Genomic DNA, 63,343 nt, shown 5'->3' on the forward strand with positions numbered 1-63,343 from the left:
AGTGCACGCTTGGGTGCATGCATCTTTTCGAATTCTGGTTTTCTCCGCATATTCTCTTAGGGGTCGCACTGCCGGATCATATGGTAGATCCTTTTTTACCTTTTAAAGGTACTTCCATAATGTTCTCTATAGTGGCTCTTACCATTTACATCCCACAAGCAACATAAAACTATGTCCTTTCTCCATGCTCTCTCCACCATTTATTCATTGTAAATTTGGGTGATGGTGTTTTAGAGAAGTGCAAGCTGATCCCTCATTGTAGTTTTGATTTGCATGTGTCTGCTAACTTCTATGTTGAGCATGTTTCTTATGCTGTTATTTTTCATAAACAGTGTGAGTAGAATTTACCTGTTGAAATTGCCTTCTGGGAAGTGTGCCGTGTTTTCAATTATTTTCAAACATTTAGGCCTGGACATATTTTGAGGGCAAGTGTCATTTAGAGCCCAGCAGTCCTTGTGAATATTAAATGCCCGTAATTAATCGTTTCGAGGTTGCTTTTGCGGGAAACAGCCACAAGGCGGCAGAATCTCCTCGGGCCCAACTCTGGTTGCCCTGGCAACCAGAACCTTAGTGGAAATCCTGTTTGGGGCTTGTAAATTAGAGTGGAATGTGCCAGAACAAACACCCAAATTTTATGTCTCATTACCACTTTTTTTTTTTTTGGATGCATAGAACTGATTAGCTTTTATTCATGTTACAAAGAGTTGTTTTCTTTACAAAAATTATGGTGTTTTTTTTTAACATCTTTATTGGAGTATAATTGCTTTACAATGGTGTGTTAGTTTCTGCTTTATAACAAAGTGAATCAGCTATACATATTCATTTATCCCCATATCTCTTCCCTCTTATGTCTCCCTCCCTCCCACCCTCCCTATCCCACCCCTCTAGGTGGTCACAAAGCACCAAGCTGATCTCCCTGTGCTATGCAGCTGCTTCCCACTAGCTATCTGTTTTACATTTGGTAGTGTATATAAGTCCATGCCACTCTCTCACTTCGTCCCAGCTTACCCTTCCCCCTCCCCGTGTCCTCAAGTCCACTCTCTAGCAGGTCTGTGTCTTTTTTCCCATCCTGCCCCTAGGTTCTTCATGACCTTTTTTTTTTTTTTAGATTCCATATATATGTGTTAGCATACAGTATTTATTTTTCTCTTTCTGACTTACTTCACTCTGTATGACAGACTCTAGGTCCATCCACCTCACTACAAATAACTCAATTTCGTTTCTTTTTATGGCTGAGTAATATTCCATTGTATATATGTGCCACATATTCTTTATCCATTCGTCTGTCGATGGACACTTAGGTTGCTTCCATGTCCTGGCTATTGTAAATAGAGCTGCAATGAACATTGTGGTACATGACTCTTTTTGAATTATGGTTTTCTCAGGGTATGTGCCCAGTAGTGGGATTGCTGGGTTGTATGGTAGTTCTATTTTTAGTTTTTTAAGGAACCTCCATACTGTTCTCCATAGTGGCTGTATCAATTTACATTCCCACCAACAGTGCAAGAGGGTTCCCTCTTCTCCACACCCTCTCCAGCATTTATTGTTTGTAGATTTTTTGATGATGGCCATACTGACTGGTGTGAGATGATATCTCATTGTAGTTTTGATTTGCATTTCTCTAATGATTAATGATGTTGAGCATTCTTTCATGTGTTTGTTGGCAATCTGTATATCTTCTTTGGAGAAATGTCTATTTAGGTCTTATACCCATTTTTGGATTGGTTTTTTTTTTTTGATATTTCATTACCACTTTTTAAATTATTATTGGGCTTCCCTGGTGGCGCAGTGGTTAAGAATTGCCTGCCAATGCAGGGAACACGGGTTCGAGCCCTGGTCTGGGAAGATCCCACATGCTGTGAAGCAACTAAGCCCATGCGCCACAACTACTAAGCCTGTGCTCTAGAGCCGGTGAGCCACAACTACTGAAGCCTGCGCGCCTAGAGCCCATGCTCCGCAATAAGAGAAGCCATAGCAATGAGAAGCCCGCACACTGCAACGAAGACCCAACTCAGCCAGAAATAAAATAAATAAAATAAATTTATTTAAAAAAATAATAAATTACATTAATTTTTATTTTTTATTGGAGCAACACAGATATACAATGTTGTGTTGTTTGTGGGTATAAAGAATCTTTTTCCTTTAAACATTTACATATATCTATGCCTCTTCGGCTTCTTTTCCCATATAGGTTATTAGAGTTGATAGCTCTTCCTTGGTATACGTAAGTTCTTGCTCCATATCTTTTTTTTTTAATTTATTTATTTTATTTATTTATTTTTGGCTGCGTTGGATCTTTGTTGCTGCGCTCAGGCTTTCTCTAGTTGCGGTGAGTGGGGGTACTCTTCGTTGCAGTGTGCGGGCTTCTCATTGCTATGGCTTCTCTTGTTGCGGAGCGTGGGCTCTAGGTGTGTGGGCTTCAGTCGTGGTGGTGTGTGTGCTCAGTAGTTGTGGCTCACAGGCTTTAGAGTGCAGGCTCAGTAGTTGTGGCGCACGGGCTTAGTTGCTCTGCAGCATGTGGGATCTTCCCAGACCAGGGCTTGAACCCGTGTCCCCTGCATTGGCAGGTGGATTCTTAACCACTGTGCCACCAGGGAAGCCCTCCATATATTTTTTATATGAAATAATTTGAATTTATTAATCCCATCCTCCTAATTAATCCCTGACCCCTTCGTCCACTTTGGTAACCATATATTTTCTTTTTAAATCCCTGAGTATGTTTATGTTTTCTCAATTATTTCAATGGTGTTTATTTTTAGATTCCACTTATAAGTGATATCATGATATTTATCTTTCTGATTCTGACTTACTTTACATAATATGATTACCTCTAGGTTTATCTATGTTCCAGCAAATGGCATTATCTCATTCTTTTACATGGCGGAATGATACCATTGTGTACATGTATCACATCTTTTTATCTGTTCATCTGTCTGTGGACATTTTGTATGTCTCCACATGTTCGGTATTATAAATGGTGCTGCAGTGCATGCTTGAGTGCATGTGTCTTTTTGATTTCCCGTATTCTCCGCATATAGTCTTGGGGTAGCACTGCCAGATCATATGGTAGCACTATTTTTACTTTTTAAACGCAGTTCCATAATGTTCTCTGTAGTGGCTGTTACCATTTACATCCCACCATCACCATAAAAGGGTTTCCTTTTCTCCATACCCTCTACACCATTGATTCATTGTCAATTTTTTTTTTTTTTTTTTTTGTGGAATAGGTTCCCCTGCAACTCCTAGGCTGGTCGCGGTGCCTGGAAATGGCACGGAATTAATGCGGTGCCGTGCCTGATGTAGTGGGATCCCACTTCCAGGGGAAACCTGTAGCCACCAACCCCTGGGACGCCCAGGGAGATGGCAAGGGTCATTGTGTGGAATCCCATGTGGTTTGGATTGCTCTCTGTGCCCTGGGCGCCGACCAGTACCTGCTGGAGATGCCTGCAGGCCGGAGCGCCTGTGCACCACAAGCACCACGCGACCGCTGCCACTGCTCGTGTGGTGCATTCTCTCATTGTCAATTTTTGATAATGGTTATTCACACCAGTGCCAGTGATCCCTCGGTGTAGTTTTGATTTTCATGTCTCTGCTAATTGCTATGTAGAGCATGTTCTGATGGGCTGTTTTTATTCATAATCAGTGTTGAGTAGAATTTACCTGTCGAAATTGCCTTCTGGAAAGAGTGCCATGTCTTCAATTATTTTCGAACTTTTAGGCCTGGATCTTTTTTGAGGGCAAGTATCATTTAGAGCCCAGCAGTCGCTGTGAATATTAAGTGCCCATAAGCAATCATTTTTTTTTAAAGTATTTTTTTAAATATTTTACTTATTTATGGCTGTGTTGGGTCTTCGTTTCTGTGTGAGGGCCTTCTCCAGTTGCGGCAAGTGGGGGCCACTCTTCATAGCGGTGCGCGGGCCTCTCACTATCGCGGCCTCTCTTGTTGCGGAGCACAGGCTCCAGATGCGCAGGCTCAGTAATTGTGGCTAACGGGCCCAGTCACTCCGCGGCATGTGGGATCTTCCCAGACCAGGGCTCGAACCCGTGTCCCCTGCATTGGCAGGCAGATTCTCAACCACTGCGCCACCAGGGAAGCCCAGCAATCATTTTGAGGTTGCTTTTGAGGGAAACGGCCACAAGGCAGCAGAATTTCTGGGGCCCGACTCTGGTTGCCCTTGCAACCAGAGCCTTAGGGGAAACCCTGTTTGTGGCTTGTAAATTGGAGAGGAATGTGCCAGAACACCCAAATCTTGTGTCTCATTACCAGTTCTTTGATTAATTTTTACTTTTTATTGGAGTAACAATGATATACACTGTTGTGTATGTTGTAGGTTGACAGAATCACTTTCATTTATACATATACATATATCAATGTATGTTCGGCTTCTTTTCCCATATAGGTTATTAGAGAATGTTGATAGCCCTTACTTGGTATACATAGATCCTTGTAGAATATCTGTTTTATATGTAATAGTTTGTATTTGTTAATCCCGCCCTCCTAATTTATCCCTTGTCCCCTTCTGTCCCCTTTGGTAACCATATGTTTGCTTTTTAAGTCTCTGAGTCTGTTTATGTTTTCTAAATTATTTCAATGATATGTATTTTTAGATTCCAACTATAAGTGATATCATATAATATTTGTCTTTCTGATTCTGACTGACTTCACTTAGTATGATTATCTCTAGTTTCCTCTATGCTCCTGCAAAAGGTATTATTTCGCTCTTTTACATGGCAGAGTCATATACCATTGTGTACATGTATCACATCTTTTTTATCTGTGCATCTGTCCATGGACATTTTGTATGCCTCCACATCTTGGGTATTGTAACTGGTGCTGCAGTGCACGCTTGCGTGCACGTGTCTTTTGGAATTCTGGTTCTTTCCATGTATATTCTTAGAGGTAGCAATACTGGATCATATGGTAGATTTTTTTTTTACATTTTAAAGGCACTTCCATAATGTCCTCTACAGTGGCTGTTACCGTTTACATCCCACCAGCACCATAAAATGATTTCCTATTCTCCATGCCCTCCCCACCATTTATTCATTGGAAAGTTTGGTGATGGTGTTTTAGACCAGTGGAAGCAGATCCCTCGTTGTAGTTTTGATTTGCATGTGTCTGCTAACTGCTATGTTGAGCATATTTTCATGGGCTTTTTTTCTTCAAAAACAGTGTGAGTAGAATTTACCTGTTGAAATTGCCTTTTTGATAGTCTGCCCTGTTTTCAATCATTTTGAACACTTACCCCTGGACATTTCTTAGGGAAGGTATCATTTAGAGCCCAGCAGTCCTTGTGAATATCATTACCCATAAGCAATCTTTTTGAGGTTGCTTTTGTGGGAAACGGCCACAAATAGCAGGATTTCCTCAGGCCCAACTGTGGTTATCTCGGCAACCAGAGCCTTAGGAAAAATCCTCTTTGGCCCTTGTAAGTTAGAGTGGAATGTACCAGAACATACACCCAAATCGTCTCTCTCATTATCATTTTTAAATTAGATTAATTTTTATTTTATTTGGAGTAACATTGATATACAATGTTGTGTATTTTGTAGGAAAGAGAATCTTCTCCGTTATGCATGTACATATATTTATGCATCTTTTGCTTCTTTTCCCATATAGGTTATTAGAGAGCATTGATAGCCCTTCTTTGGTGTACATAGATACTTGTTGAATATCTGTTTTATATGAAATAGTTTGTTAATCCCATCATCCTAATTTATCCCTTGGCTTCTTTTTTTTTTTTTTACGGTTTTCTTGGAAAGGTTTTTTACTGTATTTTTATTAAGGTATAACTCTAAATTATATAATTATAAATTTCACCTATTCTATTGCATGGTTTTACCTATTTTGACAAATGTATATGGTTATGTAAAACCCACCACAATCAAGATATAGAACAATTTCATTAGGCTAGGAAACTTCTCCTATACTCACTTGTAGTCAGTCCCTCCCCCACTTCATAGCCACTGATCTATTTTCCGTCCCTATAGTCTTATCTTTGCAAGAATATTATAGGGCTTCCCTGGTGGCGCAGTGGTTGAGAATCTGCCTGCCAATACAGGGGACACGGGTTCGAGCCCTGGTCTGGGAAGATCCCACATGCCGCGGAGCAACTGAGCCCGTGAGCCACAACTACTGAGCCTGCGCATCTGGAACCTGTGCTCTGCAACAAGAGAGGCCGCGACACTGAGAGGCCCGCGCACCGCGATGAAGAGTGGCCCCCACTCGCCGCAACTAGAGAAAGCTCTTGCACAGAAACGAAGACACAACACAGCCAAAATAAATAAATAAATAAATAAATAATTTTTTTAAAAAAGAATATTATATAAGTGGAGTCATACAGTATACATCCTTTTGAGCCTGGCTTCTTTCACTTAGGATACTATATTAGAGAATCATTGTGTGCCCTTTTTTTTTTTTTTTTTTTTTATTCAAGACTCATTTATTCTCTAGTTCTGCCCACATGGAGACACCATCCTTGAAAAGGCGTTAAATCCTTCCGTTCACTTTAACACCTTGTGCTAAAAACATGTGTTCCAAGTTTTCAACTATGAGATCCACATTCTTAAAGCACTAATTCTTAAACCTCATCTAGATTTCTCCCTTTGGATGGGGGGAGATGACCCAAACACAGCGAAGAACAGCTCAGGACTGTGGGCTCTGCTCGCCCAGAAGACTTTGCAGCTCCCCTGACCACCCAGCTGGAGCCAGGATTAGGGCCCTGAGACGAGGGGCACCTGCTGGGCTGCCACCACTGCCACCAGCCCCCTAACTCCTGTTCTCTTCACTGGCTTGCTGTCACCTCTAGTTTCCCTGGAGTTTGGGGATTCCAGACGGTCTCTGCTCACACTTCTGCATCACACCTGCTGCCTCAGCACTGCTGATCCACGCCACGGGGGAAAAGCACACAGAACTGCTTTTCAGCACACCAACGTTCCACACAAAAGTTATTTTATAAGCCTGCAGGTTCTTTTTCATCAGAGGACATTCCCAAGGCCATGACTTCCCCCGGCTCCCCAATGCCCTTGCCGGCAGGATGTACGTGGCCGTGTGTGGCCGTGCTGAGTTGGGCACACCCCCCTGGCTCCACTCAGGCGCACTCTCCTGGAGAACTGAGGGCGGTGCCCTGGGCGCATCAGCAGGATCTGTCCTGAGTCCTAGAGTGACAAGAGCCACACCTGCAGGTCTATTCCACTGACCAGCCGCACAGGACCGAGCTGGGCCCACGGACCTTGGTCTGGATTGTGTTGGCTGGTCATTCTTGCCTAGGTTCACAGGCCAACCACCAGTGTCCTTCCTTTCCTGTTCACTGCACCAGCGGCTCACTCCTACCTGCTGCCGTCACATGCCTGGCAACCTCGTGTTCCGGGGCCAGCCAAGAACTGAGACCCCAGCAGGCCCCTAGTTCCCAGCAGGCAAACTCTCCATTAAACTACTGCTGCCTAGCCGTGTTCTCGAGGCTTCAGAGCTGGGAAAGTGCGGAGAGCATAGCAAGCCGCGGCGCCCCAGCCCTGGACCCGCGATGCTCCACGGAGGCGCTGGAACCTCACCACACCACCCCCAACACAAGAGACCTCTGCGCCCGCCTGTCCTGCGGCCCTGGGCGCACCTCCGGCTACCGCGACACTAGACGGAGGCACGGGCGCAGGGTTCGGACGGCGGCGGGCGCTGGGGCAGGCGGGGACCCCAGCTCCGGCCCGAGGCCGCTAGGACCCGCCAAGCCCACCTGCGTCCCCGCCGCCCGCAAAGCTGTATGTTTGTTTTTTACATCCCTGAGTCTGTTTATGTTTTCTCAGTTATTTCAGTGGTGTGTATTTTTTGATGCCTCCTATAAGTGATATATAATATTTGTCTTTCTGATTCTGACTTACTTTACTTGGTATGATTACCTCTATGTTTATCTATATTCCTGTAAATGGCATTATTTCATTCTCTTACACAGCAGAGTCATATACCATTGTGTACATATATCACTTCTTTTTTATCTGTTCATCTGTCCGTGGACATTTTGTATCTCTCCACCTCTTGAGTATTGTAAATGGTGCTGCCAGGCACACTTGGGTGCGTGTGACTTTTCGAATTCTGGTTTTCTGAACATATACTCTTAGGGGTAGCACTGCCAGATCACGTGGCTGCTCTATTTTTACCTTTTAAAGACACTTCCACAATGTGCTCTGTAGTGTCTGTTACCATTTACATACCACCATCACAGAAAAAGGATTTCCTTTTCTCCATGCCCTCTCCACCATTTATTAATTGTGAGTTTTGAAGACAGCGTGTTAGACGGGTGCAACGTGATTCCTCTGTTGAAATTGCCTTCTGGGAAGTCTGCCCTGTTTTCAGTTATTTTCAAACAGTTACCCCTGGACTTTGTTTGGGGCAGGGATCATTTTGATCCCAGCAGGCCTTGTAAATATTAAGTGCCCGTAAGCCATCGTTTTGCAATTCCTTTTGTGGGAAAGGGCCACACGGCAGACGATTTCCTCGGGCTGCTCTGCTTGCCCCACGACCAGCGCCTTAGGGGAAATCCTGTTTGGGGCTTGTAAATTAGAGTGGAATGTGCCAGAACAAACACCCAAATCTTTTGTCTCATTACCACTTTTTAATTAGATAATTTTTGTTTTATTGGAGAAACATTGATATACAATATTGTGTTTATTGTAGTTACAGAGAATCTTTTTCTGTTATACATATACATATATTTTGTTTGTTTTTTACATCTTTATTGGAGTATATTTGCTTTGCCATGTTGTGGTTGTTTGTGCTGTATACCAAAGTGAATCAGCTAATGTATACATATGTCCCCATATCCCCTCTCTCTTCAGCCTCCCTCCCACTCTCCCTATCCCACCCCTCTAGCTGGTCACAGAGCATAGAGCTGAGTATCTGTTTTATATGAAATAGTTTGTATTTGTTAATCCCAATTTTCGAATTTATCCCATGACCCCTTCTGTCCCCTTTGGTAACCGTATGTTTGTTTTCTTAGCCCCTGAATCTCTTTATTTGTTCTTTATTTGTTCAGTGGGGTGTATTTTTAGCTTCTTCCTGTAAGTGATAACATATATTAGTCTTTCTGATTCTGACTTTATTTAGTGTGATTATCTCTAGGTTTATCTATGTTCCTGCAAATGGAATTATTTCGTTCTTTTGCATGGCTAAGTCATATTCCATTGCATACATATATTATTTCTTTATCTGTTCATCTGGCCAGGGACATAGTGTTTGCCCCCATGTCTTTGTAATCAAATTTACTCCGACATGGAAAAATGCTCAACATCACGAATAATTAGAGACATGCAAATCTAAACTAGAAAAAAATATCACCTCACATCAGTCAAAATGGCCATCAGAACAAAGTCTACAAACAATAAATACTGAAGTGGCTTTGGAGAAATGCATACCCTCTACGCTGTTGGAGGAATGTAGACTAGTAACAGCCACTAAAGAGAACAGAATGGAGGTGCCGTTACAAGGTAAAAATTGAGCTACCATATGATCTGACCAACCCACTACTAGGTCTATCAACGGAGAAGATCAGAATCAAAAAGACACAGGCACCCAAACATCCACAGCAGCAAGATATACAATAACCAAGACATGGAAGCAACCAAAATGTCCATCGACACATGAATGGACAGAGAGAAATTGGTACATGTACACAATGGAATATTAGCCACAATAAAAGATGAAAGAATGCACTTTGCAGCACCATAGATGAGCCTAGAGACAATCCTATTATGTGAAGTAAGGCAGAAAGAGAAAGACAATATCGTATGACATCATTTATAGGTGTTATCTAAAAACTGATACCAATGAACAAATTTCCACAGAGAAAGACACTCACAGACTTAGAAGGAAAACGTACGGTAGGGAGAAGAAAAACATACGGGTAGGGCTTCCCTGGTGGCTCAGTGGTTAAGAATCCGCCTGCCGGACTTCCCTGGTGGCGCAGTGGTTAAGAATCCACCTGCCAACACAGGGGACACGAGTTCAAGCCCTGGTCCGGGAAGATCCCACATGCGGCGGATCAACTAAACCTGTGCACCACAACTACTAAAGCCCATGCCTAGAGCCCGTACTCCGAAACAAGAGAAGCCACCGCAATAAGAAGCCCGCGCACTGCAGTGAAGAGTAGCCCCCTCTCATCGCAACTAGAGAAAGCCCGCGCACAGCAACAAAGACCCAACACAGCCAAAAATAAATGAAAATAAAATAAATAAATTTATTAAAAAAAAAAAAAAAAGAATCTGCCTGCCAATGCAGGAGACACTGGTTCGAGCCCTGGTCCAGGAAGACCCCACATGCCGCAGAGCAGCTAAGCCTGTGCGCCACAACTACTGAGCCTGCGCTCTAGAGCCTGCGAGCCACAACTACTGAGCCCATGTGCCACAAATACTGAAGCCCGCACGCCTAGAGCCCGTGCTCACGCTCCGCAAGACGAGAAGCCACCACAATGAGAAGCCCACACACCACAATGAAGAGTAGCCTCTGCTCCCTCAACTAGAGGAAGCCCATGCACAGCAACGAAGACCCAACACAGTCATAAATAAATGAATGAATGAATGAATGAATACTTAACGGGTAACCAAAGTAAAGGTGCAAGGGCAAGATAAATTAGGATAGTGGGTTTAACATATATATACTAATACATATAAATTATATAATCACCAAAGACCACCATGTACCAAGGAAGGTCTGCTAAACAGTCTGTAATAACCTACATGTGAACAAGATCTGTGGATGAATAGATATATGTATATGTATAAATGAACCAGATTCTGCACACTTGGAACAAACACAACATTGTAATCAAGTTAACTCTGATAGAAAATACAAATAAAATTAAGAAAACAAACGAGAAGTAATGAGACATAAGCTTTTGGGGGTTTGTCCTGGCACATTCCGCTCTATTTGACAACCCAGGAACACAGCTTCCAGGAAGGCTCTGTTGCCCTAATAACCAGAGTTGCGAATGTAGAAATCCTGCCGCCTTGTGGCCATTTCCTGAAACAGCAGTTTTAAAACCAGTGCTAATGGTCACTTAATATTCACAAAGATTGCAGGGCTGTAAATGACACCTGCCCTCAAAAAATGTCCTACCATCTGGAATAGAGAAAAAAATTCAAAACGGGGCAAATTTTCAAGAAGAAAATACCACGAGGTAAAATTTACTCACTCTTTTTTTTTTTACTATAAAAAAAGACATTGAAAAATGGTCAACATCACGAATAATTAGAGACATGCAAATCCAAACAACAAAGAGGTGATGCCTCACACCAGGCAGAATGGCAATCAGCAAAAGGTCTACAAACAAATGCTGAAGTGGTTGTGGAGAAATCGTACCCTCCTATGCTTTTGGAGATATGTAAACTGGTAACAGCCACTAACAAGAACAAAATGGAGGTGCCTTTAAAAGGTAAAAAATTCAGCTACCAGATTATCTGGCAGACCCACTACTGGGCCTATAACCCGAGAAGACCAGAATTGAAATGGCACAGGCACCCAAAAGTGTACTGCAGCAATATTTACAATATTTACATGGAAGCAACCAAAATGTCCATCGACACATGAACATGGAAGACAACCAAAAGACATGGAAGCAACCAAAATAAATGTCCATCGACAAATGAATGGACAAAGAATAAGTGCTACATGTACACAGTGGAATATTAGCCAGAAAAAGGAATGAAACTTTGCCCTTTGCTGCACCATAGATGAGCCTAGATATAATCATACTACGTGAAGTAAGTCAGAAAGAGAAAGACAAATATCCTATGATATTATTTATAGGTGTTATCTAAAAATTGATACCAATGAATATATTTCCATAGAGAAGGACACTCACAGACTTAGAAGACAAACTTAAGGTTATCCAAAAGGAAAAGTGGAAGGAATGGATAAATTAGGATACTGGAGTTAACATACATATACTAATATATGTAAAATATATAATCACCAAAGACCACCATGTACCAAGCAAGGTCTACTCAACACTCTGTAATAACCTACATGGGAACAAGATCTGAGGGTGAATAAATATATGTATATGTTTAAATGAACCAGATTCTGCACACCTAGAACAAACACAACATTGTAATCAAATTTACTCTGATAGAAAATAAAAATTAATTTAAAAAACAACAACAACAAGAAGTAATGAGACATAAGCTTTGAGGGGTTTGTCCTGGCACATTCCATTCCAATTTACAAACTATGGACACGATTTCTAGGAAGGCTCTTTTGCCCTAGTAACCAGAGTTGGGAGCAAGATATACAGTAACTAAGACATGGAAGCAACCAAAATGTCCATCAACACATGAATGGACAAAGAGGAAGTGGTACATGTACACAATGGAACAGTAGCTACAAAAAAAGGATGAAACAATGCCCTTTGCAGCAACATAGATGAGCCTACAAATAAGCGTACTACGTGAAATAAGTCAGAAAGAGAAAGACAAATATCCTATGGTATCATTTATAGGTGTTATCAAAAAATTGATACCAATGAACAAATTTCCACAGAGAAAAACACTCACAGACTTAAAAGAAAATCTTATGGTTAACCAAAAGTAAAGGTGCGAGGTATGGATAAATTAGGATACTGGGGTTAACATACATATACTAATATATATAAAATATCTAATCAAAATATCTAGTCACCAAAGATCACCGTGTACCAAGGAAAGTCTGCTTAACACTCTGTAATAGCCTACATGGCAACAAGATCTGAGGATGAATCGATGTATGTGTATGTATAAATGAACGAGATTCTGTACACCTAGAACAAACACAGGATTTAATCAGTGAAGTAATTTAGTGATAGAAAGACAAATATCATTAAGCTATCACTTACAGTTGGAATCTTAAATTCATACAAATGAACAAATTTACAAAAGAGAAACAGACTGACAGAAAACAAACTTATGATTATCAAAAAGGAAAGATGGGGGAGGGATAAATTAGGAGATTGGTGTTAACACATACACACTAAAATATATCCAATAGGTAATCAAAGATGACCTACTGAATAGCACAGGGAACTCTACTGAACACACTGGAATAACTGATATGGGAAAAGAACCTGAAGAATACATATACATGTATGTATAACTGACTCAAGTTCCTATATGCCTAAAACAAACACAACCTTGGAAATCAACTCTACTCCAATATAAAATAAAAATTAAAAAAAAAAGAAGAGTGGGGCATGAAGAAATGCTACCGCCTTGGGGCTTTTTCCCGTAACAACAACTTTAAAACCTGTGCTGATGGGCACTGAATATTCACAAGGCCTGCGGGTCTTAAAGAAAAAACACTTGCCCTCAAGAAAGGTCCTGAGGTAGGTCATTGAAAAAGAATTCAAAAGAGGGCAGACGTTAAAGAAGCCAATTTCAAGAGGTACGTTTTACATACCTTATTTTCAAAAAACCCCATGAAAAGATGTCAACGGCACTAACTATGAGAGAAATGCAAATCAAATCTACAACGGGGTATCACCTCACACCAGTCAGAATAGCCGTTGTCAAAAAGTCTACAAATAATAAATGCTGGAGAGGGTGTGGAGAAAAGGGAACCCTCCTACACTGGTGGTGGGAATGTAAATTGATAACAGCCACTATGGAGAACAGTGTGGAGGTTCCTTAAAAAATTCAAATGAGGGGCTTCCCTGGTGGCGCAGTGGTTGAGAATCTGCCTGCCAATGCAGGGGACACGGGTTAGAGCCCTGGTCTGGGAAGATCCCACATGCCGCAGAGCAGCTGGGCCCGTGAGCCACAACTACTGAGCCTGCGCGTCTGGAGCCTGTGCTCCGCAACAAGAGAGGCCGCGATGGTGAGAGGCCCGCGCACCACGATGAAGAGTGGCCCCCGCTCGCCGCAACTAGAGAAAGCCCTCGCACAGAAACGAAGACCCAACACAGCCAAAAATAAATCAATTAATTAATTTAAAAAAAAAAAGAAATGAAAGGTTTAAAAAAAAATTCAAATGAGAATAAAATTAGAATGCTCTAACACCATACACAATAATAAACTCCAAATCAATGAAAGATCTAAACGTAAGGACGGATACCCTAAAACCCTTGAGGAAATTATAGGCAGAGCACGCTTTGACATAAATCGCAGCACCACTTTTCTGAGCCACCACTTAGAATAATGAAAAAGAAAACAAAAATAAACAAATGGGACCTCATGCACCTTTAAAGCATTTGCACAGTGAAGGAAACCATAAACAAAAAGACTACCCTCAGAATGGGAACAAATATTTGCAAACGAAGATACCCACTAGGAATTAATCTCCAAAATATACAAACAGCTCCTGCAGCTCCATATCAAAAGAACAAACGACCCAATAAAAAATGGCTGAAAGATCTAAATGGACATCTCTCCCAATAAGACATACAGATGGCCATCAAGCACATGATATGTTCAGCATCACTAATTATGAGAGAAATGCCAATCAAAAGTACAATGAGGTGGGGACTTCCCTGGTGGCGCAGTGGTTAAGAATCTGCCTGCTAATGCAGGGGACATGAGTTCGAGCCCTGGTCCAAGAGGATCCCACATGCCACGGAGCAAATAAGCCCGTGCGCCACAACTACTGAGCCTGCGCACCTAGAGCCCGTGCTCTGCAACAAGAGAAGCCACTGCAATGAGAAGCCCGCACACTGCAACAAAGAGTAGCCCCTGCTCGCCATAACTAGAGAAAGCCCACGTGCAGCAACGAAGACCCAACACAGCCAAAAATAAAATAAAATAAATTTATTTTTTAAAAAAAGTACAATGAGGTCAAAATGGCCATCATGAAAAAATCTACAACAATAAAGGCTGGAGAGGATATGGAGAAAAGGGAACCCTCCTACCTTGTTGGTGAGAATGGAAATCGGTGCCATCCTCTATGGAGAATTGTATGGAAGTTCTTAAAAAACTAAACATAGAAGTCCCATGTGACCCAGCAATCCCACTCCTGGGCGAAGGTCCCGAGAAAACCAACAGTTTAAAAGATACGTGCACCCCCAACGATCAAGGCAACATTATGTACAAGAGGGAAGACATGAAAGCAACCTAAGTGTATAAGGACAGATGAATGGATAAAGAAGATGGCATCCATAGACACAATGGAATATTACTCAGCTGTAAATAAAATGAAATAACGCCATTTCCAGTCACAGGGAAGGACATAGAGATGATCACACTAAGTGAAGTGAGACAGGGAAAGACAAGTATCATATGATTATCACTTAGAGGTGGAATCTAAAAATGGATACAAATGAACTTCTTTACAAAACAGAAGCAGCCTCAAGCACTTAGGAAAGAAACTTATGGTGACCAAAAGGGAAAGGTGGTGCGCAGGGAGAAATGAGCAGGTTGAGATTAACATATACACACTAGTATTTATAAAATAATCAGCAAGGACCCAGAGTATAGCACAAAGAACCCTACTCAACATTGTAATAACCTACATGAGAAGAGAACCCCAAAAAGAACATATATATGTCTATGTATAAGTAAATCAAGTTGCTCTACACAGAGGGAAAAAAGAAAGAAAAACACAGCAAAACCCGCAACATTGTAAATCACCTATACTCCAATAAAAAATAAAATTTTAAATTAAAAAAAAGAAATGGAACTTCCGTGGTGGTACAGTGATTAAGAATCCGCCTGCCAGTGCAGGGGACACGGGTTCGATTCCTGGTCCGGGAAGATCCCACATGCCGCAGGGCAACTAAGCCCACACGCCACAACTACTGAGCCTGTGCTCTAGAGCCCGCGAGCCACAACTACTGAGCCCACACGCCACAACTACTGAAGCCCGCGCTCCTAGAGCCCGTGCTCTGCAGCAAGAGAAGCAACCGCAATGAGAAGCCCACGCACTGCAACGAAGAGTGGCCCCCGCTCACCGCAGCTAGAGAAAGCCCGCGTGCAGCAATGAAGACACAACACAGACAAAAAATAATTAATTAATTAATTAATTTTTAAAAAATGCCGAATCTATTCCCCTCAAGCTTTGGTGACCTGGGCTGGTGTCACATCCCTGGACCCTGAGCAGACTTGCGTCCCAAGGCTGGACTGTCGTGGGGTGAGGGAGCTGGGGAGGATGTGCCAGCAAATGAGCCCCCACTTGGACCTGGAGCGCCTGTTCCCCTCTGCATGTGCCCACCATTTCGAGATCCAGCCGGGCCCTCCTACAGCGAAACCAAGCCTAGTGCACCCAAAGGATGGTGGAGCCTCTGGGCTGGAAGAGCTTTGAAAAGTCCCCTGGGCTCCACATCTCCTGGTGGTGGTGGGGTTCCTACCTCCAGCCTCCTTCCTTAGGGTCGCCCCACGTACATACAGATGACAGCACCCTCAGCAGAGTGGTGTTGCAGGAGTTGGGATTTGCTGGGGAGGGGGGTGGGGGGGCAGTAAAGGGTAAGGGGGAACACAAGCCTGGGGTGTTTCTTCTGGCCCATTCCACTGTAACTGACAACCCAAGACAAGACTTTCCCTCAGGCTCTGTTTGCCAGAGTAACCGGAGTTGGTCATGAAGAAATGCTGCCGCCTTGTGGCCATTTCCCGTAACAACAACTGTAAAACCGGTGCTGAGTGGCACTTAACATTCACAAGGCCCGCGGGGCTTTAAATGACACCTGTGCTCAAGAAATGCCCTTGATAATGCCTGGTTCCTGAATTGGATAGACTTACCCTACAAAACCAACGGACTAGTTCCCAAATCAGGTAGACTTACCCTATAAAACCAACGAACCAGTTTCCAATGAACCGGTTCCAAATCAGGTAGAGTCCAACAAGAATTCCCGCCTCCAACAGGATCCCCAGATCAAACCAGTTGGCTTATCCCATAAAGGAAAAGCCCAAATTGAGAGGGAATATGTGGCCGGTGTGCATGCTGGAGCGATTTACCCTACAAAATCGAGTCCGTGGACTCCCAATACAAAAGGATACACAATACCAAAACAAGACCAAGACCAAAACAAACGAACCGGTTACCGAATTGCATAGACTTACCCGACAAAGTTGAGTCCATGGACTCGCAGAGCCGGTCGGTTCCTTGCTTCAACTGCGGAGCGCTGGGGTAGCTGGTGCCACTTCAGGGAACTTTGAAGGGAAGATCCTCAGGACAAATGGTCCTGGCAGCTGCCAGGGACTTGCCCCAGTGTTGCCTGACCAGGGCCAGCTAGCCACAAGCAGCAAGGCTCCTGGCTGGCTAAGCCACATTTGTTACCAAGTCCAAGCTCCCTCTGCTCGCCACACGACAGGCCAATAAATCAGAGACAAGGTGTTGAGGCAAGGAATATGACTTTATTCAGGAAAGCCAGCAGACTGAGAAAATGGCAAACTAATGTCTCTAAACAACCATCTTATCCGGGTTTGGATGCCAGTTTCTTTTATAGCACAGAGAGGGGGAGGAGATGAGGAAGTGAAGTAAAAAGGTCATAAATTTTGCATATATCCCCGTGGAATGGCCAGCTTCGGGGATGGGATGTGTTAATTTCTTCTTTCTTTCAGCCATCCACAGGTGGACAGGGTCCAGATGTTTTCCTGAACAAAGGCTCTTTGGTTTAACATTCAGGCAGAGGGGCAGGGTTCCCTGAGGCAGGCCATTTTGTATAGATAGTATACTTTTAGTGAACAAAAGCAGCTGGGAAACAAAGGTTAAAGTAAAAGAAACAGATGCAACATGTAGTCAGATTTGGCTCCTCCCTGTTACATTACCAAGGGGAAGTGGTGGAGGTGGTGAGGGCCTTGGCCAGCCTGCATCCCAGGACAGAGGGCATGGTGCCCTTGTGGTCACCCCACCCTGCTGGTCGGAGCCCTCCACCCAGAAGCAGGGAGGAGAAACAAGGTGGACAGAACCTGGACCCTGACACCTACCTGCCCTGGACTCTCACATGAAGGAGACAGAGACACCTTGAGCCTCAGCCCATTTCGGGGAGGACACTTTCTTACAGTAAAAAACTTCTGCCCTAAAAGCCAAAGTGCTTTACAAACTCCTCCCCAACTGTAACAGAAAGTAAGGCTTAATTTCATCATACTTTTCTCAAACCACAGCTCACGCTGAGACCACCACTCAGGTTATGGTGCTTCAGAGCAGCCCTTTAAAAGATCCCTGGAGTTCAACTCCCCCAGCCCTGCCTTCAGTTTAAGGGAGAAGTTTCCTTGACAGCCTTGACAAACCTGCTCAGTTTCCTTGACAACCAAGCTTAGCAATCTCCCAAACACTTCTCCTTCAAACATTCCTATTCTAGGCTTGATGAGCCTAAAGTGACAGTGCTGTTGTCATCATGTGCCAGAAAGCGATTCCTCCAAGCCCGTAGTTATTGGTTACATGATGCTATTGATGATGAAATCCCAGAATAGCCAGCTTTGCAAGGTAACCGATTCTGGACTTGGCACTGGATCCCTTTCCACGGACAGAGTGGAGTGGCTGTTTCCATGGGCCCCGTGGTGGAAGAGCTCACCTAATGAAGCCAGGCCTTGATCCTTTCCAGGTGATTCCAGGGTCCTCATTCTCCCCAGACCCACACCTACATAAAGCTGCTGTCTGTGCCAGTCTATGTGGGACCTTGGTAACCTCCTAAAATGAGGGTTACTGTATACACAGATAACGGGTTGAATAGTGGCCCCAAAATATGTGTCCCCCCAGAACATGTGAACAGGACCATCTCTGGGAAAAGGGTCTTTGTATATTGTAGTTAAGGATCTTTTTTTTTTTTTTTTTTTTTTTTTTTTTGGCTGCATTGGGTCTTCGTTGCTGTGCGCAGGCTTTCTCTAGTTGCGAAGAGCGGGGGCTACTCTTCGTTGCGGTGCGCGGGCTTCTCATTGCGATGGCTTCTCTTGCTGCAGAGCACGGGCTCTAGAGCGCAGGCTCAGTAGTTGTAGCTCGCGGGCTCTAGAGCATAGGCTCAGTAGTTGTAGCTCACGGGCTCTAGAGCACAGGCTCAGCAGTTGTGGCGCACGGGCTTAGTTTCTCCACGGCATGTGGGATCTTCTCGGACCAGGGCTCAAACCCGTGTCCCCTGCATTGGCAGGCAGATTCTTAGCCACTGTGCCACCAGGGAAACCCTAGTTAAGGATCTTGAGATGAGGTCATCTTGGGTTAGAGTGGCCCTAAATCTAATGACAGCGTCCTTATAAGAGACAAAGGAGGAGAGACACAGACACAGAGGAGAAGCCACATGGAGATGGAGGCAGAGATGGGAGGGATGCAGCCACAAGCCTGGGTATGCCTGGAGCCCCCAGAAGCTGGAAAAGGCAGGAAGAACCCTACCCTGGAGCCTCTGGAGGGACTTCAGTCCTGCGACCCCTTAATCTCAGATGTCTGGTCTCCAGGACTGGGGGAGGATGAATTCCTGTTGTTTTAAACCACCCAGCTTGTGGTCATTTGTTACAGAAGCCACAGAACAGTCACACAGACCCTGCTCTGTAGGATCCTGGAAGTGTGGGTCTCACTAAAGGCAGATAGAGGCTGCATTGTGGAACTCTTCGAGTCAGCACTGGGCCCCCAGAAATCCTAAACCAGTGGCTGGACACCAGAACGTTGAGGCATCAAGTCGGAAGCCCATCCCTGAGGGTGCCGGCTGCACACGGCCTCCCCATGTTCTTACACCTGTGCATGTGGGGGTATTTCAATCTTTTTTTAAAAAAACTATTTATTTATTTGGCTGCGCCAGGTCTTACTTGTGGCACGCAGGATCTTTAGTTGCAGCATACGAACTCAGTTGTGGCATGCATATGGGAACTAGTTCCCGGACCAGGGATTGAACCCAGGCCCCCTGCATTGGGAGCGTGGAGTCTTACCCACCAGACCACCAGGGAAGTCCTGGGGGTATTTCAGTCCTGATTGAGGACCTTTAATGTCACCATTCACATTGCTAGTTAAGAACCCACTAGTGGGGAGGGGGAAGGGTAAGCTGGGACGAAGTGACAGAGTGGCATGGACATATATACACTACCAAATGTAAAACAGATAGCTAGTGGGAAGCAGCCGCATAGCACAGGGAGATCAGCTCGGTGCTTTGTGACCAACTAGAGGGGTGGGATAGGGAGGATGGGAGGGATACTCAAGAGAGCGGAGATATGGGGATATATGTATATGTATAGCTGATTCACTTTGTTATAAAGCAGAAACTAACACACCATTGTAAAGCGATTATACTCCAATAAAGATGTTAAAAAAAATCAGTTGTCTTTCTATACACTAATAATGTGCCATCAGAAAGAGAAATGAAGAAAACAATCTCATTTACAATGGCATCCAAAAAATACCTAGTAATAAATTTAACCAACGATGTGAAAGCAAACTGAAAACTGTAAGACAGTGATGAAAGAAACTGAACAGACACAAATAAATGGAAAAATATCCCGTGCTCATGGATGCAAAGAATATTGTTAAAATGTCCATTCTAGGGACTTCCCTGGTGGTCCAGTGGGTAAGACTCCGTGCTCCCAATACAGGGGGCCCAGGTTGGATCCCAGGTCGGGGAACTAGATCTCACATGCATGCCGCAACTAAGAAGCCCGCATGCCACAACGCAGATCCCGTGTGCCGCAACTAAGACCCGGTACAGCCAAAATAAATAGATAAATATTTTTTTTTAAAAGTCCATTCTACCCAAAGCAAGCCTGGTCAAATGCAAAGCAAGCCTGGTCAAAACTCCAATGGCATTTTTCACAGAAACAAACATTCCTAACATTTGGGTGGAAACACAAAGGCCCCTGAATAGCCAAAGGGATTCTGAGAAAGGAGAACAGGCTGGAGGCACTTCCCTCCCTGACTTCACACTACATTATGAAGCTACGGTCACCAAAAAGTGTGGAATTGGCATAAAAACAGACACGTGGACCAGAGGAACAGAACCAAGAGCCCAGAAATAAACCTACGGGCATGTGGTCAGTTAATTCACGAGAAAGGAGCCAAGAACATACACTGGGGAAAGGACAGTCCCCTCAATAAACGGTGCTGGGAAAACTGGACACCACACACTAAAGAACAACACTGCGCTCTGTCTACACCACACACACACAAAAACTGCTAAAAACCCAGTTTTCCACATCAAGCCCTTCCTCTCCTGGGTCCTCTGAAGACTGACACCCTCAGCGGTCAGCCACGCACAGGAACCTTCTCCCCACTTTTCCGCACCTTTTCCTTCAGCGGCATCACCTCCTGGCAGGTCCTGAGGAGACCGGGCTCCTGTCAGCATGAACTGGACCCCACAGTGTCCCAAAGCTGAAGCCCCAGTGGGTCCTGAGGAGACCTGTTCCCGTCAGCTGTGCGCAGAGCCAGGTCCACAAGCACAAGGCGGATTCCAGAGGCGGGTCAGGGAGGCGGGCTCTCGTTCCCTGCCAACCAATGGGAAAGGGCAGACCAAGCCGCCCTCACAGTTCAGCGGAGGCCCCGCCCTCTGAGGGCCGTTCTGCTACATCCATTCAACTGTGGAAATTCAAATTAAAATAGAGCCAAATGTCCCATGACTTCTCCAAAATAGTTGAGGAACAATTAACTGGAAACCGTATGAAATGAAATGACCGTAGACACTAACTTTAAAACTTACACCAAATTCACTAACAGGCATTTAATAATGCAAAACTGTTGGGACTTCCCTGGTGGCACAGTGGTGAAGACTCAGGGCTCCCAATGCAGGAGGCCTGGGTTCAATCCCTGGTCAGGGAACTAGATCCCACATGCGTGCCTCAACTAAGGAGCCCGCCTGCAGCAACCAAATAAATACATGTTTAACTAATAATAATAATAAAATGTGAAACTGTTAAAATTACAGAGAAACATAGAAGAAAATCTACATGACCTTGGCGTTGGTCTGTAGATCATGAGCTTGGAGTTTTAACACACAAAAAGCCAATCCACAAAAGAAAAAAATATTGTGGACTTCATAAAATTAAAGATTTCTACTCTGAAAGACCTTATTCAAAAAGTCAAAAGACAAGCCACAAACTGGAAGAAAAATATTTGTAAACAACATGTCCAGTAACGGATTTGGACTCAAAATAGACAAAGACCTCTAAAATAACCCCATAAAAAATGGGTAAGGATCTTGTTGCAGCAAAAATAGAAATGAGACTTTTCTGATAAACAAGGAAGATAAGCAACAATGAACAGCCTGGGGAAACAGCATAAACAGGCCTGAAAGAGTTAAGCAATCTTGGTTTTTCTTTAGCTGTTACTACTAACAAACACTTGTAGCGGGACTTGTCCTTCACAAAGCTAATTACTCTCTGATTCCATATGAATTGGACCCTGCACCTGGCATTTACTCTCGCAGCATTCTCTTATAGCAAATCACCCCTTGTAGCTGTTTACATTTCAGAAAGAAGGTCGCAGGCTGATAACCCAGAGATGAACGGACCCAATTACCAGGCTGCCTGATGCCAGAAGTGACTGATTTAAAATATTGCAAGAAGAAGAAGAATGCAAGACCTTCACCACTTTGATCCTTACCACTTATCCTGGACTGAGAGTTCCACCTATAAGACCCCCTGTAATTCCCCAGGACAGGGCGGCACAGTTCTTGAAGCGCTAGCCTTCTGTGTCTTCCCTTCTGCCTGGAAGGAAAATAAAGCCATCTCTCTCTTCCTCCAAAATCTCTGTCTCCATATTTCTGTTCGGCATCTGTGCACAGGGAAGCCGATATTTCGGCAACAATCTGAACAGACACCCCGCCAAAAAAGATATACAGATATTAAAAATCATACAAAAATTATACAAAAATATCATATTATTAGGGAATTACAAATTAAAATCATGAGATATCACACCACACCTATTAGGACTGCTAAACTCCAAAAATATGACAATACCAATTGCTAGAGGGTGAGGAACAACAGGAACTCTCCCTCATTGCTGGTGGAATGCATGTACAGCCACTTTGTAAGACAGTTTGGCATTTTTTTTTTCCAAAGCTAAACAAATCTCACTTTGGGATCCAACAATCATGCTTCCAGTATTTAGGCAACTGCTTTGAAAATCTATGTCCAAATTCAAACAAGGATGCAATTATGCACAGCAGCACTATTCATAATGGATGCAAACTTGAAGAAATCAAGGATATCCTTCAATAGATGAATGCATAAGCAAAGTGGGGTCCATCCATGTCAAGGAGAGTAGAATATGCCACCCCAAAATATGCCTCTCTGGCATAAGAATTATTTCAGTCTGATTTTAAAAAAAAGAAAGGAATCTCAGAAAACTGAGTACAGATTGCCCTTTTGTGAAGTACATGTACAATAGAGAAATCTCCATTTGTAAGGGTATGTCCCTCTTTGCACCAGAAATAGAAGGATAATTAAACCTCAAGTAACTCTTATCAATGTAGAAGTCCTGACTTAAATCTGCAAACAACCATACCCTGGTGCACTGTGTTTTGCATGATAACCTGCCATAACTGGCTTCCCCCGTTCCCCAAGGTCTTTCTTCTGTTTTTATCTGAAGATGATATTTAAGGTGATGGCTTTCGCCATTTGTAACCGAGCAGGACCCTATGGGGCCTTCTCAGGACAGGCCTTCTCCCATATCCTCTGCTTTAGCTCCTCTCTGAAGGACCTAGGTAATAGCATTTGATGCAAATTTCCTGAGTTGCTTTGCCAGTGTGAACCCCCCCCACCACCACCACCAAAAGGAAGAACTATTTAAAGACCAGGAGCGCATAGCCCCAGGCCTCCTGGAGCCTAAGGACTGATAAAGTTAACCCCTGTGACTCCACTCTGCTGCCTCACCAGGAGCTAATCGGAGAATTGTGCACAAGCTCATCACGTACCCTGAGACCCCGCCTCTCCTGGCCTTTAAAAATGCTTTGCCGAAACCCTTCGGGGACCTCGAGGCTTTTCAGGGCATGAGCCACCTTGTCTCCTTGCGTGGCCTTGCAGTAAACCTTTCTCTGCTCCAAACTCCGACTTTTCAGTTTGTTTGGCCTCACTGTGCATCTGGCACACGAACTTGCATTAACAATTTCAGGGAGTGACTCAGTTTTTCTGGGTAGCTCCCCTGTATACAGGAGGTATACATGCTATTAAACTTCTGTTTTTCTCCAGGTAATCTGTCTTTTACTACAGGTGGCTGGGGTGGGGGGGAGGGCGGGTCTCAACAAAGAACCTAGAACGGCAGAGTGAAAATTGCTTTTCCTCCCATACACATGCAATGGAATACTACTCAGAAAGGAGTAAACCATCAACCCGTGGAAAGATATGGATAAATCTTCAGTATATATTGCTAAGTGAAAGAATCCAGTCTGAGGAGGCTGCACACAGTAAGACCCCATTTATGACATACTGGGAAATGCAAAGCTACATAAATGATAAGCAGATCATGGGGTGGGGGGATTGAAGTGTTCCATGTGATACTTTTGGATGGATACCTGTCACTATGCATTTGTCTAAGCCCATAGATATGTATAACCTAAGGGGTCAATCAAAATCTATTCAGATTTTGTTATTTAGGGTGAAGGAATATTGCAGGATGGAATACTCAATATGACAGAATCTAACTCTATCAGAAATGCATGGACAAAACTCTAGGGGGTGGGGTAAAAGGTGCTGACCTAAGTTAACTTTGGAAATGAATCGAATCTGTAGACTAAAGGCAAAATGGACCATACGTAAACAGTGGGCTTTACTTTATGGAGTTCTCTTCAGGGTGTAGTAGCTAACAATTCTACCCCCTCTTGAGTTCTTGTGCCTGAAGTAATAACAAAATTACAGAAGACATATTAACAGGAGAAAAAGAAACAAATTTTTCTTCCTGCACACAGAGTCTCATTGAATTGGGTCCTAAGAATAGTCAGACCAACATCTTTTATACTTTTTTGACAAAGAAACAATAAGCTTATGAGGAATTGACAGGCCAAAGAAACTTAGGTTTTGGGTGCTCAGCTACTGAAGAATCTAAACAGTTTGGTCTTGGGGTCGTAAATTAAAGAAGTAAAAAGGTTTGTTTATGCAGGCTTCTGCACCTTGCACATGAGAGACTTATTTCATGCTTTCAGGGAGGCAGAGAGTCAGAGTGTCCCTCTTGCATCAGCCATTTATTAAGGAACTTTAATTCAAAATAATCAATATGCCATTGTGGAGCAGCCCTTCTTGAGACCCCAAAATACACAGAGGTGGGAATACATGCATATATTTCCTTGCATTATCAGCTGAGCACATTTAGCTCCTATATGTAACTTTTATTTATTTATTTTTTTAATTCAAGACCCATTTATTCTCTAGTTCTGCCCACATGGAGACACCATCCTTGAAAAGGCCTTAAATCCTTCCGTTCACTTTAACACCTTGTGCTGAAAACACGTGTTCCAAGTTTTCAACTATGAGATCCACATTCTTAAAGCACTAATTCTTAAACCTCATCTAGATTTCTCCCCTTGCATGGGGGGAGATGACCCAAACACAGCGAAGAACAGCTCAGGACTGTGGACTCTGCTCGCCCAGAAGCCTTTGCAGCTCCCCTGACCACCCGGCTGGAGCCAGGATTAGGACCCTGAGACGAGGGGCGCCTGCTGGGCTGCCACCACTGCCACCGGCCCCCTAACTCCTGTCCTCTTCACTGGCTTGCTGTCACCTCTAGTTTCCCTGGAGTTTGGGGATTCCAGACGGCCTCTGCTCACACTTCTGCATCACACCTGCTGCCTCAGCACTGCTGATCCACGCCACGGGGGAAAAGCACACAGAACTGCTTTTCAACACACCAACGTTCCACACAAAGGTTATTTTATAAGCCTGCAGGTTCTTTTTCATCAGAGGACATTCCCAAAGCCATGACTTCCCCCGGCTCCCCACTGCCCTTGCCGGCAGACTGGACGTGCGTGGCCGTGCGTGGCCGTGCTGAGTCGGGCACACCCCCCTGGCTCCGCTCAGGCGCACTCTCCTGGAGAACTGAGGGCGGTGCCCTGGGCGCATCAGCAGGATCTGTCCTGAAGCCAGTCCTAGAGTGACAAGAGCCACACCTGCAGGTCTATTCCACTGACCAGCCGCACAGGACCGAGCTGGGCCCACGGACCTTGGTCTGGATTGTGTTGGCTGGTCATTCTTGCCTAGGTTCACAGGCCAACAGCCGCTGTCCTTCCTTTCCTGTTCATCACTGCACCAGCGGCTCACTCCTACCTGCTGCCGTCACACGCCTGGCAACCTCGTGTTCCGGGGCCAGCCAAGAACTGAGACCCCAGCAGGCCCCTAGTTCCCAGCAGGCAAACTTCCCATTAAACTACTGCTGCCTAGCCGTGTTCTCGAGGCTTCAGAGCCGGGAAAGTGCGGAGAGCATAGCAAGCCGCGGCGCCCCAGCCCCGGACCCGCGATGCTCCGCGGAGGCGCTGGAACCTCGTCGCACCACCCCCAACACAGGAGACCTCTGCGCCCGCCTGTCCTGCGGCCCCGGGCGCACCTCCGGCTACCGCGACCCTGGACGGAGGCGCGGGGCGCAGGGCTTGGCGGTCGGCGGCCGCTGGGGCGGGCAGGGATCCCGGCTCCAGCCCCGAGGCCGCGCGGACCCGCCAAGCCCACCTCCGTCCCCGCCGCCCGGAAATCTATATGTAACTTTTTAATACCATTTTCTAGTAAAAGGAACCAGAGCTCTTTGAAGAAATGGCTGACACTAGGACTGAGACAGTAAATATATGAGCCAGGACAATCTTGAGTCTTGTATCAGAAAGTAAGGAAGTACCAAGAAAACAAATCCACAGGATGAAATGATGTCAAAGGAAAACAGGAGCCAATGGAAAGAGCTTTCAATAGCCAAAGTGGGAATGAACTTAGCAACCAAATCTGGATTGCTGGATAATAAGACAAAGTTTTAAAAAAAAAACAAAACAAAACTATCCATAGGTGTCCATGTTGGTAAAAATAAGTAACTGCATAGGGTTTTTTATGAATGGGGTTGAATAGAAATCTCCTATGTAGAAGAATTCCAAATAATTGATGTAGACACTCAGCCATCCATGGAGTGTGGAGGTGGCGCTAACTCCTGCCTCCATAGGTGCTGGTTCCTAATGTGACTTCCTCCTAAAGAAGACACACAATATGGAAATGGGAAAAAAATTAACTTCATTGTGGGGAAATCTGACAAGCACTACCTCAGGCAGGTGACCAAAGTTAATATTAACAGTGATAAGTTGCCTTGAGAGCCCGTTCCCTTGATATAAAGTGATGAGAAATCACTTTACCTCTGTGATCTGCTTACTCAAAACCCATAACTCAAGCCTAATCATGAGAAAAACACCAAGTAAATCCCAGCACAGGACAGTCTACAAAATACCTGACCAGACCTCCTCACCAATGTCAGTGTCATAGAAACAAGGAGAGTCTGAGAAACTGTGAAAGCCCAGAAGGGCCTAAACAGACATGATGACTAAATGTCACGTGATACCCTGGATGGCATCCTGGAAGAGAAAAAGTTAGAATGAAGGAAACCCAAATGAAATATGGACTTCAGTTAATAATAAGGTATCGATATTTGTTCATTAATTGTGACAATTCTGTAGAAAACACTCTCTTGCGGTGTGATCTGGTCTCTCTCCAATCCTTTGTCCTGCTTTGGGGTGACCCCATTCATAGGAACAGTCTCTCTCACTGCATCCAGGGCCTCCTGGAGCAACTCCAGGCTGATACCACTCAATGTCCATTTTACCAGAAAGGGTCTCTCCTTCCCATGAAAAGCCATGGTCTAAAATGCCTTTGGTTTGGGTCACATTCTCATTCTTGAACCCATCAGAGCACCAAGAAGATAGAACATAGGATTGGCTAGACGTGGATCAGAAGCCCATCTTCAATGTGGGTGGAATGTGGGGTCTGCCCTCTGGAAATGTTTGGATTGGAAGCAGGTAACAAGCAGTTCCCCCAAGGAAAGCTGAGCTGCTGGACTGGGCCATGAGAACAGATACCCAGTCAGGGAAAGCAGCTGCTTCTGTATCACTGACAGATCACTGCACAGCTGTGGAATCTGAAGCCCAAAGAAGGAAGGGGTTCAGTCAGGGTCAGGGGCTGCAGCCACCCATCCACGGCTCTTGCTGTCCTCCCTTGATGGCAAGAAGCTCTTCCACTTACTAAAATAGCAACTTTGCTTTTGGTGGTAAACTCCAGGCTCTTGCTTTGGGCATCGGGTCCTCACATCAGAGACTGGCCCTGATTGCCCGTGTGCCTCAAAAGGCACACGGACTTCATTCACGTTCCTGGTGGTGGGAGCCCAGGAGTCACACTTGGCCCCTGGCCACATTAATCACCCATTCCTGAAGAACAAAATTGCTCATTTTCCAGTCTCTTCTCTCTCCTTTACAAAGAGCAGAGACCAAATACTGGGTGGTAAGTAAACTCTTGCTCAGTGAAGCAGTGGGAGCTTCAAGGGTTATTCCATGCCACACAATCCACAGTTGGCAAGCTTTCTGGAGGACACAGGGGCTGAGCCCTAAACTCACATGGCTCACTGAGACCATGTGGCCTCAGTGAGAAACTGCCCACAGGGAGGCCCAGTGTCCCCCATATCTTTGAGTCTTAATGAGTATGAGTGTCAAAGTTTATCACAACTGGAAAGCCAAAGAATTTTAGGGTAATAGTCTGCTGTTTGGATGTTGTGGCCAGGGCCGCACTCTATGTTTGGAGGGTTATTACCTCTCTTGGCCGGCTACGAGGTTGTGAGGGAAGAGACACTTCTCTCAATCACATGGATGTAGGGAATTGAAACATCCAGGGGGATGTCTACGCTGCCTGGTAGCTGTTCAATTGCACAGCTGCATGGTCAGCTCAGTAATTGGCAACAAGAGCTTGACAGGGCCCAGGCTGGCCTGAGCTGGAGAACCACAGATGCCTGCCTGGATGCTCAGAGGTCAAGGGCTATCCTGTCTGAGACTTGATTTTCTACTGATGCCCGCTCAGATGGGACAAAGGATTCATCAAGTCCCAGGAGGGCCTCAGCAGCCCTCAAAAAGGCAGCACCTGAGGGCCAGCCAGTCACTGCACCCAGTCCTGAATAAATCCGCACATGTCTTCTGAGTGCCCTCGCGTCAGAGCTGTGCTGGAACCTAGGACTGCCCAGGCAGAGTGGGGCCAGCACCATCCTTTCCAGGCAGGAGGGAAGGCTGACAGAAACTGCTTGATTTCTGATGCCCTCCACAACCCTTGACTGAGGTTGAGTTGGATTCAAAACAGAGACAAGTACAGACATTCATTCTCTCAGAGCCCAGACTCGGGGGCAGAAACACAATGATACAGCTCACCTACCTGACTAATGTGTGACCCTGGGAGAATAATGTCCATCCTGGAAGCCTCAGAGAAGGAGAAGGGGGATGAGGGTGGGTTATGCTTAAACCTAAATCTAACCCTAACACCACAGCCTATAACCCTAACCCCTAAACTATAACCCTAAACCTAACAACCCTAACCTTGGACTCTAGACCCTCGATCCTGACACCTAAACTCTAATCTCTGACCCTGACCCTTTAACCATCACCCTCTATCCTGACTCTCCAACCCTGACCATAATCCTAACCCTAAGCCTGACCCCTAAGCCCTGACACTGACTCTGACCACAGACCTAAACCCTAGCAAAGTGGATACAGAGGGATGTCTCTATAATCTCTCAAATAAACCAAGGGAATAAATCTTTATCACCTTACATTTAGTAATAGTTTCTTAGATCTGACACGAAAGTACAAGCAATGAAAGAAAAAAATAGATACATAAGATTTCCTCAAAGTTAAAAACTTTATCATCAAAAATGCTATCCAGAAAGTGAAACGACAGCCCATAGAATGGAAGGAAATGTTTGCACATTTTATATCTAATAAAAGTCTATTTTTAGAATATATCAAGAAACTTACCAGGGACTTCCCTCGTGGGACAGTGGTTAAGAATCCGCCTGCCAATGCAGGGGACACAGGTTCGAACCCTGGTCCGGGAAGATCCCACATGCTGCAGAGCAACTAAGCCCACGTGCCATAACTACTGAAGCCCTCGCGCCTAGAGCCTGTGTTCCACAACAACAGAAGCCACCACAATGAGAAGCCCGCACACCACAACGAAGAGTAGCCCCCGCTTACCGCAACTAGAGACAGCTCACATGCAGCAACGAAGACCCAACACAGCCCAAAATAATTAATTAATTAATTAATTTTTAAAAAAGAAACTTAACAACAAAAACACAAAGAACTCAATTTTTACAATGCACAAAGGACTTGACCTGACTCTTCTCCAGACAAGATATACAAATGGTCAGCAAGGACATGAAAAGATGTCAAACATCAGTAGTCATGATGGAAATGCAAGTGAGTACCGCGATTCAATACCCCTTCAAACACACTAGAATTGTTATTGTCAAGAAAAATAAAAAATAATGAATATTGGCAACAAGATAGAGCAAATGGAGATTTTAACCATTGCTTGTGGAAATGTAAAATGGTGCAGCCTATGTGTATAATATTTTGATATTTCCTCAAAAAGGTAAATGTACAGTATGATATGGTGCAACAATGTAACTCCTAGTTATAGACACCAAAGTATTGAAAACAGGGGTTCAAACAAAAACTTGCACATCTATGTTAAGGGGAGCAGAATAGGACACCCCCATATATGCCTCTTTGGCATAAGGATTATTTTGAACCAATTAATTTAAAAAAACAGACACAGGAGAATCTCTGAAATTCGAGTAGAAGTTACCCTTTGGGGGAGGGAAATTTACATTTATAATGGAAATCTACATTTATAAAGGTGTCTCCCTCTCAGTACCAGGAATAGAAGGGTGACTATCTCAAGAAACTCTTATCAGTGGAGAAGGCCGGGACTTAAATCTGCATAACAACCATACCCTTTTTTTACTGTGCTTTGCCTGATAACCTCCTTTAACCGGGTTCCCCCCTCCCCTAACACCTTTCTTTTGTTTTTAGGTGAGGATGGCATTTGAGGAGATGGCTTGGGCCATTTCAGGGACTTACTTAGTTTTCCTGGGTACCTCCCAAATTCACAGGATGTATGTACATTATTAAGTTTCTGATTGTTTTTCTTTTGTTAATGTATCTTATAGGAGTGATCTCAACTAAGAACACAGAAGTATAGAGGAAAATTATTTTTCCTCCCATACACATGCAATTAAATACTATTTAGCAATGGAAAGAAATGAACCATCAATCTATGCAAAGACATGGATGGATCTTACATGTATAATGCTAAGTGTGACAACCAAAAAAAAAAAAATGCAGGAGACTGCAAACAGGAAAAGGGTTTATTTGGGGATCTTAAGAATTGCGTTTTGGGAGTGTCCACTGGAAAAAAAAAAAAAAAAAGCACAACGTGAAAGTTGTGAGTTATGTTTCATTTGGGGGCAAAATGAGGACTACAGTCCGGGAGACAGCCTCTGAGATAGCCCTGAGGAACTGCTCTGAAGAGGTTGGGCCGGGGGTGGGGGTGGGGGGGTCAGTATATATGTGATTTTGGTGAAGGGAGATACGTACAATCAAGCACACATGTTGGCAGAAGATTGCAGCTGGTCATGAGGCGGTTGCTGCTAGTCACGAGGAGCAGATGTCTCAGTTAATGATTTTAGTGCTTTTCTTTTTTTTAAATTAATTAATTAGGCTGCGTGGGGCCTTAGATGCAGCACGTGGGATCTTTCATTTGCAGTGTGTGGGCTCTTGGTTGCAGCACACGGGCTTCTATAGTTGCAGAGTGGGGGCTCAGTAATTGCGGTGCGTGGGCTTTGTTGCCCCGTAGCATGTGGGATCTTAGCTCCCCGACCAGGGAATCGAACCCGTGTCCCTTGCATTGGAAGGCGGATTACTAACCACTGGACCACCAGGGAAGTCCCGATGCTAGTGCTTCTCTCCATATGAGAAAATGCAAGAAATTGGGCTCATAAAATCTCCTGTCTGAAGACCTGTTCTGCCAGTTTTCCCAGAGCAGAGTGCCTCATTCCTGATCTCTACCCTGAACTCCTTTCAGGGTGTGTTTTGAGACTGCAGTGGCTGGTGACCTCATCCTGGCAGAGTCAGATGGCGAGTGACAATTTTTAGGTGGCAGGAGACACAGATTCAGGTAACCCTTAAAGAGTGTGCTAGGGAAGACAAAGGGTCGGGGGCTTATAAAGACAAAAAGACACAAGGTTGTTAAAAGTTGCCTGGCAATAATTGTTATTGACTCTGGAGGGAGTCAGAAAATATTTGTCCTTAAGAAATCACGAGTTTTGGGAACTTCCCTGGTTGCGCAGTGGTTAAGAATCCGCCTGTCAATGCAGGGGACACGGGTTCGAGCCCTGGTCTGGGAAGGTCCCACATGCTGCGGAGCAACTAAGCCCGTGCGCCACAACTACTGAAGCCTGCGCACCTAGAGCCCACGCAACAAGAAAAGCCACCACAATGAGAAGCCCGCACACCGCAACCAAGAGTAGCCCCTGCTCGCCACAACTAGAGAAAGCCCACGTGCAGCAACGGAGACCCAACACAGCCAAAAATAAATAAATAAATTTATTTTTAAAAAAAGAAATCATGAGGTTTTTTTAGGGTAAGGATTGTTGCAGCAAAAATAAAAATGAAGTTTTCCCTCTCCTAAGAACAAGGAAAATAAAGGGAGCAGTGAACAGGCTAGAGAAGAAACATAACGTGGCCTGAGAGAGTTAATCCTAGTTTTATTTTAACTGTTACTGATCTGTAGTGTCTGTAGTTAGAATTGCCCTTCACAAAGCTAACCTGTCACCCCCAATCCTTTGTAATTTACATTCTGCACCTGGTATTTGCTCCGCCTGTAACCTCTTGTAGCAAATCACCCCTTGTAGTTGTTTGCATTTCAGAAAGGAGGTCGCAGACCGATAACCCAGAGACTAACGGACCCAATTACCGGGCTGCCGGACACAATTACCGGGTTGCTTGACTCCAGCGGTGACTGTTTTGAAATAATGCAAGAAGAAGAATGCATGACCTTCACCATTTTGATCCTTGTCTCTCACTTCGGACTGCGAACTCCCCATAAGAATCCCTGTAATTCCCCAGGAAGGTTGGCGGGGTGGGGCACAGTTCTTGAGGCACTAGCCTACTGTCTTCCCTTTGCCTGGCAAAGAAAATTAAGCCTTGCTACTTCCTATCTTCCAAACCTCTGTCTCCATATTTTTATTTGGCATCGGTGCACAGCGAGCCAAGATTTTGGCAATAGGCTTGGGATTTAATCCTTGTAGAGGTAGATGGCAAGTGCCAAATTTTAGTTGGCGGGTTTACTGTTACCATTTTACTCTAGTCTTTGTGTAAAACTGAAAAGTCTGAAAAGAACCAATGTTTTAGAAGAAGCAGTGTCACTTGTAAACATCCTGCCACTTAACAGGACAGCCGCTTCTTCTCCACCCATGACTTGATAAGACAGGAAGCTCTCAACACACAGGTCTGGAGAAGATGGATTTCACAAGTCATTGTGAGTTAAAACTGTTCTAATGCAATGGAACTACTAAATACATATGCTTGTTCTTAAGAAAAATTATAAAACTAACAAATCCTTTTCTCCAGATATAAAAAATAAAATCTATTAATCACTACTGTAATTTGATTCCAGAAAAATAGCCAATTGAAGGAAAAAAAAGCACAGGGTGCCCATAGCACAGTCTACAATACAGGGCGGGGCGGGGGCGGGGCCTCGGTCCACGCCCACCGCGCGGGCGGGGGAGAATTCTCAGAAATCTCGCGATTTTGAGACTGTGGAGTAACGTCTCGGAGGTCGCGTGGGCGTGGAGGCAGGGTAAGGGGCGGGGACAATGCGGGACGCTGCTCGGTGGGGCCAAGAGAGCCTCCTTCTGGATGACGCAAAGGCGGGCCGCGCCGTGCTCAGAACTGTCGTGAAAGGGGGCGGGGCGCGCCGCGCTGTGGACTGACGTAGGAGGCGCGCGTCGCTTCGGCGGCGGCTGGCGGGGTGCGGGCGGCATGGAGCGGTACTCCGGCGCCTTGGAGGAGGCGGTGGACGGAGCCCGGCAGCAGGAGCGGCACTACCAGTTGCTGTCGGCGCTGCAGGGCCTGGTCAAGGAGCTGCCCAGGTGCGCGGCCGCGGGGCCCGCGGGGTGGTCGGGGCGCGCGAGCAGGCGGCTCGGCCCCGCCCCGCTCACCGCGCCCTCCTCCCGCAGCTCCTTCCAGCAGCGCCTGTCCTACACCACGCTCAGCGACCTGGCCCTGGCGCTCCTCGACGGCACCGTGTTCGAGATCGTGCAGGGGCTGCTGGACATCCAGCACCTCACCGAGAAGAGCCTGTACAACCAGCGCCTGCGGCTGCAGAACGAGCACCGAGGTGCGCGGGGGCGACGGGATGGCCCAGCTGCCCGCGCGGGAGCTCGGCCTGCCCCGGCAGTTCCGGTCTCTGCGGGCGGAGGCCTTCCCCGGGTACCGTTCGAAAGAAGCCCTTGAAATTGACCGGATCGAGGGCGCGGGGCCTTTGATGACAAATGGGTCAAGTCGGTTTTACTTTGTCAGTTGCACGGTCATCTTTTCGCAGGACATCCAGAAACTCCCTGCTCGCGCTCTCGCGTGCCCTCACTCCCCTTCCAGGCAGGATGGCCCGAGGCCTCTGTGCTTGGTCAGCCCACCGGCAGGTCTGGTGTTGGCGGTTGGCCCCCCGCAGTGTTGACAGCTCTGCAGCGCCCTTTAGTGTCAGTTCCCTCTCCGCCGCGCATCAAGTTCCCTTGCTCTGAGCCCTGAGGCACCCTCCAGGACCCGAAAACTTTTCCACTTGAGCCACGCGTTTGGCCAAAGCCTTGGGAGCCTTGGCCCCTCCCAGGCATCCCTACTGGGAATGGGAGGGGCCTCCGGAGCCCCTTCCTGCGAGGTATGCTGGGCAGCTCTTCCCGCCCCCTCAGATTTCCCACCTTTCTTATTTTATTTTTCCCAAATTTTTTATTTAAGAAAGGTTAAGTATTTAGAAAAGTTGGAGGTATAATATAATGAATACTTATACGTTCTCCAGCTACACTCAATAACTGAAGTTTTGACAAAGTTCTTTGTGTCCGTAAGTATGTGCAACACCACAGGGCTTCACCAGGGGTCCTCAGCATTCCTCTAGACCAGGGTTTTCAACAGCAGCACTGTTGGCATTTGAGGCTGGACAGGTTTTTTTTTTTTTCTTCTTTCTTTATTTTTGGCTGCATTGGTTCTTCATTGCAGTGCGCGGGCTTCTCATTGTGGTGGCTTCTTTTGTGGAGCGCGGGCTCTAGGCGCACGGGCTTCAGTAGTTGTGGCACGCGGGCTCGGTACTTGTGGCTCGCAGGCTCTAGAGCACAGGCTCAGTAGTTGTGGCGCACGGGCTTAGTTGCTCCGCGGCATGCGGGATCTTGAACCCATGTCCCCTGATTTGAAGCCATGGCTTGAACCCATGTCCCCTGCTTTGGCAGGTGGATTCTTAACCACTGTGCCACCAGGGAAGTCCTTGGACAGGTCTTAATGGTTATTTGCTGAATGTTTAAAAGCATCCTTGGCTTCTACTAGATGATAGTGGCACCTTCCCCCAGTAGTGACAGCCAGAAATGTCTCCAGACATCCTTGGGGGTCAGCCTTGGTCCAGTACTGAGAACCAGCGATCTAGAACAAGAACGCTCTCCTCTGTAACCACAATGGATAGAAATGAATCATTCCAGGGTGTGTTCTGACATTGAGTCCACGGTCACATACCGAAACTTGTCTCAAATTGTCTGTCCCTTTATAAGGATCCAGTGTGTGGTCATGCATTGCCATTGGTTACTTTGGTCTCTGCTTCTGAAACAGTTCCCAACATTTATTGTGGCGCTGACTTTTTGAAGAGTCCAGGGTATTCTGCCTTAGAACGTCCCCACTGTGGATCTGTTGGATTGCTTCCTCGTGTTGACATTTTACCTCTTTCTCCACTTTCTGTGTTTCCTGTAAACTGGACAGCATGATGATACACACGTTAAGCGTTTGTGGCAAAAATTCCTCCTAGTGATGTGAGGTCCCTTTCCTGTGGGGGCAGATGATAGACATCTGCCCCAGGATTAGTGTGTTTCTATCAGGAATGGATGTTGGGATTTGTCACATCTTTTTTCTGCATCTATTGAGATGATCAAGTGGATTTTTGGTTACTACGGTGAATTACATTGATTTTTAAAATTCCTGGGATAAACTGCATTCCTGGGATAAACCTTACTCAGTCATGATGAACTATTCTTTTTGTCTGTGTTGGTTTGATTTGCTAAAATCTTAAGAATTTTTACTTCTATGCTAGTGATGGACATTGGTCTGTAGTTCTCTTGTAACATTTTTGTCTGGTTTGAGTATCAGGGTGATGCTCGCTTCACAGGATGAGTTGGTAAGTGTTCTCTTTGGTTTTCCAGAAGAATTTGTGTATAATTGGTACTACTTCTTCCCTAAATGTCTGGGTGGTTGTCTTTGTACACATTGTTTTTTTATAATTATATTTTATTTATTTATTTTTGGCTGCGTTGGGTCTTCGTTGCTGCACATGGGCTTTCTCTAGCTGCGGTGAGCTGGGGCTGCTCTTCGTTGCGGTGCCTGTGCTTCTTGTTGTGGTGGCTTCTCTTGTTGTAGAGCATGGGTTCTAGGCGCGCGAGCTTCAGTAGTTGTGGCTCATGGGCTCTAGAGCACAGGCTCAGTAGTTGTGGCGCACGAGCTTCGTTGCTCCACGGCATGTGGGATATTCCCAGACCAGGGATCGAACCTGTGTCCCCTGCATTGGCAGGCAGATTCTTAACCACTGCGCCACCAGGGAAGTCCCTGTACACATTGTTATTGAGGAATGAGATGCAACTCACAAATCCAAAGTACATAGCTGATGCCTTTTAATGCTCAAATCATGCCACATTTGGCCAGTGGAAGAACAGTGGGCTGGCTCCTGTGTCCTTTTTATGTGTTCCCATTATTGTTGGAGCACTTCTTGCTTTCTGGTACAGGAAGGTGTTCAGGCTCATCTTTTCTTGTTCTTTCCCAGCCTCAACCCCTCTTCTGACAGCCTGCCTCCAGCTTCCCCACACCAACAACCTTCCATCAGGATGGACCTTTCCCCTTTGCCACTGTAAAGCTTTCCCACTCCTCCTGCCTTTGACTGGGTCTGTGCCAAATGCAGATTGTCAGTAAGTAGTATTTGCTCTCGTTTTGGTGATTTTTGTTTATCTCCAGAGCTTAGTAGCTCAGGGAGCAAATCAAGCACTCAGAATAGTTTTTTTAAAGGGGGAGGGGGCAGCAAGGGAACAAGCCGTGTCTCCATGGAGCCCTGGTTCCTTTTAGTGGGGAGTTTTGATAACTCTTCAGACACTTCGCTTCTTGTCCTTTGGAAGGTTTTGTGCTGTCAGCAGCGGGAAAGTGCCTGTGACTTTCTGCTTTTCCTTTCTCTGACTTAGCAGGTGGTGGTTGGCTGCCATTGCTTTCCTTGGTCATTGCAAAGTCCAGGCCCCAGCCCGGGCAGTGGGCACAGCTCTCTTTTTGCCTCTGGTTGCTCGCCCCGTGGAATTTGGAAGTTTGTAGCAACGTTGATAAATGGGGTGAAGATGACATTTCCCTGCATTTATCTGTTTCCTTGCATCCTGCCTCCACACATTGTAAACGTTACCTGGGGAGTGTCTTTCTCATCTCTGTGTTTATGGAAATGTCTTGAGGGTGGCCCTCAGCTTCAGACTCACTTAGTGTGATAAATGCCATAGTCGAGATGTGCACGCACTGCGAAGAAACAGGAGATTGGGGAACCTCAGGGGCCCTCCAAAGAAGGGCTGTAACGTGAGGTCTCTGCCGAGGACAGAGTGGTGGGCTTGTGTCTTATAGCTGGGACCCCTCCTCACAGGGGAGATCTGGCCACTTGACACTTACTAGTCTAGGATTTTGGCTGCATAGTGTTGAGTGTTCTGTTTTGTGATTGGTTTCTTTCCATCCCATGCTACCTTTCTCTTCTGTCCAGTCCTGTACAATTAGTGGGGACTGTGGAAGCTTTGCTTGGTGGTCGTGGTGGCCCCTCTTGGAGCAACACAGACTTCCTGGCACATGGCCTCTGCCGGCTCATGCCATTTATTGAAAAATTAATCAATAGTCAATCTAAGAAAGAAATGGAAAATTTTAGTCGATCGAACCTGAGGATTCTAACCTGGAGACAGTCTTTCCGAAAGCTCTGAGGACTGTTCCAAAGAGGTGAGGGGGGGAGGCCAGTATATATGTGATTTTGGTGAAGGGGTACATGTAACCAAGCACGCAGCTTGGTAGAAGGTTACTGCTATTCATGAGGAACAGATAGCTTAGTTAATGGTTTTAGTGCGTTTTAAGTATGGGAAGATGCAAGAAACTGTATTCATAAAATTTTCTCCTGAAAATATCCAAGTGTCTGAGGGCCAGTTCTGCCAGTTTTCCCAGAGCACAAAGTGCCTCATCCCTGTCTTCACCCTGAATTCCTTTCAGGTAGGTCAGCGACTGCAGTGGTTAATGACTTGATTCTTGTAGAACTGGGTGGTGGGCAACATTCTGTATGTTACAGTCCCTTCTCTTTCAGTCTTAATTTCGACCAAGGTTTGGAAGGCATTTCATGACCAATTTGTCCCACGGTGTTAGGAATGCTCATTCCCAGGTCAGGTGAGGATTTCCTTGATAGGCCACTCAATGTGCTGTTACCAGACTAGGCCCTGTTAACTAACAGTAGCCCAAGGCCTCCGGGCCGCCTGTTCTACTAGTCTGTTATTGCCCTTTTGCTTCTTCCCACATCTAGAGCTACACTATTACGATCACTGATCTTACAGAACTATATATTTGGTCAGTTGTTTCAGGTCTTCTAGTCATCATTATTTTTGTTAGAGGCTCAGCCACACATTTGGTCATGAAAGAAACAATAATCTTGTAAAATAGGCAGAAATATAGCTAGTGACATTAATAAGGTCATCAGTAAGTATTTAAGCTGAGAACTTCAGCCCAGTATCTCCCCAGGTCGTCTGACCAGTCTGTTCTGCACCAATCGCTGTCTTTAAGGGAAATGATATAGTGGCCTTGTCCATAAAGTCCACCAAAGATGTCTACCCCCGTACCACACGCTTGGCCTCACCCTCCTCTAGTGCCCTGGAGCCCTGCTGCTGGAGAAGGGCTGTACCCTGGGTGAGGGCCCGCCTGAGTGGGCTGGGGGCTGGGTGTCCAGAGCTCCACCCAGCTCCCGGTGCAGGCCTCCCTCACGTCCACGCCTCTGCCCTGCTTCCCTGTGGTGGTGGGACAGCTGGAGCAGGCCCCCTCCTTCTTACCCCTCTGCCACCTGCTGATGCCCCTCTGGTCTTGTCCCCGTCCAGTGCTCAGGCAGGCGCTGCGGCAGAAACACCAGGAAGCCCAGCAGGCCTGCCGGCCCCACAACCTGCCTGTGCTCCAGGCGGCCCAGCAGCGCGAGCTAGAGGTAGGGGTGTGGGCAGGGTGGGCACCACCTGGGCTCTGCTGAGAGGGCCGTAGAGGAGGGGCTCCGGGTGACTTGGAAGCTGCTGGCCAGCCTGGGCCTCAGCCCGGGGTGGGCCGCGAAGGCTCGATGTGCCCACATGTGGCTCTTCACTGTTGGGGGTTTGGGGTGTGCTTGGAGTGGGTGGAGAGTGTGTGATCCCCCCACTCCCCTCCACCTGCTCCTCAAGACAGCAGCTCCTAATGGGCTGGGCCTGTACAGGGCAGGTGTGAGTGGGGGCCATTGTGCCCCATGGCCTTGGGGATGAGGGCAGTGGTGGGATGATGGAGCCAGCAAGTCCTGCTCCCAGGTTGCCTCGGAACAACGCAGAGGTCCACCCATAACCAAGAAGCCACCAGTGGTGGGGTCCATGTGGAGGTGTGTGCAGGGTCCTGAGGCAGCCCCAAGCCAGGGCATGCAGGGAGGAGGTGCTGAGCTGGGGTTGGCCGCAGCTCCAGTGGGGAGGAAACATACGCAAAGGCCCGGAGATGGTGGCCAGCTTGACAGTCAGCAGAGGTGGAGCCAGCATCTGGCCTGCTCATGGTGGTCCCGAGCTGTCAAGGCTGGGCGAGGCCTGGCACAGCAAAGGGAGGACACCTGACAGGAGGTGCTGGAGTAAGGGCATTTGGGGCAGGGCATCTGAGCCCCTCTGCAGGGTTCTGTGTGGCCAAGGAGGGACAGACCTGGGTGCAGTACGGGCTCCATCCGTAGTCTGGGAGCTGGATCCACTGGGGGGTGGAGAGGGGCCAGAGGAGGTGACAGGCCAGGAGTGTGTGTGTGAGGCACTGATGGGCAGGAGGCTGAGCCCCTGAGCTGCCTTCACCGTGGCAGGCAGTGGAGCACCGGATCCGTGAGGAGCAGCGGGCGATGGACCAGAAGATTGTCCTGGAGCTGGACCGGAAGGTGGCGGACCAGCAGAGCACACTGGAGAAGGCAGGGGTTGCCGGCTTCTATGTGACCACCAACCCGCAGGTCAGTGGCATAGGCCTGCCCCGGCACAGCGCAGGGGATGCTGGTCCCCAAGGCCAGATTCCATATGGGGTTTTAGCTGGGCGCTGGGGAGCCCAGCCCCAGGGTGTGTGGGGACAGGGTACGTGGTGAGTTAGGGAGGCTCCAGGAAGGGTTTCTGCGCTGTGCTCAGCATGGAGGCCGGTCACACTGCCTCCGCCACAGGAGGGTAAGCCATGTGGCTGCAGGGCATTGCCCACCTTCCCTGGGTTCGCTATGCCCTACAGGGCCTCGTGTGCAGTTCCCCTACATCCCTGCACACACCTCCATTTGTGCCGAGCCAGGGCAACTGCAGGCCCTGCCACAGGCGGAGTCCCAGCTCCTGCCTCTTTCTGGCAGGAGGTAGCCAGGCTTCACTGGAAGTCAGCCCCATGGGCTCAAGCCTGGTGCTCTCTAGGTCCTGATATCTGCCCCGGGTCCTTGGGTAAAGGAGGCTGCTTCCTGGGGCCTTTGCCAGGGCTAAAGGGGACCTCACAGTGGCCCCTCTGCATCCCAGGAGCTGACGCTACAGATGAACCTATTGGAACTCATCCGGAAGCTGCAGCAGAGGGGCTGCCAGGTGGGGAAGGCGGCACTATGACCAGGCAGGGTTCCTGCCAGTGACCCGCTGCCCATCTTGCCTGGGAAGACAGCCCTGTCCCACAGTCACCAAAGGCAGCAGAAAGCTGAGTGGCGCTCATCTTCCTGAAGTCTGGCCACCACCTTCCCAGCTGCTTGCAGGAGGGGCACCCCGTGAGGAGAAGCTAGGTGGACCTGGGCTGCGTCTGCCACCCACCTTCACCTGGGCTTTTTTGTCCAAAGCTAGGGTGGGAAGGTAAAGGCAAGAGTGGGCCCAGCCTTCCGGCTGTCTGCCCCAGGCTTCTGATGTGTTCTGCTCTCAGCCCCTCCCTTGGCAGGTGCAGCCCCCGAGTGGGAAAGGCTCATGAGCTGTATGTGACCCCGAGAAATAAAGACGCCTCAGCATGGCCTGCATGTGGCTTGCATGACAGCTCTGTGGTGCCTGTCGTGACCAGGGCCTAGCTAGGGCCCTCGCCTGGGGGCTCTGTGGCCTACAGAGGAATCAGCAGAAGATGCCCCTACCCCCATGTCACAGAGGCCCTGGGCAAGTCCCAGGGCACTAGGGCCACATCCAGTCTGCTCTGTGGGGCTGTCAGAGCAGCCAGAGCCTGGTGTGGGTCACTGGGGCCGCTGGGGTGAAGGGCACAGAGCAGCAGGAAGGGTCTGAGGGAGGAAGAGACTGAGGATGGGGAAGCACCAAGCCCACTCTGGGGAGTGTGCTGTCTGCATTGGTCTGAGCCCCAGCTGTGGGGTTGGAGGTGAGGGTATCCAGTGCCCTGCATGGCCGGGTCTGCAGTATGGCCTGAAGGCAGGTGTTGGTGGGTCCACCCTGCCCAAGGTGTGCTGGGGGTGCGTGACACAGGACAGGCCGAGCCTGAGTGTGAGGCTTCTTGGGCCATCGGAGCCACTTCCTCTGCCACTGACTGCACATGAGGGCTCTGCAGGGAAGAGCATCGTGGGCCTGGAGTCAAGGGCTCTTAGCTGCAGAAATAGTGGTTTATTGACAGGCCAGCTTCCCCAGCCAGCCACTGCCCACCTGTGGGGCTCGGGGCCCATGGGTTGGACCCTGCAGAAGGTGGTTCTTCAGGCCCAAGGTCGTGGGGGTGGGCAGAGATGCAGCCATGCTCGCTCACTGGAGGGCGGTTTCTGAGTTCCCGTCAGCTCTGGCAGGTAACGGACATAGCCCACACCTGGGTGCCCACGGGCAGGGGCCAGCGGGGTCTCACAGTTTGGGATGTAAAAGGTGTGTGTGAGGTTGGGGTCGGTCGGGCTGTAGCCCTGGGTGGTCGCAGCCCAGGTGAGGATGCGTTGGGAGGCAGCCACAGCACTAGGCCGGGCGGTGGAAGAGGCTGCCCGTGCGGAGCCTCCGCTTGAGCTCCTGCCACAGCAGCTGCCACTCCCTCTGGGCGCCCTTCATGACTCCGCTGTTCTCCAGGGCTCGGCGGGACAGGTAGGGCAGCACCTCCATCACAGGGCCGTAAGGCACGTACTTGTACACGGGGAAGCCTGCCTGGCCTGCACACAGGGGTGGAGGCGGTGAGTCCCAGCGCCTCCACCCCTGCCCCCCGCCCCCCACAGGAAGCCCAGCTCACCTAGCGGGAAGCTTATCTGGTCACACATGCCCAGAAGCTGTCCAAAGTACACCTGGCAATCGGCAGGGTGCAGGCCCAGCTCCTCCATCCTGTGAACAGGCAGGGCAGTGGGTAAGCCCCTCCCTCCACCCCCAGATCCCCACCCACAGGGTAGGGCATGGGCATAGGCTTTCTCCTGCATAGACCAGGTCTCTTCCCTGCTGCTGCTGCCTCAGCCCAAGGCCACCAAGTGCCCCCCTTCCCCAGCCAGCCTCCCTCTTGCTGTGCTTGCTCCCCGATGGCCCCTTCCCTGCTGCCCACTATGACCCAGCAAGGCAGACTCATCCAGTGGCCAGCCCTTGGTATGGCCTGGGAAGCTCTCAGCCCTCCCACCATCCCCTTCTCAAACCCCTCAGAGTTCCACTGCTGCTGTGTTCCCAGCCCTGCGACCCCACCTCCAGCTTCTCATCCTCCCCTTGCTGGCTGCCCTGTCTGTAAGGCAGTCACCAGCTACTGGTGGCAACTGAGCCTCTGGCAGGCGGGTGGTCTGAATCGAGGTGCACTGCAAGTGTCAAACACATGTGGGTTTTTGAAGACAGTGTGAAAACTGAATGCAGAGTATCTCACTTTTTTCTGAAAATGTTTAAATGGTACTATTTTGGATATGTGGGGTTAATTAAAATGTATATCAAAGTTAACTTCATTTTTTTTTTTTAACGTGGCTATGAAACATTTGGGGTTAATAGATGTGGCTCGAATTTCTATTAGTGCTACTCAGACGTTGAGGTGGGGGCCCCCAACTCTGTCCACACCCTCTCCTATCCTCACACCTCCCCTTGTAGGATCTTTAAAAAATTCCCAGGGTTTTGAAATATCTATGCATTGATGATTCCCACGTTTTTACCTCTGGCTTCCTGTACGTGCAGATACAGACTCGGCCTATCAGCACCAGCACTCTATAGCCCGCCCCCATCCTTCCACCCCACAGGGGCGTGTTCAGCCTGGGTCCTCACCCCCACCCAGGCTACAGGCTGGGCCTGTTGGTCCCCATCCCTGCCCCTGGAGCCCCCCTCCCTTCTCACTGTCTCAGGGCCCCACCCCAGGCCCCCAGACCACTTAGCACCTCTCGCCCTGGGCCTCTACATGAGGGGCATCCTAGACCGTTTCTCTCCTTCCCCCAGGGCTAGGCTCCAAGGTCGGGGCCCCAGTCTGCACCGTGTTGCCCTGGTATCCAGCTTACATGTCTCTGTCCCCCGTTGAGAGCAGGGCTGCCACAGTGTTGCTGCCTGATGGTGGTGGGAACACTCATGTGGCGTCCTGCAAAAACTGACCCCTCCCCTGCTGCTGCCCCTTCCCTGCCAGTGTCCATGCCTGCTGCCATGTGACTGTAGCTTCGCCCAGCACAGAAAGAGGCTCTCTCCATCTGGCTGGCAATATCTGGGCTGGGCATGACTTCCTTTAGCCAACAGAACGATAGCAAATGTGACATGGGCAGAGGCTTGCCCCCTCCAGGGCTTCTGGTAGCCTAAGACCACCTGTGGAGAAGCCTAAGCTGGCCTGTAGGACACCTGACATGTGATGCAGTGCCCTTTGCTGTCCCAGCCACAAATGAGGCCATTTAGGGCCAACCAGACCCCATGTGACCACGGATGCAGGATGGGCCCCAGGCAAGGCCAGCAGAAGCAGAGCCCAGCCCGCACTGCTGGCTCACAACATACGGTGTTCAGGCCTCTGAATTTTGGGTTGGTTTGTTACTCAGCCAAAGCTAATCTGACTGAGGTCTCTAATGTGTGGCATCAGAGGCCCACACTGCTGCCCCTGGGAAGACCAGCCCAAGGTGTTCAAGGCTCTGTGGCTCCTGGAGCAGGTGCACAGGACCTTGGCCTGGCGTGGGCTGCGGAGCCTGTGAGAGACGGGCAAGCGCTCAGCTGGCACTCGGCATGGGGGGAGCCATGTCTAGGGCAGGAGGCCACCGCGGCCAAGATGGGGAGGCCACACATGCTCCCAGTGACAAGATCCAGAAATCAGGTGAAAGGAAGCCCTTCTGAGGGCAGGTTATACCTTTAGACGTTTCACTGTCCTCGCCTAGTCAGTCTGAGTGGACTAGCCTGTGACCAAAACCTAAAACGGGTCAACCACAGGCTGCTGAGATGGTGATGGAAACCTCAGGAGGTAGGCACTGCCAGGCAGGGGCCAGGACCTCTGTGCATATCGTCTTGGGGAGGACCCTGGTGCCGGACGGACCAGCTTTGATCACGGTTCCACCACAGAATTGTACTTTTAAGCCTAAGTGAAAGCCAGCTTTTAAAATTTTCAACTCAGCCCTATGTTCCTTCAAAAGTCAAAGAAGCCAGAACTGGGGCTTTACTGGTGGCGCAATGGTTAAGAATCTGCCTGCCAATGCAGGGGACACGGGTTCGAGCCCTGGTCCAGGAAGACCCCACATGCCGCTGAGCAACTAAGCCCGTGCACCACAACTACTGAGCCTGCGCTCTAGAGCCCGTGAGCCACAACTACTGAGCCCGCACGCCTAGAGCCTGTGCTCCGCAACAAAGAGAAGCCACCGCAGTGAGAAGCCCGCGCACTGCAACGAAGAGTAGCCCCCGCTCGCTGCAGCTAGAGAAAGCTGGCATGCAGCAACGAAGACCCAACGCACGCAGCCAAAAATTTTAAAAATAAATAAATTTAAAACAAAACAAAACAAAACAAATCTTCCCCAAGCACAAAAGGTGTCCCTGGCCATCCCACGTCCAGGGATAGGATGGGGCGTCCAAGGAGGCCCCAGGGATGGAGGGAAGAAAGCGGAACAGTCCACCTGGCTAGGACGCCAGTCAGAGTCAACCACCAGCAAGGAAACAGCCTGACCCCAGCCCAGCAGGACTCCAGAGGGAGCCTCGATACAATCTGCCCTCCACCTGGCAGCCCCGCTGGCCTCAGTGCTCCTGTTCACAGCCAGGCAGCTTCAAGTGCAGAGCATTAGAAATCGTGGCCTTTAGTTGCAGTTTCACACCATGAAAAAGCAGCCCCAGCATGAGAAGGACAAGCACGACATTAATGAATGGTTTAGGACGACCAGAGTCACCCTCCAGGCAGAGCCTGCAAGTGCCTCTGGGTGCACGCCCTGCACCTTCACTACTCGGCCCAAGCCTTGGGCTCGGGGTGCCCACTGTGGGAGGGGTGGCCCCTGCCTGGCTCCTGGGGAAGGCAAGGGCCAGCAAGGCCACCACCTGCCCAGCTTCCTGTCGCGGGGGGAGGGGGAGCTGGACCCCGGCTGTGGTCCAGTTTGGGTTAAGATATGAGATAAAAGAACGTGGTGATTGGAAATTCCCTGGCAGTCCAATGATTAGGACTTGGGGCTTTCACTGCCTGGGGCCTGAGTTTGATCCCTGGTCGGGGAACTCCCAGAACACGGCCAAAAGAAAAAAATGTATATTTATTTCACCTCATTCCTATATCTGACTTATAAGGATGCTCCATGGCACAGGCGTTTAAAGAGAAAACAGACTATCTTAAATTCTAAACACAGTTTAAAGTGTTGAGAAATTGTTTATAAATGAGGCGACACATCTGAGGGCTCCAACATTTCACACTTAAATTTCACCTAATGAAATTTATTTTTTAATTTGAAACTTTAGTAAGTCTGGTATTAATGTTAAAAACCCAAGTAACTGCAAACAGCCTTTTGGCTACTGCAGCACAATGCCCAGCCGGCCTCGAGGGGTCTGGGGGCCCTAAAGCCGCCACTCCAGCTCGTTCCACAGATGTCCCCCCAAAACCCACTGCCTGCCCACGCTTCCTGCCCACCCAGAAGCGCCCAGCGGGAAGGGGGCGGGGCCAACCTGCACAGCGTGAAGCGCACAGTGTCTTCATTGTGCGAGGCCACCATCACTGCAGCCCTGGCATTGTGCTTCAGCTCCTCCAGGACGTAGTTGAGGCACCTGGGGAGGGTGACGTGTGAGGCAGGCCTGCACAGCCCCTGCAGGGGCAGAGGCAGAAGCAGGTGCAAAACAGTGGACGATCCTGGCGTGGAATTAAAAAGCAAACAGGCCTCGTGCCATTTGGGGAGGGCTGCCAGGGTACAGCTCTCATCTTTGTCAACCTAGGCAGTTCAGTAGACGTTTATATTAAAAAAAAAAAAACCTTAATGGTTTTGGAAAAAGTAAAACAAAGGCAGAGGAGGTATTGGTTCTGACCCCAGGGTTGCTCCCACGTTGGACAGGGTCACGTCGGGTCAGCTCCAGCCCCTTCCCGGTTTCTCTCCCCCCCACCACCCCACCCCCGGGAAGCTCTGAGGCTCCGGAAGCCAAAGAGGGCAGCGCACCTGTGGTACATGGCGTTGGTGGCCTCGTACGTGGGGTTGATAGGGTCCTCATACCCAATCTCCAGGGCGCGGGCACGTTCCTGGGCCATGTATGCGCCACGCACCAGCTTGGCCCCGAAGCACCAGCCCTCTCGGCGAGCCAGCTCCACATCCAGGGTGACATTGTCGTAGGCGTCCTGCGGGCCGGAGCCGAAAGTTGAGGATGACCAGGATGGGCCCCCCTCCAGCCTGTGTCCCATAGGGCCTTCCTGGGGCCCGGGCACCCCCCAGTGTGTAGTCAGCAGGGGCACCAGGGCCAGCAGCTGTGGTGACGGGGGCTGTCAGCGCCTGCCTGGACCCACACCCACCCACTTCCCCTTGTCCCTGCAGCGCCTACACCCACCCCACCCTGAGTCCTCCAAACACCTGGCTGGTCCCCGAGCGGCTGCCAGAGTTTGTGCTCAAGGGTCCCCAAGGCACACGCACGAGTCTGGGGAGGGGCCCAGAGCCTTCATCATACCCTTAGAGGGAACCAAGCTAAAAAGGGCGGGAGGAAACAGTCACTCGAAATCTGGCGATTAAGGCACATTACGTGGACTCCAAAAGCTCCTTCATCGTCCTCCTGCCCCTTCAACACCCTGTCTGGGGTCTGAGGCCCAGGGGACGGGTCCGCTGGCAGCTGGTCCTGGGGGCCTGTCTCCCCGCGGCAGACGCTGGGCGCACCTTGAGGTAGCACTGGTACGTGTTGAAGATGAGTGGCCTCTCCACGTTGAACCTGCGCTGCATCTCCAGCGTCAGGCGGCTGATGGCCGGCTGGAAGTAGGTCTGCTCGGCGTCCACCATCAGCCGCACGCCCACCTCACTGGCTTTCTGAGGGGCACAGCGGGGAGAGAGGGTCTGTCTGGGGCTCAGGTGACACAGGTGCCCCCCCCACCCCGGCACATCCCAGGGTCCTCGACCTTGGCCAGGACGTCCATCCTCTGCAGCATCCTCGTCATCTGCCGTTCCTCCTCCTCAGTGAACCGCGACAGCAGAGGCTCCAGCTGTCCTGTCTGAGGGGGCAGTGCAGTCAGGCCACGGCAGGGCTCCAGACCTGGGCTCTCGAGGCCAGCGCTCCCCCCTCCTGTGGGCACCCTCTCGCCCCTGGTGCAGGGCCTACCGATACCCAGTGCCTGGTGCCCAGGACCAGTGGGCCTCATCCCTGCGCCCCCTTCTCCACCCGCCACCCTGTTTGTGCATTAAGGTCAGTGTCCTGTCCAGGGTCCCGCCGGCCACACAGCGTCCCGTAACCGCGCTGCCCGCCAGCACACCCTTCCTCACGGGGCTGGCTGCCCCAAGTCAGGCCTGCACCCAAGGAGTCGGCTCCCACGGCCTCCAGAGGATCCTCACGATGGGTCCCCTTTCTGTTCCTGCGCAAAGTTCAGGAAGTGACCCTTGACCCACCCAATCACCTGGAAAGACTCAGCCCCTAGCAGACAGAGGACATGGAGGAAGAACTGTGCCTACAGGCAGACTTGGCTGGCCACACAGCACAGACTGACATGCAACAGGGGGACGGAGGCATCGGCCCCAGATGGTGGCACTCAGGGCGCTGGGCAGGTCAGCAGTGGGCACCCACCCTGCAGGCCCGTGAAGCACAGGGGGCCCTCTGCTTGCCCCGCTTGTCCACTAACACTACCCAGGGCACTCCCGGCGAGGCCTCGAGCACACCCCTCCTGGGCCCTCTGTCGCCAGGCTGGAGCTTGTGAAAGGCAGCGTCTTGGGTGTTTCCCAAGGCACCTCTGCTGCTTCCTCCCATCCCAGCTCAGGGGTGTGCTTAAGCACAGCCACAAATGCCCGGTCACCCTCCCAGGGGCAGGTGGAGTCTCATTCTTCTCCCCCGAACACAGGCCAGTCTAGCAACTCCCTTTTAACAAACAGCACTGGGCAGAAGGGACGGCATGGGTCTCCTGAGGCTCGACTAGAATAGGTGACAGCTTCCGCCTGGCTTGTGGGGAGACTCATGCTGGGGACCCAGCGCCACTCTGAGGAAGCCCTGGCAGTGTGAGCGGGGACCCTCCATGACGACCCTGCGAGAACCGTGAGGTGGGGGGCACGGACGCGCACAGCGTCACCTGCATGTTGGGGACCACCAGGTGCTTGGAGAGCTCGGTCCTGCTGTCAATGAGGCTGCCCCAGTCCAGCAGGTCCAGGGTGCTGTGGGAGAAGGCGCGTCAGCATGCGGACACGCGGCCTCACCACGGCCCCAAACCAGCCCCCTCCCTGCAGGAGCACCCCCAGACCCTACCCCACAGAACCTGCTTCAGTGCTCAGTTTTGAAAGACTGGTAAAATGTAAACACGGTCCTCTGTTTAAAAAAACAGAAACCAAAACATGAATATTCTTACATCAGGGCCGAGACCACCCAGGCCACATCAGGCTCGGGTAAGAGCTGAACATGGGAGACCAGGCAGGAGGGGACGGCACACTGCTGCCAGCCCCCAGCTCCTCACAATGAGGCTTGGGACCCTCCAGGATGTCAGCTGCCCTCACCCTTCACCCATCTGCCAGATGGGTCCTGGGACTGCTGGGTGTGGCACCCTCACTCCATGACCCAAATAATTCTGTAAGAAGCCCTAGGGTTCGAGGGGGCCCATGCCCTGGAAGAGGGCGACCAGGATTGGGAGACGCCATTGGGGCTCAGCGAGAACCTTGGCTGAACCAGGGCGGCCTGAAATCTCAGCCCAGGGGCTACTCTTACCCAGACACGCCAAGGGTCTCCACAGTGAACCAGTTCTCAATCTCCATCCGGGACGCGATGCCCATCTTCACCACGCTTTCCTTCAGAAGCGAGAGGGTGTTGGTCCCACTGCCATCTCCCAGCCCTGCTCACAAACATCTCCTGCCCCTGCCCACTGGCCTGTGATGCTAGGCTGACTTTCTTAATGCCAGTACTGAGACTGGCTACACTTCTGCCTTGGGTTTCTGCTCCAGAGATAGTCTCTCCCCGCTGCCCACCCCTTCCACATCTCTCCATCCCTGCGGGTCCACAGAGCTCGGCTACTGGCAGGGCCAGCCCCCCTCCAACCCTCCCACCCAACACATCCTCCATCTCTGCTCAGATTCCCTCCCCACTGACCCAGCAGCTGGGGGCTGGGCAGCAGGCCCTGGGAACCCACCTCAGACACCGCCTGGCCAATTCCTCCTGGGCAGGGCTGTTCCCCGGCCCACCTTCTCACACCCACCAGGGAGGGGTGGCCCCACCTGCAGTGCAGCCACCTCCAGCTTCGTGTCCATGGCAGCCAGCCCGGCCTTGCCCTGCTCTGCGGCCATTTGGTGGAAGAACCGTCTCCACTTGGTCAGCACATCTGAGAACTGCAGCTGCGGACGTGGGCCTGAGCTGCCATCCCAGGCGCACACCCAGCCCCCTCCCAGGACCCCCGTGTAGCCTGAGCCACCCCATCCCGCCCGTGTGCCTGGCTCCCAGGGCCAAGGCACCAGCGCACGAGCTTTCACTTAACGCTCACGGCAGCCCCAAGTTCTTACAAACTCCCTGTGGGTGGAAGGTTTTGACACTTACCAGAAATTGGGGTCTCCCCAGTGCGGTGAGCTTAATGGCTGAGAAGCCATCCTCGCTGGCACCACCTGTGAGAAGCCACAGGAAGAGCCATCAGTGCTGGGGGTGTGTGTGGGGGGGACCCTGAGCCTGCGCCCGGAATCTGTGCCACTCAAGAGTTAGGACACTTCTTGGGACGTCCCTGGTGGCGCAGTGGTTAAGAATCTGCCTGCCAGTGCGAGGGATGCGGGTTCGAGCCCTGGTCTGGGAAGATCCCACATGCTGCGGAGCAACTAAGCCCACATGCCACAACTACTGAGCCTGCACTCTAGAGCCCGCGAGCCACAACTACTGAGCCCACGTGCTGCAACTACTGAAGCCTGCGCAGCTAGAGCCCGTGCTCCGCAACAAAAGAAGCCACCGCAATGAGAAGCCTGCGCACACCAACGACGAGCAGCCCCCGCTCGCTGCAACTAGAGAAAGCCCGCACGCAGCCAAAAAGAAAAAAAGAAAAAAAGAATTAGGACACTTCTCATAGACATATAACAGACTTCAGGAGGCTGGCGGTGGCCATTCTTCCTATTAGTTACCTACAACACATGGTACTGGGTCTACCTTGCACCTGGGCCCTGAGACCCCCAGAGCATGAACAATCCAGCCACCCAATGAGACGGTGCAGTGGCACCAGCGCATCTTTCCTCCCTCGCCCACCAGGTCCGAGCAGGCCCACGGTGGCCATGCTTCCCGGGCAGGCTGCCTGGCCCTCAGAAGCAGCTCTGGTGGCTGCCTGGCAATCTCAGGCCAAGTGGGGTGGCAACAGGAGGGGAGAGCCCACCAAGGACCCAGACGCCTGGGCTGGCTGACCACCCATGGCAGAAGGACAACGACCCTACGCAGCCCACAAACACCCTGCACTCGGCTGCTCCGGACGCCTGACCATGCAGGTGGGAACCGGTGACTCAGCAGGGTTTGAGTTTGCCACGTGGGTCCAGGAATGCAGTGGGCAAAGGTGCTGGTGAGACCTGCCCACTCAATCCCTGCCCGTTTCCTCTCCAATGCCCTCGGCACCCGGGGCTGCCCCTGGGGGTTCACCGAACACAGAAACGCCCAGCAGAGCACAAACTGGAGGCAGAAGGCACTCAACCACCTCCCCCATTCTCTCCTCTGGCTTCTGGAAGCCCACGACACACATCTTTGCTTCTGTGGAGCCCTCCCCATCTGTCTGCCCCCAGGCAGAGTGGGCAGGGAACCAAGAAGACGCCCCTGGCACTGGACACTGGGCAGCCGGGTGTCTGCCTGACCACCCGGGGTGCCCAGCGCTGCTCCTAGGAGGTTGCCTCTGGGCATTGCTCACTCCCACTCCTTAAAGTGTTCAGAAGGTGTGGGACCCACTAACAGGAGGGCTGCTGGGGACCTGATGGACGCTGAGGCCTCTGTGACCTCCCAGCTTAACTCACCTCCCTAGCAGGTGTTCCCACCCAGAGGCCATACGGGGAAGAATTCTCTGTTAAAGAGGACGTGGCACCAGCTCCCGGAATGGTGTGGCCCTCGGCAGAGCCAGGGGTCATGTGACAAGAGTCAAGCCCCTGCCTGGGACTGGGGGCCACTTGGCCCACTGACAGGTCCACATCTGGACACCTGGTACCCGGGAGGGGGGAGGTGCCCTCCTGCAGGCAGCCAGGCTCCTCAGGAAGGAGCTGGACTCAGGTGTGAGCCCACGTCATCCTCACGACCAAGGCCACAGAGATGGGGATGGAGCCCTGAGCAAACACTCCGGGCCCAGCCTTGTGTTCCCACACCAGCATCTCCTCGAGCGGAGGTCAGCCCAGGCAGAGCCTGGCGGGCGGCAGGCCAGCGACAAGCAGGGCCCCACCTGAAGCCTCGATGCAGCGCAGGAATGTCTCCATGTGGCTGTCACACTTGGCCTCGCTGGCGTAGAAGTAGGTGCGGGCGCTGACAACGCCATCCCTGCGGTCTCCGAATGCCCGGTGGGCCTGGAACTGCTTCTCCCTCTTACTGGTGCCTGGAGAGGTGGGTGTCCAGCCTGAGCCACCTCCCCACCCCCCAAGCCCCCATCCCGCCACCAGCGCCGCACTCCAGCTCCAGCCCCACCCCACCCCGAGCACCCGGCCCCCTGCCTGTGCTGCTCCCCAAACCCGCCCGCCCTGGCGCCCACTCTTCCTTCTCCTTGGGTCACCCTAGTCACGTGGCAAACCCAGGGCAGGGAGGCAAAGCCCAGACCCACCGAGGGCCGAGTGCACCGGCCCCCAAGTCCGGCCGTAAGGATGTGTCAGCCACTCAGAACGATGGCCTGGGTGCCCAGGGACACGGGGAGGAGCCGGGGGTGTGTGCGGGTGGGGAGCAGGCTCGTTTCTGAATGGTTGCCTCCCACTCACCATGGCCATCCCTCTCTGATGCTGAGGTACAGGACCTGCAGGAGGGAAGAAGAAGAGGGTTGCGGTCACGCCACCTCAGGTACAAGTGACAAACGCGTCCCATTGAGGAGGCACAGGTGGGAGAAAGTAGAGGCTGAGCCCTGACTCTGACCCAGGAGGGCTGAAGAGGAAGGCAGGGTCACCTGGCCAGGTAAGCGTGACTCACCCCACCCCACCCGCCCCTGGCCTCCGGGGTCACCTTCTCTGAGCCTGGCAGACAGGACCCAGCCTACAAGCCCTGCTCCGGAGGAACCTGGGTCTCCCCCTGGGTGAGGCCCCTTCCCTACACTGGGTGAGGAGGAAGTAAAGCGATACACAGCCCAGGGCGTGGGTAGGTCCTTGAGGCCCGCTAGCCATGGGGTATTCCTTCCTGTGAGGAAAAGGAGGGGCGCGGGCCACTCAGGGCTGAGGATGGCGGAGAGAGGGAAACCACCAGCTTCCTGATCCCCAGAGTCAAGGAGCAGGGCCCCTTGCTCTGCCCTCTGCCCACAGCCAGCCTCACCTCCACCTGCGCTCCTCAGGATTATTTTCAAACCAGCAACCACAATTTATTTTTTTAATGCAAACCCTCCCCTGGCCTCCCCTGGCCATCATACCTGAATATACCCAGTCCTCATGAGGACAGGACAGAGAGGGCACCTGTAAGGCCAGACCCAGGCTGCCCCGCAGCTGTGGCCCACTGGGGTGGAGGCACGACATGGCACCCGCCATCTGCACCAAGGCAGGGGCCTCATCCCGAGGTTGGCAGCTGCGGGAGGCTCGGGCCTGCTCTGTCACCACACAGCCCATAACCCGCAGATATCCACCTTCTAGGCAGACTGCCCTCCACTGAGGGGACACCACTACCCAGAGGCCCCCAGGGGCCCGGGGCCGTGTGACGGTCCCAATTAGCATTTCCACAGCTGGCCTTCTACCCTCCAAGCCCCAGTCTGGCTCCAAAGGCACAGGGGAGCCAGCCGGTCACACAGCCATGTGGTCAGGGGGCAGCGGCCTATCCCAGAGCAGACAGTACTTAGCATGGGCAGGGCTGCACTCTTGACCAGGCCCGGCAAGTGGATCACGAGGAGACAAAGATGGCAGTTACCAGGCTGAGGGGAAGGGGAGTGTCGTGTCACCATGAAGAGAAGGAAGAGCATGCTCTGTACACACACACACACGTGCAGACACATGTGCACACATGCACACACGTGCAGACACATGCGTGCACATATAAGTGCACGGCCCAAGATGTGGAGGAGGGAATGGAGTGCCCCGGGGGGCAGGGGGCAGGAGAGGGCTGCAGGAGCGACCCAGGGGCTTGTAGGGGTGGCAGGAAGACCCTAACCATCCCCTCAGCCAGCTCCAAGCTCAGCTCTGCATCAGGTAATTTGTTGGCTGGACACCTTTTAGAAAAAGGTGAGGGGAGACCACGCCGGCTGCCCTCACACCAGCTCTCCCCTGGTGAAACGCAGGAGGCAAGAGAAGAACGCAGAAAAGCCTGTGGGCCCCCAGGCCCTGGCTCCGGGCAGCACCCAAGACACTGCGCACACCAGTCCCGAGGAGCGGCCCCCACCCTGGGGACCAAGGCCCAGGCCTCGCCCCCGGCCAGCCCTGGGTTTGCACAGCCAGGACACACACACCTGCTGGCTACACTGTCCCCAGCCATCCTCATCACAACCTCATCACAGCCAATCGTCAAGAGGAACCCAGCCCTGCGCCCTCTTCCCAGGGCCCTCAGCCTGCTGGGGGACCCTGTGAGGCTCCTCTTCTAGAGTTAGGTTCCTGGCCTCTGCCTTCTAACAAGTGTTCTGGGAAACGCCATCCCACCCCCTCCCTGGATGGCTATTCTCCCTCCTGCGCCTCCGGCCTCCTACCTCCTGCTTCCTAACCTGGGGAAGACCCCCGGACCCCCTCCTCCCAGGGCCACGTCCTCAGGGCACCTGCTGGGCCTCTTGCATGTTCAGACACCCCCATCTTTACTGTGCCTCTTATGGTTACGCCTGGGGCAGGGCCCTACCACCTGCACTCGCTCCCCGCCCCAGCCCACTCCACTCCTGTGGCGTTAACTTGGGGCAGTGGCCTCTACATCATTCCCCAGAGCAGGGTCTAGGGGCCTGTGACCCCTCTGTTCCCCACACAGGGGCTCCTGATGGAGAATGCGTGGCATCTCAATGGCGTGGATGTTCGATCAGTGCCTATGAGCCTGGTTCTGCACCCTCAGCCGGGCTCCACCGAGCACACAGGGCTGCCTGGCAGCAGCCCTGCCACTGGCATCGGACAGCGGCCACCATGTTAGGACAGGAAGGGACTGCCGTTCACGTCCCAAAGCCCACAAAGCAGGGCTTCTGCAGGACAAGGGGCACTAACAGCAGGGTGGCCCAGGGTCACAGGCTCCAGTGTCCGTGGTAGGGCGAAGCCGGCCCTCCTCCCAGTGCTCCCCTGCAGGGCAGGGAGGAAGCCAGGCGATCGCCCTGGGAAAGAAGTCTTTTCATACCAGAGAGAGAAAATCCCATTGTGAAACCACTAGCCCTCACCCAGACCCAGCGGGGATACAGCCCACTAGTTATTCAACAGCCCCAGCCCACAGCCCCCCTAGAAACACCGGGGTGCTGAGCTGGAGAGCCCCGCCTTCAAGACAGCAAATCGCGAGGCAGGGGCTTGGCTCCCCAGGCCAATCCACCAGCAGCTCGGCTCGGACATTCCGTTCCCAGGGCAGGAGCCTCATGTGACGCCTTCCCCTCCCCTCCGTGCCCCTCCCCACCCCTTCCCTCCCCAGGCCAGAGCAAACACCAGAGCTTGAGACAGGGCAGGTTACTCAGCAAGCCTGTCCCAAGCCTCACATGGTCGGGCACGGCTGCTGTCAGGACTTAGTGGCCCAGATGCCAGTGAGGGGTGGAGGGGTGCAGGCACCAGCCCAGGAACTGGGCGTTTTGCAAAGAAAGGGCTGGTTCTGCCTGGATCTCCCATGAGGCTCCTACTTCAGGAAGCAGAGGGTGAAATGATCCTCGAGTTCTGTCCTATGGCCCAGGAGGGTGGGTCGGGGGATGCCCATCTGTCCCCATACTCACTGCCCAGAGAACGGGCCCTGCAGCCAGTTGGTGACCTCGGCAGGAGCCGCTGGGCTGGCCTGCCACACGTGTGCTCCTGGCAGCACATTCCCTTCTTCTCGGACCCCCAGGCAGTCTCCACACCCACCAGGTGGGGCCCACCTGCTAATCAGGAAATCATCTCAGGGGCCAAGCAAGAGTGGGACAGTGGGACCTGCCCAGTAGGTCAGAATCCCCAGAAGAGATGCTGCAGGAGAGCAGGAAGCCAGAGCACCTCCAACATCAGTGTCAGCAATCATATTTTGTAAACTGCCGGGTAGCACCCAGCAGCCACCATTGAGTCACGGCCACTCAATTCTGCCCCTGTAGGGTGAGAGCACTTTGAATTTCATATAATTTTCACGTGTCACAAAACATTACTTTTGCTTTGTTTCAACCATTTAAAAATACAACAATGATTCTTAGCTTGCAGACTGTACAAAACCAGGCTGATCGGGCTGGGGACCAAAGTTTGCTGACCCCATCCTCGCCCCTCCTCCAACCTCGGCACACAAGGCCTCGGGGGAAGCCCAGAGCTGTCATCCTCACGGGGCAAGAACACAACCCCAGGCAGACCCAGGAGGGCTGCCGTAAGTCAGGTGGACAGAGCTCTCCCAGCCAGGCCCAGCCCAGCCCCGGGGTGCTGGGGTTGCCAGCAGGTGCCACGCGGGCCTTACTCCATCTCCTTGCGTTCGGCCTCCTCGGGGGTCAGGTCCTCCTCCACACCATAGTCCAGGATAGAGCCCACGCCGAAGGCCCTGTTGTGCTGGATCAGGGGCCGGATGGACTCCTGGTCCTCACCAGCCACAAACTGCCCGTAGAAGGTCATCTTCATCAGTCTGTCGAACAACCTTTGCCCCAGAAGTCTCCTGGCAAGACGGAGCAACTGAAAGGTAAAGGGCAGAGGCTATCCTGGGCCACCTGGCCTCCCATGTCCCCAGCAGGACACTCCTGCTTCCCCGCCCACCCATCACAAAGCCTTGACATGCTCTCCCCAGGGCCAAACTCGGCTCATGGCCTTGGTTTTACGGTGACACCACCCAAAGCAGATTGCTCCTCTGCTCACAGTGACTGTCCATGCCCCGCTCCTCATGCAGGGTGGCCAGTCCCAGGCGCTGCTCTTGCCTCCCTGCCCTGCACGCTCATGGGTGACCCCAGTGGTACATGGCAGTCGCCTGACTACCGCTTGGTGGATAAAGAAGTGAACGGCAGGCCTCTCTGGGAACAGCAGTGGGCGTGGTCATAACATTCTCTGTATCCACACCTCTGCAGGTTATGCTGGAGAAGAGGGGGATTTGGTGTGAGTTTCTAGAAGGTGAGAACCCACATTTTTCAATGTTTTGTTCACTGCTTATTCCAAGTCCCTAAAACAGTGCCTGGCAACGGGCCGGGCCTCCAGTGGGTGCTGAACAGATGAACACACAAAACTCCGAGTGAGTATGAGCTCCTCTGGAGAAAGCATAGGCTAAAAGTGGGCCAGGTAGCCACCCACAAAGGTCTGGAAGATGACCATCCACCCAGGACCAGCGGGGACTCAGCACACTCATCCAGGCCGCAGCAGGCCGGCAGCCTGAGAGTACGTGCCCCAGGGGAAGACAGCCTCCCAAACGACTCAGCTTTCTCCTCCAACCATAACTCGCCACAGCCCAAATTTCTGCCATCATCATTCAAATGTCCCAAGCAACTGCCTCCTGCCCGACACAATTCTAGGGTGAACAAAACAGATGACGGGCTCCCATCCTAGATGCAGGGAGACCCAGAAGGAGGGAGGGGCAAGGTACCTCCATGGAATTCAGAATGGGGGTGAGGGAGTGCTGGCCAGGGCAAGGGCGGGAGGTGTTTGCTAACTTAGATCCAGAGTGCGGGGCTTGCCAGGCTAGGAGGTGACGCGGTGCTCCTGCACTGGGGACAGTGGCGGGAAGGAATGAGGTCAAGGAGGGGCAGGGGGATGACCACTGGGAGGACACCTGTCTGGGAATTCCTGTGTGTCTACTACCCCAGGCTCCAGCTACAAGGCAGGAACAGTCTAAGGTTTCTCAAACCCAATGAATAACAGAACCCCACTTTTTTGTGGGGAACATCTCTTGGGATCAGGGTCTCAGGGAGCAATCTCTAGTCTAAGCAAAAGCATGAGTCAGTCACACACCTTCATCCACAAACCAGTCCCAAACAGCCCAAGCCTCTCAAACGCCGACACACCTGAACTGTGGCTGGCACCCGGACGGAGATGCTTAAGGAGCCGTGCGGCAACACGAGGGTGAAGGTTTCCAGGCCATCACCTCTGTCTCGCTGCAGCCTCTGTGCCGTATCTGATTTTATTGCATCTCATTATTTTTATAAAGAAGAATAGAAATGGAAAGTGAAAGTGCCAACCCGGGAGACGGGCAGGCCTCCTCCACCTCACAAGAGCCCTGGCCAGAAGTCACGAGTCTGTGGGTCAGAGCACCCTCGCAGGAGGAAAAGCCAGGTCTTGGACATATCAAAGTTCACCCCAGAGGCAGGCCAGGTGGAAACAGGGACCTGAAAACCATCATTCAGCTCTGGAAAACCCCGGACATCATACAAGTCAATTCTGAGGACTGTCAGAAACACAGTGTGTGTGGAAGTGGGCCAACTGTCTACTCTAGGGCCGGCAAACTTTCCTGCCCAGGAACACATGGTAAATAATTTAGGCTGTGCGGGCCACCCAGTCTCTGTCATAACTACCCAACTAGCATGAAAACAGCTCTAGCCAATGCTCATAGAAGGAGCAGGAGCAAGGCTGATGCTGAGATGCGGTCCAGGGGTCATGGGCTGGTGACCTCCCGCTCCCCTCCTGTTACCCTGTTGTCAGAGGGAACAACAGTGAAGGCCACCCAGGTAACCTGAGCTGGTCACCGACCGTCTCACCCTGGCAAAGGGGAGGCCAGCCTGTCACAGAGGGCTATGGAAGCACATGGCGCAGGGCTGGCAGTTTTAAGCCAACTCCAGAGCAAAACAGCCCCTTTAAAACCATCCTGGCATCAGGCATGCCCTGGGGTGGCACTAACTGAGACGAGGGTAGCCCCACCTCTTCCCCAGGTAGGAACATCCTTCATGGATTTAGAAACTTGCACCAGTAACACAAACACTGTAAAAGACTCAAAGACATGTCTGCAGAGAGAGGACGGGTAAAGCCGGTTCTCTCCCCTCCCTGACTGCCCCCTTCCCCCACACTCTCCTGCACTGGCTCACACCCAAGCACAGAGGCTTTCATCATGGAAGACCTGAATTTTCTAAACCCTTCTCAAAAAGGCCTGCCTTTGGGCAAGTGCGGGCCCCCACTGGGTCCTGAGCCAATGCCACAGCTCAAACTGGGCTCCTTGCAGGCTGATACTCCCTGGGGCATGAGCTGCACAGACCTGCACTGGCTCAGCAGGAGGAATTTTTGCTGCAGGCCAGAGCACAAGAAGGACCAGGTTCTAGTGAGCGGCCCACAACTCTGCAGTCTGGCCTCTGCCCCATCTCCTTCACCACTGTCACCAAGGCACTGTCACCAGTGGGACCACCAGCAATTATGACAGGGGGAACAGGTCCCACGGAAGGCAGGCAGAGCACACCGCACAGTTACTGGGCTTCCTAAGGATGTCCCCAGGGCACAGGTAGAACACGAGGGGAGCGTGAGAGAAGCCCCCTTGCTCCTCCAGGCACCCACAGCACAGTCCCAGTGCACTGGCACTTGCCCCAGGCAGGCACCCAAGGGACGGTGGAGCTGACATGTCCCTCCCACTGTTGCCCACAGTACCCAAGGACCCACAGCTCTGCTGGCTTCTCTGCTGGCTTCTCTGCTGGTTTTGAACCTAGCCCCTTCAGAGCCACCCAACTCTAACTCTGCCCTCAGCACTCATCCACCTTGGGTGGCCTCACCTTCACCTATGCCCAAGGTGTGGCTTGATGCTCCTCCTGGGTCCAGTCTCCCTAGCCTCTGCCCGGAGCTAAGGTGCCCTCAGCACAGTCTCACTGAGAAGTCAACACCACCTGCATGAAGTGTCTTCGGGACCCTCAGCACCAACTGGACCCTTGCTTTTAAACTGTTCCCAGGATCACCTTGACCAAGAGCGGCTAAGACACTTCTGCTTTTTACTTCCCCAAAGCCCTCACACTTTTCAATGTAACTGTGTTAAAGTTTCAAAAGTCGGATATTTGAGCAGCGAGCGTCCCATTCTCCCTCAACATTGTTCAGAGTGACCATGTCTGGGGATCCCCTGTGTCACAGCGTCCAAGAACTCTGGGGTCCCAGGCTATGAGCCGCTCAGTACGGCCAGGCTTCCCTTTGGGCAACATAGACGACACTCAATTTTAAATTTCGGGTGAACACTGTGTATTACTGCAAGCAGCATATAGCTTAAAATTTAAATTAATCTTTGTTTTTAGCTGCCAGTAACTGACACGTAGTAAAATTCACGGGCCCGAAAGGGCGTGCAGGAAAACACCTTCCTTCCTGACTTCCCGGCCACAGGCGATGCTCCAGAGGCCCCGCTTTCCACTTTGAAACTTCATAACGGCTCCCAGGACCGGCGAAGGCCCGCGGGGCCCTGGCCGCACCCCACCCCCAGCGTCCCCGAGCCCCCGCACACCTGCTCGTGGCGCGCCAGCAGCGCGGGAGAGGCGCAAAGGCGCAGCACCAGTAGACTGCGCGCCAGCTCCCAGCTGCGCCGGCTCCGGTACGCCTCCTGCGTGTTGCCGAAGTCCACGGCGGGCACTGGCGGCCGCCCGGCCTCGGCCGCCCCGCGCCCCCGCACGGCTTCCAGGCCCGCGGCGTGCTGCTCGCGGGTCGCCGGCGCTGTAGACAGCGGGGCTCGGCGGGAGAGGGCGGAGCGCAGCAAGGGGAAGGTTCGCCTAAGGCTCATGGCTGTTGTACATGTGCCCCTGGGCTGATTAAGTACGCGCCGCCAGCCCCGCCCCGCGCTCGGCCCCGCCTTTTCCCGAGAGACCCCGCCCCGCGCTTGGCCCCGCCCCCGGTCGCGCCCCACCACACCCCGAGCTCGAGCCTTGCCCTCTCCCCCGGAGGCTCCGCCCCGCGCGTTCCTGAAAGGTGTGGGTCCCCTGGCAGGCCCCGCCCACCGAGCGGCGCCACATGCGCCTGAACCCCGCCTTCTCAGCTAGTGGCCGCCCCCCCCACCCCGAGGAGGCCCCGCCTACTTGGCTGACCACCCTAGCTCCCCTTGCTCCGCTGGAGGCCCCACCCTCCCCGCCCCCCGCTCACCTGTACACCTGGGAGCCTCCCTGGGCATTGAGCTGCAGGAACTCACAGCTGAGGCCGGGTCTGCGGAGAATCCGGGAAGGCCGAGCGCGATGCTGCTTCTCTCGTGTAAAGGGGCTTTGGGAAGCCCTCCGTCCTCTCCCCTGGCCTAAGGCTCGATCGTGGGAAGGAGTCTCCTTAGGGGCTTGCCAACTCCGTTCTCTCCCGTCTTTCCGGTCCCACTGCCCACGCAACGGGCAGGCGTGGACCACCAGGCTCCCCTGGGAAGCCCTGCAGCCCCCATGGTTCCAACACGCCCTGCTTCTCCCCTACAGATCCTGCCCTCTGTACCACCTTTGGGGCTGACAGCAAAGCCCCTGCTTTGCCACCTTCCACCGGCCTCCCTTCACTCCTAAGGGCCTTCAGGGCCTTCCCACCCTCTGTCCCTCTGCCTTGGATTCCCTTCCTTCCAACATCATGCTAGGCCTGCTGTCCCAGCCCCAGATTTCACCTCCTGGGAGGAACCTGTCTTGACCACCCTCCCCATCACTCCCCCTACCCCCACCTGCATCTCCTCAGGATGTTCCTGCACACCCACAGGTGCTGGGTCTGACTGTGTGTGGCAGCCTCACTCCATACCTTGCCCACCTGTTTCACCTGGTTCTCTGGGTGCTCCACGCATCTTGGTGCATGGGACACCCTGACCTGTTTGGCACTTGGGACTGAATAATTGTGCATTGCAGGATGTTTATCAGCATCCCAGGCTTCTACCTGCCAGATGTCAGTAGCACCCCTCCCCCAGACCTTGCTCATGTCTCCTGGGGGACACCATCACCACGCCCTATATTGAGGGAGGCTTCTTGACATTGTCACGGGCCTCTTGCCCCCCTTCCCCCTGTTGGAGTTGAAGAGAAAAAGGGAGAGACACGGGGGGCAGGTGAGTCAAGGCCCAGGGGCAGGAACTTGGGGGTCCCTCCAGAGGCTCAGAAACTTAGCTCCCCAAGAGTAGGCCAGCCTTGACAGCTGGCCATGGCCACCAGACTCCCCCATTTTCCTGTCATGGATAAACTTCCCTCCTCCTGAAAACCCTTCAGGGACTCCCCGCTGCCATCTGGAGAAGGCTGCTGGTTCAGACTGGCTCATGGGCCCTCAGTGGGCAGGCCCCGCCTACACCCACCTTACCTCTCACCATGCTAGTCAATCTGCCAGCCCCTCCTCTGAGCTCCAGGTCATTCGCACACTGCTCCCTGCTCTTGGGCACCTGTCCCTCCCCTTGCACCCCAGCCCCCTCCCTCCTCCTCCTCCTCAGGGTCAGCTTGGCGGGCACATTCCCAGCTGGGCACCAGCTTGACCACAGCTCCCTCTTCTTGCACTTGACTCCCAGCCACCTGCTGTGTCCCTCCCCAACTGCCTCTTGATGTGTCTTTATTGAATGAAGGAAGGAAGGAGCACATTTGATGTGGGAAGTTTGATGGCAAGCTCTAGACTGGTGACTGGGTTGGAGACGTCCTCCAGGCCCCGCCCTGAATCCTGAGTCGCCCTGGACCACACCCAGCCCTTGCCTAGCACCCTGGCTCCTGCTTTACAGGCAGACATCCCATTGGTGCCATGTCTCTCCTCTGCTGGGCACACAAAGCTGGCCTGGGCTGTGTTCCCCCAAGAGCGTCTGCACCCAGTTACCAGGATTGGACCCAGGTTCCCAGCCCTCAGCATCATGTGTCAGGACAAAGTGCAGCTGAGCAGTTCTGTGGGCACCTGATGACGCACACACCAATCGGTGTTGGTACTTAGTCCCAGCTGACACACAGGGCTGGAGCTGACCCTAACCTCAACCCTTCCCACCAGCAGCCAGTACTGTGCTTGGCCCATCTTCAGGATAATCTTGTTGAGCTCATCTGCCCCTGCCAGTGATCTCCCTCTAATGCACTCGTATTAGGGGCCAGGGTGGGGGGTACCACAGCAGCCCTGGCTGTGCCACGGCTCACTGCACTGCTAGTGAAGAATGCTGGTAATCATCCACATCACACACACTTTTGGCAAAATGATTGTGCATGTGAAATGCCAGGTCAGCTCGTGGGCTGACCTTCCCACGCACCCGTCCTCCAACATCTCCATCCCTGCTCTGACTCAGGGAATAGAGGGTGGAGTCTAAGCCAAAACACAGCTGACAAGGTCAAGGCGAGGTCCAGGCAAATCTCACAGACCAGGCAGCACAGTCATGGTCAGTGCTGGGCCCAGCCTGGTACCGCATCCCAGCCAGGGACAGTCCCCAGGGACATGTTCAGCCCTGCCTCCTGTGTGGGAGGTCGCA

At 51.1% G+C, this 63,343-nt stretch overlaps 2 protein-coding genes and 1 long non-coding RNA gene across 3 annotated transcripts in view; 2 read left to right on the top strand and 1 right to left on the bottom strand.

Annotated features, from left to right (window-relative positions):
- Positions 1-7,861, top strand: part of LOC130704674 (uncharacterized) — a 15,602-nt gene extending 7,741 nt beyond the window's left edge. The window contains exon 2 of the long non-coding RNA XR_009005129.1: positions 6,438-7,861. This is a non-coding gene — a long non-coding RNA (uncharacterized LOC130704674). The remainder of the gene's footprint in view (positions 1-6,437) is intronic.
- Positions 7,862-33,814: 25,953 nt separating this feature from the next.
- DGCR6L (DiGeorge syndrome critical region gene 6 like) lies at positions 33,815-41,340 on the top strand. Its single transcript, XM_057526910.1, has 5 exons — positions 33,815-33,991; positions 34,079-34,239; positions 39,224-39,324; positions 40,192-40,332; positions 40,865-41,340. Exons 1-5 carry the CDS (start codon positions 33,882-33,884, stop codon positions 40,946-40,948), a joined length of 597 nt encoding a protein of 198 aa, XP_057382893.1. The 5' UTR covers positions 33,815-33,881; the 3' UTR covers positions 40,949-41,340.
- An 855-nt stretch (positions 41,341-42,195) lies between these two features.
- PRODH (proline dehydrogenase 1) lies at positions 42,196-60,700 on the bottom strand. The gene is made up of 14 exons (XM_007196233.3): positions 60,428-60,700; positions 56,510-56,718; positions 52,729-52,763; positions 52,206-52,355; positions 50,357-50,421; positions 50,041-50,157; positions 49,538-49,617; positions 48,912-48,993; positions 47,757-47,849; positions 47,521-47,667; positions 46,819-46,994; positions 46,337-46,435; positions 42,519-42,607; positions 42,196-42,441 (listed from the first exon to the last, which is right to left on the bottom strand). Exons 1-14 carry the CDS (start codon positions 60,698-60,700, stop codon positions 42,254-42,256), a joined length of 1,803 nt encoding a protein of 600 aa, XP_007196295.2. The 3' UTR covers positions 42,196-42,253.
- Between the last annotated feature and the right edge of the window lie 2,643 nt (positions 60,701-63,343).

The sequence above is a fragment of the Balaenoptera acutorostrata genome, chromosome 13 (assembly GCF_949987535.1).
Source record: "Balaenoptera acutorostrata chromosome 13, mBalAcu1.1, whole genome shotgun sequence".
NCBI lineage: Eukaryota > Metazoa > Chordata > Mammalia > Artiodactyla > Balaenopteridae > Balaenoptera > Balaenoptera acutorostrata.

What these genes read in the sequence shown, in the direction of transcription:
- PRODH (XM_007196233.3), bottom strand. Translation starts at nt 60,700, where the DNA reads ATGAGCCTTAGGCGAACCTTCCCCTTGCTGCGCTCCGCCCTCTCCCGC. An exon ending in TGGGGAGACCCCAATTTCTG is followed by an intron (nt 50,158 to 50,356) that starts GTAAGTGTCAAA and finishes CCACGTCCGCAG; the next exon opens with CTGCAGTTCTCAGATGTGCT. An exon ending in ACCAACGCCATGTACCACAG is followed by an intron (nt 46,436 to 46,818) that starts GTGCGCTGCCCT and finishes CACCCTCCCCAG; the next exon opens with GTGCCTCAACTACGTCCTGG.
- DGCR6L (XM_057526910.1), top strand. Translation starts at nt 33,882, where the DNA reads ATGGAGCGGTACTCCGGCGCCTTGGAGGAGGCGGTGGACGGAGCCCGG. An exon ending in CTGGTCAAGGAGCTGCCCAG is followed by an intron (nt 33,992 to 34,078) that starts GTGCGCGGCCGC and finishes CTCCTCCCGCAG; the next exon opens with CTCCTTCCAGCAGCGCCTGT. An exon ending in CCCAGCAGCGCGAGCTAGAG is followed by an intron (nt 39,325 to 40,191) that starts GTAGGGGTGTGG and finishes TCACCGTGGCAG; the next exon opens with GCAGTGGAGCACCGGATCCG.